This window comes from Halichoeres trimaculatus, unplaced genomic scaffold (genome assembly GCF_033239565.1).
Source record: "Halichoeres trimaculatus isolate MK-OKI-2021-1 unplaced genomic scaffold, fHalTri1.1 fHalTri1_scaffold_2, whole genome shotgun sequence".
NCBI lineage: Eukaryota > Metazoa > Chordata > Actinopteri > Labriformes > Labridae > Halichoeres > Halichoeres trimaculatus.
Window position 1 is genome coordinate 4857171 of NW_027437180.1, and position 50911 is coordinate 4908081.

At 40.7% G+C, this 50911-nt stretch overlaps 2 protein-coding genes across 8 annotated transcripts; one reads left to right on the forward strand and one right to left on the reverse strand.

Annotated features, from left to right (window-relative positions):
- Positions 1 to 2592: 2592 nt before the first annotated feature.
- Positions 2593 to 42807, reverse strand: ctnnd1 (catenin (cadherin-associated protein), delta 1). Of its 7 annotated transcripts, none has more exons than XM_074665389.1 (23): positions 42683 to 42807; positions 30651 to 30798; positions 25514 to 25588; positions 24769 to 24894; positions 22468 to 22751; positions 22295 to 22385; positions 22024 to 22214; positions 21634 to 21889; positions 20216 to 20287; positions 19400 to 19550; positions 19111 to 19312; positions 15838 to 15955; positions 15043 to 15199; positions 13044 to 13061; positions 12716 to 12781; positions 12441 to 12568; positions 9708 to 9858; positions 9385 to 9580; positions 9106 to 9299; positions 8401 to 8448; positions 8172 to 8254; positions 5096 to 5150; positions 2593 to 4657 (listed from the first exon to the last, which is right to left on the reverse strand). In XM_074665389.1, exons 2-23 carry the CDS (start codon positions 30789 to 30791, stop codon positions 4599 to 4601), a joined length of 2862 nt encoding a protein of 953 aa, XP_074521490.1. In that variant the 5' UTR covers positions 30792 to 30798; positions 42683 to 42807; the 3' UTR covers positions 2593 to 4598. The 7 variants fall into 7 exon arrangements, with proteins under 7 accessions (XP_074521490.1, XP_074521493.1, XP_074521491.1 ...); XM_074665392.1 differs by having other exon boundaries at positions 5056 to 5150; XM_074665390.1 differs by lacking the exon at positions 42683 to 42807 and adding an exon at positions 42452 to 42663.
- Positions 42808 to 47065: 4258 nt separating this feature from the next.
- On the forward strand, positions 47066 to 49116 carry LOC141784339 (C-type lectin domain family 4 member F-like). Its single transcript, XM_074662161.1, has 6 exons — positions 47066 to 47288; positions 47560 to 47604; positions 47710 to 47852; positions 47969 to 48072; positions 48169 to 48237; positions 49056 to 49116. The coding sequence occupies exons 1-6, from the start codon at positions 47126 to 47128 to the stop codon at positions 49114 to 49116; spliced, it is 585 nt and encodes a 194-aa protein (XP_074518262.1). The 5' UTR covers positions 47066 to 47125.
- The last annotated feature ends 1795 nt before the right edge of the window (positions 49117 to 50911 follow it).

Sequence of the window (50911 nt, forward strand, 5' to 3'; positions counted from 1 at the left end):
CTGGGCTTGGTTTTGTTGTTTCTGCAGTTCTGCAAGGAGCTGCATCTTGAAACCTGGCCACTGGTACCTCAGCATGGCTATACAGGCACTGAGAATGAGGAAGAAGAGTAAGGTGAATATGGTCAGAAGACATTCAAATATCACGTATCAACATCTACTGTTGGTAATTCAATGTCACACCTACCTGCACACTTTCTCTGATCTGAACTCATGCGTATGCTACGTCTTTACTTCGCTACTTTTTCTTCCTACAACTTTACACTAGATATCATTAGAGGTTAATTTCTCCCTTATCCACTGCTGCAGTTAACTGTTAAATTGTGATTCCTGTTAGTATTAGTGGTTGCCACACATTTAAACATTTATAATCCCATAGAATATATATATATGTGAAATATCAGGGGTGGCAGAAAATAATTGATGTATCATAGTTTCAGGATTTTTTGTTAAACAGTCTAAAATCGTGATATTTTTATTTTTTATTCATTTTCAAATTTAAGTCCTTCATTTAAGTCTTGGTTTTTATCAGCTGGGTTGGAAAACTTGAGATGTCAGATCTCCTGAATAAATCCTAAAAACTGACTCACATAAGATGTGCTTTTTTGGGGGGAAATGTAGCTTCTTATATAGTCTGTAGACATCATCATCATCATCATCATTATCATTCAACTTTTTGGTCTGGTAATAAAAAAAAGCAGGCTAAACATCTGAAATATCGAAGAATTGCAACTTAAATTAACTCTGCACCCCAAAATCATGAAAGAATCGAAATCAAAGAAAATTATATTGTCCCTGCCCCATAAAATATGTTTTTATTTAGTTTTGGTTTACAAAGTTGGAAAAGCATGAAGCTAGTCTCCTCATATTAAGAATATAGAAAATTAAATTAATAATTGTAATTATCTACAACTGTACAGTGATAGAGACATGCGTGAGATTGTTAAGTCTCCAGCAGCAGTTACACAAAACATTCATCAGCTTGCATGAAGAAGCAACACTCAAGAAGATATTGATGGAGCAGGAAACTGCAATGATGCCTTTTTGAAGTCACAGAAACATACATTTCAATACAAAATTGAAATTAATTCAATATAGTACAGAATTTAAGCCAGAGGTTTTCAAAACAAAATTTCCTCAAAATATCAAACTATGTGTGCTTGGAATATTTGCAGAGGACTTTACAGAAATGCACACACAGACCAAACTTACAAACTCTTAACTACAAGCAAGGAGAGCTATTATAGTGTTGACGGTCCTACATTTAGATTGTGTATAACAGAACTTTCAGGCTAGGAGGGACTAACGTACGTCTAAAAATGTATGCAAGTTAAGTTAAGTTTGGCAATCTGTGTTTGTGTAAATTGTTGATTTGGGTTTAAGGTCTGTAACTTTTTAACTGTTACTGTATGTTTCCTTAGTGTTTATAAAAAAAAAATCCTCATGTTTTTTTTTGGGGAAAAAAGGTTGATCAACTTTGAGTGTTTTGGCTAACTCTGGCATACTGTCAGATTTTGTTTTTTTTTTTTTTTGTTGTTGTTGTTTTTTTATTATTATTATTTTTTTTTTATCAATATGCACGGTCCCTTTACATTAAACAAGTACTGATGCCATGGGACAACAAAGCCCAGGTATTCTCAGTGGTATCAGAACATAAATATTCAGCTTGGTGCGACACTAATCTCTATAGCCAAAAATTAACAAAAACTTAAAGTCCTTTACAGTGGCGCCATCTGTTTACTTATTTTTTAAGTTGTTTTGTTCATTTATCCATTCAAGCCATCTTTTATCGACTATTAACTGAGAAAAATTAAAGTTAGTCAATATTCATGAATAAAACTTTTCAAGTGACAAATAGTACGCTGTGACAGTGTGTTTAAAAAGTCGTAGCACTGCAGTGTGTGACTTTACATTATCACTGTGCAACACAAGCATAAGTAAACATGGCTAGCTGGCCTGACTAAGCTAGCTGCAGCTAGCTGCCCTATTTTGACTATGCCCATGACTATGCCGCGGTAGTGTCACGCAGCACGTGGAGGAGCAGAGCACGGGCTCGTGAGGTCTTCACAGGTGAGCTGACCCTCCACCACTTTGGAAAACTTGAAATTTACACTTGATGGCTCGTCCAGTTTGTATTTTCTGTAGTTATTAGCTTGAAAGTGGAATGCTTCGTCGACAGTTTAGACAATTACACGAATGTAACTGTTTTCTCTAAACAAAAATGCATTATATCCACATAAAGATAAAAATGAAGTGGTTCAGTTGCAGTAGTGCAGACTGCTCTCCTTGTGCTGGAATTCACACAAAGTGAATCAGATGAAGCATTAGCACGATTATAAACACTTACCTGTGTGTCTGCTGTACGAGCAGAGCAGTTTTAGACGCCTGAGTTTTATTCCAAACGGTAACATAAAGTGATAACCCTGAACTTTCACTCCAACAAACTTGTAATCGGATCTCTCCATCTGCTGTGTAATCGGAATCATGCACGGACAGCGACACCTACTGGTCGCGAAATGAAAGTCTACAGTGAACTGCTCCTCAGTAGTTTATCAGTTGTTGACATGGAGAAGTACAAGAAAAAATAAAGACCTCTGAGAAATCATTTTCTTTTTTATTAAAAACAGTATTGCTAGTTACATAATTCATTCATAAATGAGAATGTGCAACTTTAAGAGCCAAGGCAAAGAGATTATGGTGTAGTCAATAATCAGATTTTTCCATTTGTGTTCCAGTATCTGATAACTGATGGAGGATTTTGTTGAGCTAACTTGTTTAGCATTTAATTAAGACATAAACCGCATGTTTTTAATCAAACATAAAAAAATGATTGCATATGCGTTCACCCAGAGCACCCAAAACAATTAAACCCAAATCCATATCAAAAAAAGAAATACATAAAACCTTTAAAATTAACAAATATTTTCTTGTATATATAGTTTAAATGTGCTTTGATTTTCCACTGCTTATCTAACAGCAAATTCTGGTCTATGCCTCCTCACAAAGATTTTCAAAACAAACCCCCACTCTCTATGTTTTCCTCTTCTTTAAGTCAGTCTGTTCTTAAAAGGCAACGCGTTTCTATAAGAAAATGAGGCATCCTCTGTCGTGTTTTAGTTAGCATGAAAACAAAGGTTTCAAAAATGAGAAGGAAAACACACGTTATACCCCCTAGTGCTTTTTAATCATCCACTCAGAAGTATCTACATCTCACTCGGCACTAAGAATATGTGTCCTACAAAAAACAAGCACTGTACTCCAATGTGGGCAGAGATAGACAATACTGTGTCTTCTCCCATTTACTTCTCTCTTTGTTTAAAGCCGGTTAGGCCACGGGTTTGTGGAGCAGTAATTTATACAGAACTCAATAGTTTTATATCTCATAAAAACAAAAAAACAATCCAAATGACAACTCTTACATACTTACAAGTTCACAAGTTCCATAAGCTTACAGAAGAGAAAACTGCTGAGTCATATACACAGTATTCCCAACAGGAGCAAACCGAGTAGGAAAAGAAGCCGCCCTTGTCATGTTGGACACGCTCAGTCGAGGCACTCCAGTTAGCCCAGGCAGATGCTTTCATACAGACACTCTTGTTTGTACATTCATAAGATCACACACCAGAGTTGAGAAGCTTGCGTTTGACAGAAACAGACAACACTGTCTATTTTAACAAGATGTACAATCATTTATTGTCCCTCTATCTCTGCCTGTAGGAATACCCACACCATTATTTTCTCAACTCTCATTTCCAAAGATCACAATCATATACAGAAAATGCAGCATCCCCATGCATCTCAGCAAAGGACTGTCACCAACACAAACTGAGCACGAAACAGAGCGCTTGACGGTAGCTGTTGTAAAAACTCTGAGTGTATGAAGTTCTTGCATTCAGTATTGGCAGTCGCAGCAGTAGCAGTGTCATTTGGCACATGTGCATTACTGTGGTACAAAGCAAAGCAAGAGGAACAACCATTACCAAACAGAAGCAGAAGCTCTACACATATCTGATTAGATCACCTAACAATGGATCTTGTTTGTAGGATTTTTTTGTAGTATATAACAATCACAGAGAGAGAGAAAGAAAATTACACATTCCCTCGATTTCTCCCAAAGTGTCAAGCCAGTTGTGTAAAATTTCACCAAAAAGTGTCCTGTTCTGATCCCAACAGGTCGTTCTAATTAGCTTCATCAGTCTTTGCTCTGATCTCCGCGGTTTAGAAAAGTTCTTGGAAGAATCCACAGTCTCTGCTTCTTGTCGAGGAAAGAAATAGTGTTCGGAGGAGTCGTAGTGTTGCTACATGGAGTCGTAGTGTTGTAGCTGTGGTATCTGGTGGAGTGGTTAGTGTTTTGTGTTTTGGAGTTCAGGGACTCGCACGTCACAAAGTGGTCATAGTGTCTCGTCTGGTTTTTCCACAGGAGGAGAAAGAGAGGATCCGCGTCAGTTTTCCCATGGGGTTTCATTAGTCTGTCAGCTGCAATGAAGGAATGTCACAAAGAGAGACAAAAAGAGAGAAGCTGCAAAAGAGTTAAGAGGGACAGAGGAGATGAGTGTCGAGGATTCGTCCCATCTGCCGCGTAGTGGTCCCTCATTGTCAGTTCAGCAGGGGCAGTAGGTGGGAGGAGGCGGTCGTCTTGTGATGCACACTATCAGTTTTTCTGCAAGGAGAAAACACGCAAGTATGGGAATCGATCACGCAGACCAGCTCATGTGAGAAGTTCATGCCTGGGTGGGAATAATCGCACATTTAAAAACGCTGATCACAGCAGAGGCTTAACAAAATCAAACTGGTTCAAAACAGTGGCTGCCGGCAACAGCCACCACACGTTAGACACAAGTTCACAAACTGAGCAGAGAACAAAACAGACACATCTACAAAGAACAAAATAAGTAACGTTTTTCACCAGCAGGGGGAGCAAAAAACAATTCAAATCCATCACAATGGATGCTCACTGACAGCACTGGTACTGAACGACACACACAGTGAGAAATCTTTATACACAAGTCAGAGAGGAGGCCATGCGGTGAGTGGAGAGCAGCCGTGGGACACACATACCATGCGCTGACATGCAGTGAGACAGTGGGTGTAGCCTAACCATCGTAAGAATCCATTAGAGGCAAAGAGGCCTGCCTCTCCCCATACATCCCTCCCTGAGAGAGAACGAGAGAAAAGAGAAAGATAGAGGGAGAGGGGAGTTTGTAGAAAAAGAGTGACAGAGTAAAGCAGGGGAGAGATAGAGACCAAAGTAGACATTCAGAGACCGACACGAGGAAGGGTTGAGAGAGACACATGAGGGTTAAAATCCAAAGAGTCGTTGAGAAGGCACAAACCGTTGAGAAGGAGGAGCAGTGAGAGGAAAGTAAATAGTTAGATGAGAGGAGAAAAGGTGTTAGAGGTTAGTTTGATGTTAGGTCATGTTTCAGGGGAAAAAAACACAAACACCTGTGAGAGATTAAGTGCAAGACATCAACCGTAGTGCTTTTAACCAGACATGCACCAACATGCTGTCCGTGGGCGTGTGTGAAACCATGTCCGTTCACACGGTAACATTTTTAGAAGGAAGTGAGGATGTCACTCCATGTATCATCCTGAAACCTGGAACCTGGAAGGGTCTGTGGGAGCTGTTTAAACCAGAATCTTTGACTTTGTGGTGATAGACTGAAAGCTGACTGAACTATTTCACACAAATCTAAAAGTAAAAATAAAACAGGCTAGGCTTGGTGGGGTAAATTTCACTTTATGAATGTCTGTTAAAACTTTCCACATAGATTTAAACACGACAAAATAATCTCTTATTTTCATGTAATCTGCATGAAATCATTCATGTGAACTTTTAGTTTAGAATCCCTGACACTAGTTTTGGTTACAGCTTTTGTTGTATCAGTTAACTATTTCAACTGAATATGGCGTTAAGTCATGAATACAAATTATATTTTAGGACATCCCTGGGTCTCAGATGAAAAAGCCTCAGGTCTCCAGAAAACCTGACATGTGTTAAGCTTCAAACCAAACAGTCTCAATCCAAACTGCCCCAGAGTAAAACATGTTAGGGCCGTTGAAACACAAAGGGTCATATAACTCATCAGTTTGTGCGATTCATTTGGGGATAAGGACAAATTAACCAGATTTCCAGATGCACGTGTTCACATTTAAGGAAGTCAGTTTTATTTTTGACCAAATTCTGTTTATTCCATTTTAATTTTGTGTAATTCTGTTTTTTTTTTCCATTTTCTGCTTATTTTAAGTCCATAGAGTGTGTGCTTTTTTAGTGAGTTACTGTATTTTCTGCATTATTAGGCGCTTCGGAGTATAAGGCGCACCTTCAATGAATGGCCTAATTGAAAACTGTTTTCATATATAGGGCGCACCGCATTATACGGCGCATAGAATAGAAGCTACAGTAGTGGCTGGGGTTGCGTTATGCATCCGCTAGACAGAGCTGCACTAAAGGGAACGTCAACAAAACAGTCAATAAGTCAGTCAAACTCAGGCTACATCCACACGGAGCTGCACATTTTCCTATCCAACTATTTTCTGTGCTGTGTGCTGTAAAGACGAAGCCGTTTGTGCCGTCCACAAAAACAGTTTCCAGATATCAGTTCACATGCCAGAGCTTTGGGGGGCGCTGTATTGCTCTAACAAATAACAAGAGAAGAAGCCCGGGCCAGCCTGCAAGCTAACATTAGCACTTAGCAGAATTCCTCTTTACCGGGTCTTACCACTGTTACTTTGGCAACGCCCCCCTGAACATGGTAGCCATGATTAATCAATATTGATCCATATATAAGGCACATCGGATAATAAGGCGCACCGTCGGCTTTTGAGAAAATTGAAGGCTCTTAGGTGTGCCTTATAGTGCAGAAAATATGGAAACTGTCTGTTGATACGATGCATAATTGCTTCGGTATTTTAAGCCAACACATAATAATATTGTTAGATTATGATGTACCAATAAATGCTTTAAGTACAATGTAGGGATGGGTATCCAATTAGGTATTTTTTATAGGTACCTCTATAGGTCCCGACCGAATTCTGTCACAAGTACCGAGCACCGATTCAAGTACAACCAAAAGGTACAATGTTTAAGCACCTTGTGCATCTTTGTGACTATGAGGGAGTGGAAGAGTAGACGATTTCTCCATCGTAGACATCAACACAGCATTGCAAGGTTATATATTGAAGAATAAAAATGTTAAATTGAAAAAATGTAATATTTTATCGTAAAAAAACTTGATATTTTTTAACACGTAAACACAAAAAAGTACTGAAAATTGGTACTGTTGAGTACCGGTATAGATTGACAGGTATGGGGCATTGGTACCATATCGTTCCAAATGTGAAAGGTACCCATCCCTGGTACAATGTGTCTATATTCTTTATATGCTTTCAAGTAAAACACAAGTCCATTTCAGTTTTTTGGTTTGATAAAGAAAAAACAAAGAGCTCACAGCTTTTTGTTTCTGATCACACAAACGCTTAATCTCAGTCTGTTAAGACACAGACGTAGCTCCACTAACTTTTTTCAATGGGCTGTCAGCCTCATTGACGCACGATGACGGCATTTCAGTGAAGTCGGTCAGTTTCTGAGATATTTTTATTTAATATTCTGTGTTTAACAGTAGATTTCATTTTTATTGAGCAATTCTGCGATTCGGGCAGTAACCGTAGGGCCATACACATGACTTGTTCCCTGGCATCACACCAGCAACACCTACACTCTCCTACAAGCCCCCATTGCTGAGCGTTTAAAAATAAAAGGTCATGTGCATGTTTTTGCTTTTTCCTCTTTTCCTGAGGCCAATTAAGTTAAGGCCATTTGATCTGATGTCTGACATATGATATAGGATTTCTGGAGACCTGACGCTTTTCCTCTGAAGTATGACACCTTACTGTGAGACCTGAGGATGTCCTAAGATATACGTAAATGAGAAGTCTGATCTTATATTGTAGTTCATGGTGTTTACAAAACAAAGCCATCACAAACATAGAGAGGTCAACTCAAAAGCTTTGACTTTATTTCTTGAACTTATTCAAATTGTTGTATGTGTGTGATGAGTTTCTGAGGTACTAGAGTGAATCTTAAAGGTTCAGATGTCAAGTTTAGCTTATTGAGTTCAGTCATGCCGGATACTGTGTACAGGAAAGGTGATATGTGTGTGTGTGTGGTTTACCTGTACTGCATCTTTGTCAGCAGGTTCTAAAGTGTTATCCAGAGTGTTTCTTCTCCCTCTCTGGTCCAGTGTGGAGTAGGCATCTGAGACAGAGGAGAGAGATTAAAGCACAGGTACCAGAGGAGCTCTTAAAGCAATGATCTTAAAAAAAAATCACAGAAAAGCAATCACAGCTCTCTGTTTTAATGGTGTGTGTGTGTGTGTGTGATTTTCCAGCAGTCACACTCACCTGGTCCCATGTCGTTCATTGGAATCATTTCACGCTCTCCCTTCCCTCCTGTATTAAAAAACAATGAGCATCAGTGTGTGCCGGCCAATGTTTCTGTTCCCTCACAGCAGCACTGTTTGGCCGCACAATCTTCTGCTAAAGATAGAAGCGTGTGTAGGTGTTTGAGTATTTTGTGAGTGTTTCAAGTGTGAGACATGAGGCAGATAGTCTACATGAGCTCACTTTGCTCTGTAGTCTGGAAACTCTTAAACAAGCGTAAGATCTTAGAAAGACAGGAGGATATAAACATGGGGATTGGCATCAGTTAAATGTTTGTGTGCAGATTGAGACAAAGGAGTTTGCTGCTGCTACGTCCAACAAGTTACAACAAACAATCTGTGGGTAGAGCTGATTCTACAAAACACAGAGATGTCTGCAGGCTCTGTGAAGCCCTCATCAAACACAAAACTTAGGTTGTAAAAAACTCTTAATCACAGCTTTTGTTAGAGCTGCATTAAAAGATGTAGTAAGGCACAATAATTCAAAATCTTAAAGAGATAAGTTTCAGAGCAATGAACTGCAGAGTTATGTGATTTAGATTAAGGACATAGATAAAATAAGACTGCACTATTCTTATGAGCAAAAACAGCCTGGTTGTGACTTTCCTGACACATTTGACCTGACAGTTTAACTCAAGCGTGTGCTGATCAAGTTTAATGTCCTGACCTTTGTCTATGAGAGGCAGGGTGCTGTCCTCGTATCCTCCGTTGGCTCGAGTGTTGTTGCTCGGAGGGTTTAAGTTGACCATGAAATCCGTCTTCTTCCATCCGTCTTTTTCCAATGTGCGCCGCAGCTCCTTGTAGCCCCACACCGTTTGGAGCACCAAGCCGGCCCCACGCACCTCCCGCTCAGAGCGATTTCTGATGACACCGCAGAGAGCAGGTTAGATAAAAGTGTAGCTAAAAGGATAAATCATAAAACAAGTTTAAAAATGTAAACCCTCACCCGTCCTTGTTGATGAGCACCAGTCTCTCGATCCCTTGTGAGGCTCTGAGGGTCTTGGCTGCATCCAGGCTGGAGCCCAGCACCTCATGGAGCGTGCTCAATACTGACACTACAGTCTCTTCTGACAGCGCTCGCACCGGCTGACTCTGCCCGCCACCAGGCAGGTTGGCCACCAGGTGAGGCACTGCGTGTTTCCCTGACAGGACAAGAAGCAAAGGAATGCTGAGCATGAAATAGGAAAGGTGGATGGAATGAAGACACCACCACCTTGATACAGAAAGTCTTCAAGCGCTGCAGCACAGTGTGCACCCTCCAGGTCTCACCTAGTAGATCTCTGTTACGTGCGTCGATGGCCAGGTTACGGAGGGCTCCAGACATGGCACGAACCACACGGTCGTTACCGTGAGCCAGCAGCTCAGTCATCATGGGTAGACCCTTCTCCTGGCGCAGTAAGGCACGGATGTATCGCCCATACTGCAAAGAGACAGCATTAAACATCCTTAAAACAACTTTCAAAATGACTCTTAACAGATCCTTTACAGTCTGTTTTAGCCAGGAAACATTTAGAGGCTCCTTTTCTCAAAGTCTGCACTGCTTACACAAGCAGAGTAAACACCTAACCTGAAAAAATGCTCTAAGCAAGAAGTGTGAATCAGTTGTTATCCTGAAAATTTGATGATCTCCTTTTTTCTCAGATTGAAGAATATTTTCATATTACATGTAAAACCAAGTGTGTTATTTTCTGATTCATTTAAAGCTGCAATCTTATCACCCCAAAGACTTTATGGTTGTATTAATTATAGGTTTATTTAAAGAGTAAGATTCTGCTTTGGGTGACTTCTTTACAAGTTAATGATACATAAAATCAACACAGACAATGCATGATGATCCAATTTAAGCCCTTCATCATATTGATATTTTTTATGGGCTTCAGTTTTTCTGCAACAGGAACTGCTGGTTCCCAGAGATACCTTTCAACATTAAAGAAGAACACGGTGCTTTCTGGGAAAAATTAAACCTTGGAGATTGTTGGACTTCCAACAAGACGATGATCCCAAGCGCACCTCCAAGTCAACCAAAGCCGAGTTGAGAAAAAGATCCCAAAGCCGTGTCTCATTCTCTCAAGATTTAAATCTGATTACAAATCTTTGGTGGGTTTTAAAGAGGGCAATTGCAGCACGGAAGCCGTCAAACACCACTGAGCTAAAAACTTTTGCACGTGAAGAATTCGAAAAGCTTTCTATCCAGTAGGGCTGGGTATTGCCAAGAACCTTACGATTGGATTTGATTTAAATTCTTCAGGTTGCGATGCAATGATTTGAATGCTTCAATTATCGATTTTCATGCCCCGTGTTAACATATGTGGTATGTCACCTCACGTTTTGAAGCAATAAAACAACCCAAACGTCAGAATTAAAGGTGAAGGATCTAGCTTTATGCTTCTGCTGCTGCTTTAGCTGCCAGTTTTTTGTTGTTTGGTCTCTCGTGGCCCTTGTCCACACAACGCAATGACATGCACACTCTCCCCATTTGCCAGGAGATGAATAGACTCAGAGGATTTGCTAAATCAATATTAGATTGGGTGAGGCAATATTTTGATGCATCGATTTATTAATATTTTTACCCACCCCTGCTATCCAGAGGTGTAAGAAGTTTATCAGGACTTAGAGAAATGTTTGTTAGAAGTTATAAAAGCTAAAGGATGCCCACAGAGTGCTACAGCTGGGGTTGAATTATTTTGCAAATGTGTTACAAGTAGTGCTGTCAGACGATTAAAAAAATTAATCTAAGTAATTACAGGATTTGTAATTAATTAATCTAATTAATCACGTTTTAATCTCAAATCTCCTTAAAGTCCCCAAATAAAGAATTTGAATTCCAGGACATTAAAATTACATTAAAAAACATTTAAAAAATAAATGAAAATAAGGTGAGAATATATAGAACACATTTTTAGGTACCCTGAGGCATAAGGGACACATGAAAAAAAGTGTTGTGGTTCTATCTTTACAAAATCTACACATTTTTGCCTCTGTCACATTTTTACTCCCTGTGGACTTATTTTTCACTGCAATATAAACTTCTATTCTTCTATGAGGTCAGGAGAACCAGGGCTAAAGGCTAAAAACTGTGAGGAACTATGTACAAAACACTTAATTCAAGTCTTGGATCAAAGAACAGTGAAGTATTTTCAGTTTTACATGCTCTGAACACACAAACTGTTGCTGATTGGTGCAGAGCAGCCCCAAGCTGAAACATGACACCAGGAAGATGGAATGAAATCTTCTAAGAATTATTAAGATTTAGATACAGGACATATATTGATCATTCAGAGCTTGTTTAAAGCAGTAAAGTGTGTAGATTTTTTTTTTTTTTTAAATATTGAGCTAGAGCAAACAGTTGATTTTCTGCAGATTTTCAAAAAGGACGTGTGAATTAACACATTGTGGATGGCAGTCTCTCAAAAAACAATCCACCCCCCCCCATGTCCACGGTTGGACAAACGGTTTGTAAATGCCAGACATTTGAAAATAAGTGCGCCTTTGAACGCCCTGCAGGTTTGGGATCCAGATTAATCTGCGTTAATTTCTATAGAGCGTTAATTTGCGGTGTGATTAATTAATCTAATTAATGCGTTAAAATAACAGCCCTAGTTACAAGAGTTACATTTATAACATACACATGTATCAACAATATTTATTTGATACTGTTTAATGAGCTTTATGTCATTTATTGTCATTATTTTACTTCTACATCACTCTAGTGTGAGTGGGGAGGGGGTTGGCTTGTGACAGTGTAAGCCAGGGATGTCAAACTCATGCCATGGAGGGCCAAGAGGCTGCAGGTTTTCTTTCCAACCAAGAACTCCACCAGCTGATTCCACTGATTACCTCACCTTCAAGCAGAGAGCAGGGACTAATCAGTGAAACCAGCTGGTGGAGTTTTTGGTTGGAAGGAAAACCTGCAGCCTCTTGGCCCTCCATGGCACGAGTTTGACATCCCTGGTGTAAGCCGATGCAGTGATTTGGACTTCATTAATAAAAAGCAGGTCTTACAGTCCAACGTCCAGCACACAGGTTCTGAACCGCTCCAGCCGAGGCCTCCAGCACTGTGGGGTTCTTGGACTCCTTCAGCAGAGAGGTGTAGATGCGGACTACCTCTGGCTGGTACAAGAGCTCGTAGCCTGCAGGAGAGAGGAGGGAGATGTGGAAGAGGGAAAGTGTGGAGATAATCAGAAAGAGAAGAGGGGAAAAAAAGGTAATTAAGAAATGCATACTCGCTGTATTATTCTATTTTTACTTAAAAAAAAGTCACCTGAGCGTTTGCTTACCTTTGGCAGGTGTGGTCCTCTTTGGAATGTCTATTACATCTGCAGCTGCATCCTCATCTTTCTTCCCTGAAACCAAGCATGAACAAAGCTTGAGCAGCAGAAGCTTAAAATAACTTAATTCTGCTCTAAACATTAGCTCTAATGTTAGTGGACTGTTCTAGTTTGGTTAGATGTATGCTATGACAACACGCACACAGGCTAAATCATTAAATCATCCTGCACAAAGACATGCATGTTAGTCCACAGACATATACGCTCTGCCACTCTATGACTACGACCACATGGACAGGCAGCAGAAGCAAAGACGAACCAGAGGTTCAGAACTCACCTTTGGAAAACCACTCATCTGTAGCCCAGCTCCAAAAAGGCAGAGAGGGAAAGAGAGGAGAGAAAGAAGGGAAAACAACAGCGAGGGGGAGGAGAGAGCATGAACAGTGAGTAAAAGGAAAAGCAGCCAGTAATGAGCCACCCAGTTAACAGCTGCCTTCAACCCAACAGCACTGCCACCACACAGGAACCAGCAATGTGACATGCTGAGTGTAAAGGCTTCACAGGGATAATGGAAGTTCAGCAGCTCGTTTAACCATCACACACACACACACAAGCTGTATGAAATGTACTGACTGTACAACTCCGTAAAATACACACATTTACCCAACAACCCAGAGGAAAGCTTTAAAGGGACAGTTCAGTTTTTTTAAAGTGGGGTTGTATGAGCTCTATGTGACCACTAAGGACATTAGATACAGTAGAAAGTTGTCTCCTCTCCCTCAGTAAGACACAAACTTTAAACAATGGTGACGAGGAAATAGACGCTAACAAGGAGAGACGGTACCAAATTCAAAGGCTATTTTCTCTGCCTACAAGAACTAAAATCAAAAAGTAATACCACAGTTTAAGAGTGCGCTACATAAAATATTTTTTAAGTGCATTAAGTCTTCGGAAATATGAACATTTATCCAGACCTAACTAACTCATGTGTCCTTCCGCGCAGCGCTAGTGCGCTCCGTCCCCCCTCCTCCTTTCAGCTGTAGGGAATGTAAACAAGCTATGCTTCGGGCGCCGGTTGTAGCCTCGTGTAAGTTTGATCAAGTATCGTAATTATTTTGTTTGTACTCTAAGGATTGTGAGGCAGCGTAGGAAATTCAAAATGAGTGACTATGACAGCGATGATGAAGTATCATTCACTTTGAAACCAAAAGGATACCTGTATGAACCCGAGCACACAGAAAAGGAGCTGCTACAGATGGAGACTGAAAGGAATACAGAGGAAATATCCGCAGACACTGGACATCAAGATGCTGAGTGTTACTGCTACTGGATACATGACCAGTTAGTTAGGTCCGGATAAATGTTTATATTTCCTAAGACTTAATGCACTTAAAAAATATTTGTTGTAGCGTACTCTTAAACTGTGGTATTACTTTTTGATTTTAGTTCTTGTAGGCAGAGAAAATAGCCTTTGAATCTGGTTTGGTTTTTCTCTGTTAGCGCCTATTTCCTCGTCGCCATCGATTACAGTTTGTGTCTTACTGAGGGAGAGGAGACAACTTTCTACTGTATCTAATGTCCTTAGTGGTCACATAGAGCTCATACAACCCCACTTCAAAAAAACTGAACTGTCCCTTTAACCTGAGCAGTTAGCAGTTTAAGATTACTGAGATATACTCCTGCTGTGAGCATCACAGCCTCGTCTTGAATCCTCTCAGTCATGCATCATCCAACAAGAGCAGACAGTTCAAGCTTCATGTGAAACTATTCTATGATTCATAACCAGAGCAGTTTTCTGACCACACAATGTGCCAACAGCAGGGATCCAAGAGTCTACCATGAGTCTACCAAGAGTCCAAATGTTTCCAAAGATATTTTTACATTATTTCACAGCTGATCAGCAGGACACCACGGTCTGCTTGTTCAATGCATTTCAGTGTTACTGAATGATTATATAAGAATTAGACAGGTAAAATCAATGTCTGATTTAAGTGTTCAAAATAGGATTGATATATTTTTAACACAGCCGAAGCTACTGGGCTGAGGAGAGGAGTTATAAAGAGGAGACAGATCAATACTCTCAGTGAAACACAAACAGAGCGCCGCAGGAGAGACGAGGAGTTCTCTGTAGATCTGGAAATGTTTCACATTCCTGTACGAGCAAGTGGTTTTGTTTGAGTGTGTGAGTGTGTGTGTGTGTGTGTGTGTGTGTGTGTGTGTGTGTGTGTGTGTGTCTCACTGAAGTGAGAGTCTGCTGTCTACAGTGACATCATAACCAATCTTCCTCCCACTGACTGAACAAATACACGAAGTCTCTTTCTCTCTTTGACACAGACCTTTGCCCTTGCGGGAACTGAAGCAGCCGCCCTTCTGGCTGGAGGGGGCGGGGCCCTGGTTGAGGGGCGCGGCCTCCTGGTAGCGTTCACAGCCAGGGATTTCTTTGTGCACATGATAGGACAGGTTCCTCAGCAGACACACGCTGTTCTCTATCAACTGGATCAGGTGAGGGGGGAGCAGAGAGGAGAGGAAAGCGGGAGAAACAGAAAGAATGTTAACTTTTGCACATTGTCTACTTGATGCAAATCATAAAGTGTTTTATTTTACATTTGATTTTTGAAAAATATTCAAACATTTCAGCATTTTCATTTTAGCTGCTGGTTTAGTCTCTCAAAGTATCTCTGAGTCATTTGACTCTCTTAGTTTTAGTCGACAAAAATTTGATCTTCACTTTTGGTAAAAAAGTTTTCTCTTTCACTTCATTCATGTAGCCAATCAGAGACTGGTATTAAGGTTGCACCGAGTTTTTAGGTCCTCAACATTTCACCCTCTTAACACCTTTTCTTATGTAATATCTTAGATGAATAATTCAGCCTCAGCTCTCCTCCCACTGTGCTGTCCCTGCCGATCTATAGAGTAAGTTAAGGTTATTACACACAGATAAAAGTGGAGTAACAGAAGGATGATACTAACAGGTCAAAGAAAAAACTCTCTCTGTGGACACCATGGCTGTTTTTAATCTCTAGCTTCAAATAAAAGTGCGATGGACCCAAAACAATGACTGTATTTCACTTTTACGATGTTCCTTAAATCTACCTGCAGTGACAGGTACATGTTGGATAGTACCTAGTTACCTTGTTGTCGACGTCTTTACAATCGATCTGGGATTGGACGATGTACATGAGGGAATCAACCAATCCCGTGCACTCCCTGAGCTTCCTCCTCGCCTCGCTCCGCTCCGAACTCACATTTCTTTAAAAAGGTGAGAAAAAGGAAGTAGTGGATTAGAAACGTGAAATGGGGGTAATTAAGAGGTCAAGGGAAAAAGGGGAGGGTCAAATTAAGAGGGTAGAAAAGGATTCCAGCACACAAAGCTTTTAACACCCCCACGAGCTGTTTGAATGAAACTTCTGTGAAAACTTCTGGATTACAAAGAGAGTACAGTTCAATGAGATCGAGTTACAGCTCTGGACCAATTTTTCGACTGCGCTCTGACTCAGTCCTACTTAAAGATCTAACAAGACTTGAGGGATGGAAACAAGTGGAAACTGAGACCCACTTAGTTCTTCTTCTATTGATGTACAAAGCTTTTAATGGGAAAGAGAAAGAGGGAGAAAACTCTGTGGAATGATATTCAGCCTTTTGTGCTGGTCTGTTTTTTCCCAGTGACAAACCCGCCCTCTTATTAAACACAGGGACATATTCTGCTCCTCAGCAGGGGGCACTGATTTCACCTCACAGCACGGTTCGAGGACTTTATTTATACGCCGCAGCAGATAAACTTTCAGAATGTGAATAGCTGAGCACATCAGGGCAAGGATCTCTAAAAACACGAGCTTTAAGTTGAGCTTGCTTTATTTGTGAGATTCTTGAGGCAGGTGTGGTCACCGGCTGTAAATCCTCTCAGAGGAAGAAAGTAAAATAAAAGATCAACACCAACTCCTCAACAACAGAGGGAGAGGCATCAAACAGTTTTGATCCAGAGGAAAAAAGTATCCAGGGCGTGTTAAATGTAAAACACCTGAAGTGTCACTGAGCCTGTGGGCGCAGAGTGAGAGATACAGAGTCTAGGGTCCATATTTATCAGCAGAGAGAATAGAATACATGATACTAAAATGTTTTATAGCAGTGTGTATTAATGGGGAAAGAAGCGGCAGATAACTTTGCTGTAGCGTGCAGTTCGTGACATATTTTTCATATAGAGGATAGCAGAAAAACAGCCATCTGTTTTCCATGTTCTGTGCAGTCTGTTACGTATTTAACACGATATTTTTACCACAAACTCAAAATGCCACAACCTGGACGTGTCACCCATGAGCTGTTTCTCAGAGTTTATATGAAGAAGTGAAGAAAGAATGTTGTGTTAATAGAAGTTTAACCTCTGCCTTGAAAATATTGTAGTACTTTAGATTGTAACAGTTTAGAAAACACTGAAAGGAGAAAAATACCTGACAGGTGAGACAATCCTGTCGCTGTCTTTGTTCTACTTCCAGCCTATTCTTAAAACATTCATTATAATACTGTTATTTATTACCTGTCTCTAAAAAACATCTGTATGCTTCATCTGTGACCTCATGTAGAGCAGTGAGTAATTTCATGAAGTGATAGAAAGCCAAAATGATGCTTCAACTTTTCTCAAAGCCGACAGATGCAGATCATTTAATCACACATATTTGTGTGGACCTGTAAATGAACGCTGTACTTAACCATGTGGTCAGAGAATGAACAGATAACAGACTGCAGGCTTGAGCGTACTGTTTATCCTGTGTAGGTCAACGCCCCAGCGTCCTCTGTTTGCCTCCATTGGTCACCTGATCTCCACGAGTTCACCGTGAGGCTGCAGAGTTCATCAGTTTAGGCACACTACTTTTTTATTCTACAATATCAATCCTTAAGTCATATTTATTATTTACATATCTAAAAAAATGAGAAGTAGCTTATCCTGTTGGTATAAGCTGGTATTAGGCCAAGGGTTCAAAAACTTTTCACCCTGCAACAGAACACAGAACAAGTCTGCCTGAGTCTGGCAAACCCCTTATATGTGTATACACCAATAAGCAAACCAAAAAACTGATATAAACAAACAAAAAAGGTTTCAAGTATCAAATTTAGCAGGTCTGTGCAAAAATAGTGTAGAGGCCATTTTAAATTGTTTCTTGCAAAGAAAATTAATTACAGTTTTAAGTTCATATGAGTTTTTTGTTTTAAGTTCTAGGTATCAAATTCATTTAAATATGTTAGATGTAGAACAATCAAGTAGGTAGTTTATGTTAAATCATAGTTTTATTTTGACAGTTTGAAGTGCTTGGTTGTGGGTGGAGTTATATTTATAAGGGCAGTCAGTTCAGGTGTGGGGGTCAGTCCTTTGTTTCAGGTGAGGGGGGTTCATGCCAAACGTTTTGTGACCGTGTAATGGAAAAAGTCTTTATGTTGGATCTTTGTGGAATGAGGTTTCTTAGAAAGAAATGACGAAAATGGAACTTCCATCTGTAAAATAAACGGATCATGGAACAGACTTGTGAGTACTGGACTTACTTTTAAAAGTGTAAAAGTGGACACGCGTCAGAACAACAGCTAAGGCTCCTCTCTTTCAGGTGGCTTTTAAACTCAAGGCAGGATTTGCCACTACAAATAGAATATTAGACTGTAATTATTTTCACATATTGCTGTGTTTCCTAAATTAATCTGCCTACACTGATACATTATACACTGGGACAAGCTCGCCTGGTTTAGTCCGCAAGAGTGTCAGATCAAGCATTTTCTGCTCGTATGGTTTCATATAAAATTAATAAACAATTTTTGTTTATATTTTTAGAAAATTGCATTATATATGTAAATATATATTTTTAAGAAGGGATTACACAGCCCCTATGATTATTTCCCACTTTGAAAATCACTGTATTTGAGTGGAGACTTCTGATGCACACACAACTTTCAATTACACTCCACCCACCTGCATGCATGGCTCCAGGACTGTAGCTTTCCTCTAAAGAGAGGATTTATTGAGTTTGACTTTAACAGTAGTGACTAATAGATCACACCCAAATATAGAAAAGTAGACAGGCCAACAACGATTACACATCCAATCCATTAGCAGATTTACCCTAATAAATAATTTGGATACTGACTGGAGTGGGACCATTATTGTTCTGACTCTCATTCTGATTTTAGCTGCCCTAAAAGGTTAAACGTGTTTACAGCCTCTCTCCTCTAATCTAATCTGAATGATGTTTTTTCTGCTCCTGCTCTGTTAACTGTGTTTTTCCTCTAGCATACATCCTACTGCTCTGTCAGTCTGTTGCGCTGGCCTGGGTCCATTTCCCTCCCTTGTCCTCATCAACCCTTCAACAATCTGTCCACTTCCTTTACATCATCAGCAACAGTTCAACAGTTCCTGCTGTCCTTACCTCAAGCAGCCTGCTGTGTTGGTGAGGGCTGTCTCCCACTCAAGATGTCGAGGCTTGCAGTTCTCCTCCCCTCCTCCTGCCCCGTTGCTCCCTCGCTCCCAGCCTGAATGAGGCACCATCACTTCATCGGAAAGGGCGTGCAGTGCATGGTCCACGATCTCCATTTTCACAGAGTCATGGGATGACAGGTTCCATAGTGTTCCTGGAAAAAAAAGCAAATGGAAAAAAATGTCACATCTTCCCATAGACTAACTGACAACATGATTGATTGTGTTTTAAAGTTTCTGACCTGTGATGATGTCAGTGAGGTCCTGGTCGTGGGTCTTTCTCAGCAGCCTGATCAGAGCTGGCACTCCATCACAGTTCTTAATGGCAATCTTGTTGTCGTGGTCTTTGCCAAATGAGATGTTCTTTAGTGCTCCAGAGGCCGCATAATGAACCTAGAACAATAAAAGCACGTCAAGCTAGAAAAAGCCTGTAGTCACTCTTTCACTGAACTAAGTGTTTTAGTTTTGTTGTGATTTTAAACTGAGTTTTATGACCATAGACCATCTGTTTTTTTGCAAAACCTTCAAACACACACAAAAAACAATTAAGTGGTGGGTCTCCACATTCACTTATAAACCCTCAGAAAGCGAAGACACCGTTTGACCCATTTCTCCAGCCACCAAGACTTCAAACCTGTCATTGGCCGTAGAGCATGAAATGTGAAATTAAGATGCTTCTCTGCCTCGAGGGTGGAATGCATGATGTGGTTTGTCTGGTAAATCCCATGAAAACATCAGCAAAACTTTGCAACTGCCTATGATAAGGGAATCACAGAAATCCACTGAATGTTGTGGCTTAAACCACATTTAGCTCAAATGTTGACCTACAGGATTTGAAAAGAAGGCAAGTATGTAATGCTTATTTCTGTTTCCCTTTCAGCTGGTATTAGCAGAGCGTCTCAAGTTCACCGATTCTCAGACAAATGAACTGTAACTGTGTTATATAAGAAAGACACTACATCCTTTAAGCCTCACTTTCACACTGTCCAGGTCAATCAAAACACACTTCTACAGTGAAACATCGAACAGACAACCAAAGACAACCACATCATACGAACCTCTCTGTTTGGGTTGTCAAGCATACAGACGAGAGCTGGGATGCCTTTCAGACGACGCACGTCAGACTTCACCTGAAGAGAAAAGGACACGTCAAATTAGTAACAAGCTGAGCTCAGATTTATGTTTCAAAAAGTGAAGAAAATGAGCATAATGATAAAAGACACAAGCGTAGGGGACAAATGAGTAATTTAATGTCGGGCTGGGCAACGATTAAAACTTTTAATTGTAATTAATCACATGATTTCCCTGATTAATCATAATTAATTGCATTGTGAATTCAAAATCTAATAATGAATTTCGAAAGCAGTGTATGGTACACTTTTATTGGAATGTTCTGCCATGTGAAGGAAAGTGCCATAACATCTGTCATGCAAACACTAAATCAGTACTTCTTTTACAGTAATAGTTAAATCACATATTTAGTGCAAATCAAATTTACAAAATGTTAATACAAAATTAAAGCTTATTGCCACTGTCAGGGCATTAAAGTGATACTCCGGGATGGAACAAGTTGGGTCCTATCACAAGGTTTAGGGCACAAATTACCCCTACAGCAGTGTTTTTGTGCAGCAGAAGCCCAAAACACCAAACACCCCCTCCCTGCTCCTCTGCAGGTTTCCTCTGCACTCAGACGGGGCCATATTTTACTTGACCAAAAACACAAATAAACAGACTCCCACCGAAAAAATCTGATATCTGTCTGCATTCACGCTTTACTTAGAGAATTTCTAGCACGTTGCTTTCACACAAAAACACCGCTAAATAAGGCTCTAGTTCTCATCGTGTCTCTTCGTCCTGGCAGACTACCTGCGTTTGTTTATATCTGGCACGCCATGCGCCCGGACTGATACACTAAGCGGCGAGCGCCTTTAAGTTCCGTGGCGTTGCCCCTCTTCTCCATGCTTCTTTTGGTTACTAATCGTGTTTTTCCGCCAATTTCAATTCCGGTTCCACCGCGGTCATCAACAGACATTTACAAAATAAAAGCATGTGAGCAACATGCACTAATGTGCGATAAAATATTCAACGGCGTTAATAGATTGACGGGTTAACGCGAAAATAATGCGTTATCTTGCCCAGCACTAATTTAATGACAATCAGACTTGGTGAAAATCAGTTTCTACAGCCAACCTCATAAACAAAAAGGCTCTTGGTGCCAGCTCCCTGAAAGAAGATCCAACATATCTGTGTTGGTCTTATCTCACTCACATGGCTGTCAGAGAGCTATGAGAGACATAACATCCTCTTTTCTTACAGTATGTCTCAGGCACAAACATAGCAAACATTTATGACTGATTATCTCCAGACCTGACCTTTCACACATTTGCACACTTTACATAATTACCTTTGTTCAAAGTTTAATCAAGTTTCAGGTTGGCTACATGAAGTGAAACAGTCTGACAGGTGCAGCTCTTACTTTATCGTTCTTATAAGTGAGATGCTGCAGGTACGCCGCTGCATTGCTCTTCACGGGGTCCAATCTGTAGTTCAGCATGGCGATGACCTCAGGCAGCTCAGGCTGACGCCAGCCTCCAGGACCGGGACCTTTCCTCAGAGTGCTGTCCAATGAAGCCATGCTGCCTCTTTCCCCCTGAGCCAGGGGGGCTCCTCCACCCCAATAGTACATGTCTGCTGGACCACTCATGTCCCCGTCCAAGGTGCCCTCATAACTCCTGTGTACATAGAGGGGAACACTATGACTGAACAGTTTCTAGATGACTGTCAAAAAAGGTGATTCAAAAACCAAAAGGAAGAATTCAACTTCTCAGTGTTCTTCAATCAATGTTGGGTTCATAACACAACCTACCCTGCCCTGCGCGGGGGTCCATGAGGGAACCCCTGGTGGTTGCGTGGCACAGTGCTGTAGTGCATTTGGGGTCCCATGCCATAGTCAGGCTCATCATAACCCATGCTGCGCTGATCGTCCTCCAGCCCATACGGCTCTGGGACAAACCTTGGGATGGAGGACAGCTCCATGGCACTCCCCAGACGCCCAACCTGCACAACAAGGTCAGAAATAACTGAACCATGCAAAGAGATGTGTGTTAGATAGTTGATACAGAGAGTGTTGATCGTACCTGTGGCTGAGCAGCATAGGGGTCCAGCTGGTTTCTGCTGTGGGCTCTGTAGTTTGGATCCAGAGTTCTGTAACCATCAGGATGAACCGGTCTGGGAGAGGAGCAAGCAACCTGTTTACAACCAAGGCACCATCAAACAAGCTCTCTAAAGATGAGTTTGAACAAACCGATACCTGTAGCGATCATCCATGCGGGCTCCCCTGTTAAGGCTTGTGTAGGTCTCAGACGGGGGTCCGGCGCGGTAGTCATCGAAGCCCCCTTGAGGTACGTAGTGGTAGTTGCGTGGCACGGTTTGGGTGGGGTAGTCCATGGGCATGACACCTCCAGGTGCCTGTCTATAGACTGGGATGGGTGTCGTGTAGCCCCCGGTCACTGAACCACCACCATCCAGGGAAAGTGTGTCCGACACAGAGGGGATGACTGTGCGTGTGGTGGTAGTTTTAATAACTTTCTTTACCTTTGAGATTGAAAGAAGAGAAGTCAGGATTTTCAGATTGATAGCAAACGACTGGAATGACTCTTCACACTCATTTGGGTGAGTAGTTCAACAGATGTAACTGGACATTGTTATACATTATTCATAAAGCCACTGTAATATGTAGTGTGGTCATTAATGGACAGTAGTAGCATACAGTGGAAGGATTGAGGATGGGATCAGGTGGTTGGATTTGGTTGAAAGGATGACTAAGAAAGACCAGGGGGATGGAGGATAGAGGGGCAGTCTGACAGTTTATATCTTGATCGTGATAGAAAATCAACTTTGTTACTTTCATTGTGGAAGTTAAAAACTGAAAAAAATGTTATTCTTGAGTTAAAAGTGGAAATAATGATTAAAAATTAAGAGCATCATCTGCTATTTAAATTTTAAAAAGTGTCTCTTTTAAAAAAATTAACTCAGTCCGGAAACAGGCCAAGGTGCTCACCTTGGTTCCTAAATCTGAGGCTGCTTCACAGTATGTCACACTTTTTTATTTCTTTAGCACTGCACACTGAAAATCCATATAATATCAACCAGTGGGTCTCTTATGAATTACATTCACAGGTGATCTGTGCTGCACAGGCTGTCAGGGTCTGCTGCTGGGCCACGTTCCCTCCTCACTCATGGTTCCAATAGATGATATGTTGAGGTTAACAAAGGCATCCTGGGTTTAGCGTTTGAGCTGTAGCTCTACTGAAAAGCTGGGACAGGCTAAGGTGCCCTGAATTAGGGAACAAAGTTACAGAGGAAAATTTTAAAAAAGGGTACCAAATGACGCACAATTAAGACATGTGGCCAGGAGAGGTGGGGCGTCTACTTCTGTGACTACGTTTAAGAGAAAAAGGGCTGTAAACAGTTATGGAGGCATTTGCTTACTTTTCTGCACATGCCTCGGACGAATGGCTCTTCAATCTTTTTGTGCCCTGTTTCACCTGCGACCTCAGTAGATAACTCGAATCTGGCACCAACGATAATCGCTAGTAGAGCTGAAACGATTCCTTGAATGATTCGAGGTACTCGATTACAAAAAATACTCGAGTAATTTTCTCCGCCTCGAGGAATCGTTTAAATTTAATAAAGATCAAAGATGGTATTTCAAATAGAGCTGAGGCCATATTAAGAGAGTTTTCAGACCCCTCAAGCTACCTCTTATACAAAATAGAAACTAGCAACAAATCTAGCTTCTTTTCTGGAGTTTGGAGACTAATGGGTCATACTACGAAACGGGTGCTATTTGGGTCCACAACATTTGATGAGATGTACAAGGCACAAAAAATGTGTCAAAGTGTGTTTACAGATTTTGGAGCTACCAAAGCAAGTGCTCTTATTGACATGCTGTATCAGAAAACTGTATTTCTTAAAGAGAAAAAAATTTCATTTGAAAAATAACTGCTCTTTTACTAAACAAAAATGTATTTTATCCCATTACTCGATTAATCGATTAATCGATTGGATTTTCAGTAGAATACTCGAATATTAAAATATTCCATAGCTGCAGCCCTAATCGCTAGGCATATTGTTACAACAAATTGTTATTATCTACGTCCAATGTTTTTAAATTGGAATACTTCCGAACAGGAGACATCGCTCCTCTTCTGGGCCCTCATTCTTCCCATGAGTCAGCAGTTACCCTTCTTCATCTTCCATTACTTTGTTTCCTAACTTTATGCACATCTTAGCCCCTCCCAGCTGTTTAGCAGAGCTACATCTTCCGAGCTTTACCCAGAATACCTTTGTGAATTGTAACCCCACACATATTGTCACTGTGAGGGGAGGGAATGCAGTTGTTATGAGACCCCACTGGGCATTGGAAAGTAGTGTGGGCATAGCAGCAGCCTCCTATGTCCTTCACGGTTAAAGCACACCAGCTTTTATATTATGGTTGGTATAACCCACTGGTCTCCTGCACAGCACTGCAAGCATCACATGTTCCACGTTTAAGAGATCCTGGCCCTGTCCTGAGATGACTCTGTGATCTGGAGGTCTTTCAACTTACTGTGGTTTCTGTACGCTTCGTGGTTCCATCCTCACTGGTTTCAACAGAGACAACAGGAGCCAACTCCTGGGGGTCCTCCTCCACCGTGTACGTCTCCTGCACCACCTGTCCAGGCTCCATCCTGAACTACAAGCACAGGTACACACACAAGTTTCAGGAGATCCCCTATTCATAGGTTCACTTTCAAGTAGAGCTGAAACGATTCCTCGAATGATTCGAGGTACTCGATTACAAAAATGACTCGAGTAATTTTCTCCGCCTCGAGGAATCGTTTAATTTTAACAAAGATCCAAGAGTGGTATTTCAAATAGAGCTGAGGCCAAATTAAGAGAGTTTTCAGACCCCTCAAGCAACCTCTTATACAAAATACCAACTAGCAACAAATCTAGCTTCTTTTCTGGAGTTTGGAGACTAATGGGTCATTCTACGAGACAGGTGACATTTGATGAGATGTACAAGGCACAAAAAATGTGTCAAAGTGTGTTTACAAATTTTGGAGCTACCAAAGCAAGTGCTCTTATTGACCTGCTGAATCAGAAAATTCTATTTCTTAAAGAGAAAAATTTTCATTTGAAAATAACTGCTTTTTAACTAAACAAAAATGTATTTTATCCGATTACTCGATTAATCGGTGGGATTTTTAGTAGAATGCTCGAATACTAAAATATGAGATAACTGCAGCCCTACTTTCTAGTCATGCCTAGACTCGTGCAGTGGATGCTGAAGGACTCTGAGAAATACTCACGTGATGTGTCCCGTTGATGTAGCCCTCGTTCAGAGTCAGCCTCTCGATGTCTGCATCACAAGGAATGCGGCCGTTCTGCAGCGGCGAAGGAACAGACATGAGTGGATCAAACTTACAAATACACTCTGACTACTTGGGATAAATCTGTTATCAATCATCAGGATAAATAAATAAATCAATAAATGGACCAATTGTTGTCAATTTTAATTTGACACAACTGTGAAACTCAGCTGAAAAAAAAAGTATTTTTCTTTTGTGGATGGTTTTGTGAGTATTTCAGCAAAACTAATACTTCATTCTTAATAAATGACACAACATCAAATCAATATGTATGCTGTTGTGAATATCATGACTAACAGCACAAACACAGAGGCCTACATGCATTTATGAAGACATTCATCCAACAGATGCATGAATGATAATGGAATAAATGGATTACAAGTAATTAGTAATGAAATGGATCAGCGCCAAATGAGCGGGACAAACAAAACATCAACACAACCAGCATTGCCTGCCCAGGAGTGCTGATGGGTGTGGTGCAATTCCCATTCCAGCCACAGGGGGAGCTGAATGCAACTCTACTGCAAGCTCTGCTCTTTCATCTCCAGCTCTACAGAAGTGAAGAGGGCACGGCCATGAGGAGAGAACACTCAGGATTGGACCACAGACGGTGTAAGAGGTAGCGGAAATGTTGTGGTTGGGTTTCTTAAAAACAGAAATTTTTTTCTGAAGCTGGTAATAAGATCAGAGGGAGAAGGAGTGACAAGACAGTTTAGTGCCACTGCCCAGGGAATATAAGTAAGACATAGGTTTATCAAAAGAGCACACTCTTTGGTTCAGTTAAGGTCTCTGCTCCAGAGGAAAGTGTAAAGAGCCTGAGAGGACAAGCGTGTGGGAACCTGTCAGCAAGAAGTGAGGTCGTGTTGCACTGCCTGGGAGAGTGGCAGAGGCATGCTGAAGCCTCTGGGCTATGTAAACACACAGAACAGATAAGAGCCAGTACAAGCTACACTTCTGTCCTGCTCTCGCCGTAACACACACTCCACCTACATTTCTGCGCGCTATCAGCCGCTGGTATTACCTGAGACTGGGACGTGCCCTCGTAGGTGCTGCCTACATGCAAGAGCGGCAAATAAGAGAGGGAAAGTGAGTGAGTGAAGGGCTCAGTTGTTTATGAGTGTTTCAAAGGTTGCCTGAGGGTGCAAGTGTGTGTGTGTGTGTGTGTGTGTGTGCGCTGGTTTATTCACGCACAATAATGACTGGAGTGTCAGTGCGGAAGCGAAAGAATGAGCATATATGGGTGTGACTGCTAGCAAGTCTGTCTGTGCGTCAGACCATGAAGTCACACTTCAGTCTCTGAACCGGGTTACTGATTCACGGTGATAAAGACGACGTGTACGCCAACAGCAGACACACTTCAGATATGATCAGGGATGGCATCAGAGGCTCTGACCTGGAATTTGCCGCACATTACAGGTCAGACCTGGACACTTGATCCTGTGATCAGACCTTGATGCTGTGAAAAAATGTCTCCTTTGTACAAGAGATAAATACAACAAATGAAAGTTGGAGAGCTGGCTGGTTTCTGTAGACTTAGCTTGAGACGATGGTCCAGGGAAAAAAAGGAAACAAAATGTAAAGCAGGATTCACTCAGCATGCAAACGCCTAGGGGCAAGTCAAGACAAGTAATGACGGGTTACAACGGGTTAATAAGCTTCATTAGTGGACAGAAATACAGATGGAGACAAAAGGAGTTTTTGATTGATGGCATTAGCTGTTACTTAATCGGTGGAGGATGGGAACAAACACGTGGTGAAAGCTTTGGGCAGCAACAGAGGGTTAAATGACCTCCCCGGGATGGCTGTGCTGAAACGTGCTTCAGTCTGGTGTGGAGCGATACAGAGAAAATATCATGTTGTGTTATTTCTCCTCTAACAATCAAAATGAATTAGGGCTGTCATTTTAACGCGTTAATTAGATTGATTAATTACATCGCAAATTAACGCGTTATAAAAATTAACACAGATTAATCTGGATCCCAAACCCGCGGGGCGTTCAAAGACGCACTTATTTTCAAATATCTGGCATTTACAAACCGTTTGTTCTACTTGGAAAAAGTGATCTCGTCAGATTTTCAAATTTCCGATGGTCCCTGAATGTATCACACTTGAGGCTTTAAACCTGGGGTAAAGCGAGAGACTGCTGTCCATATCTCGTTTATTCACACGTCCTTTTTGAAAATCTGCAGAAAATCAACCGTTTGCTCTAGCTCAATTCTGTAAAAAACAGATAATTCTACACTCTTTACTGCATTAAAAAAGCCATGAATGATCAATATTTGTCTTGTATTTAAATCTAAAGAATTCTTTGAAAATTTGCTTCCATCTTCCTGGTGTCATGTTTCAGCTTGGGGCTGCTCTGCACCAATCAGCAACAGTTTGTGTGTTCAGAGCATGTTAAACTGAGAATACTTCACTTTTCTTTGATCCAAGACCTGAATTAAGTGTTTTGTACATAGTTCCTCACAGTTTTTAGCCTTTAGCCCTGCTTCTCCTTCTAAGAGTAGAAGTATAGAAGTTCATATTGCAGTGAAAATCGAGTCCACAGAGAGTAAAAATGTGACAGAAGCAAAAACCGTCCTAAAAATCATATCAGCTTATCTTAGGTTCAGGACTGTGTAGATTTTGTAAAGATAGAACCATAAAACTTTTTTAATATGTTCCTTATGCCTCAGGGTACCTAAAATGTGTTGTATATATTTCCATCTTATTTTTTAAATGTTTTTTAATGTAATTTTAATGTCCTGGAATTCAAATTCTTTATTTTGGGACCTAAAGCAGATATGATATCAAAATGCAATTAATTAGATTAATTAATTACAAATCCTGTAATTAATTAGATTTTTTTTTTTAATCGCCTGACAGCACTAAAATAAATATGTGGAAACATTTCTATCAGACGATGTTGTCTGGTTGTTGAGAAGCCTAAAGATATCAGGCCTTTCATTCCTTTTACTGTCGCACACTTCAAAGACTTTAGTCTTGCTTAAAGCAAAAATGATTCAAAGCAGTAAATAAACAACAAGTCACCAGCTTCAATAAGAGATCAGAAGTTTGATAACAATCCTCAGTCCAGTCATGTAAGGGAGTAGTTACCAAAGTGGGGGTTGTGGAACAATAATAGGAGGGTCACAAAATGCCTTTATGATAACAAAAACTATTTAAAATGTAATATTAAATCCCTTATTGTAATGGATTAACAAAAATAGGAGTTAAAGTTTATATAATCACAGAAAATGTTTGATCTAGTTTCCACATTTCTATGCTGAGGACAAAGTGACGATAACAATATCATGACTCCAGACTAATTCAGGAAACCCCTTCTACCACTTTATTTGAATATTTCTTTTTTAACATTATTTACATTTATTTTAATTATTGTATTCACTTTTTATTCATCCTTGTTTTATTCATTTGTCATTCTGTTTTCAAGATATTTACTTGAGTTATCATATCAATATTGCACTGATTTGATTGAATTTAAAGGATAAGTTCGGTTTATACAGCTTATTCATTGTTTATAGAATGAAGTAGAACAAAATACTCACCCAGAAGGTTTTCCTGATCCAAGCAGTGCTTCAGGAGATATTTAGATCCAAAATAGTGCAGCTGACGTCCGTATAATGGGATCCATCAGAGCATAGACAGCGCCGTTAGTCCTCTGCTGCAGTCTGTGTCACTCCAGACAGCGCTGTGTGGCTGAACTGACCTCTGAACTGACAAAGACTTTGTTTACGTTTGCCCCTCTGCGCATGCGCAGTACTCTCTGGAGAGCTGACTCCACTTCCTCATTTCTTTGAGGGGCTAACGTAAACAAAGTCTTCATCAGTTCAGAGGTCATTACAGCCACACAGCGCTGTCTGGAGTGACACAGACTGCAGCAGAGGACTAACCTGGAGCGGACCATGATGGAATATTGGTGAAAAACATGAGTTTTTGGACGATGAATGCAGTTTTAGGAGCGGCGCTGTCTATGCCCCTATGGATCCCATTATACGGACGTCTGCTGCATGATTTTGGATCTCAATATCTCCTGAAGCACAGCTTGGATCAGGAAAGCCTTCTGGGTGAGTATTTTGTTCTACTTCATTCTATAAACAATGTAAAAGCTGTATAAACCAAACTTATCCTTTAAGCATTTTACTTAGCTCATCTCACATATTGCTAAAATGTATTGCCTCTGTTTTTTGTGAATCAACTTGTGCTGCATTTTTGAAATGGTATGAAAGGTGCAAAATGAATATAAAGGACTGTGCACTACTCTATTTAGGGTCCTTGGCTGAAAACTTTGGGAACCTCTGATGTAAAGAGTGGTGAGAAATGAGAGGCCACTGGTAAACTTTTCAGTGAAGTTTGTCTTTTTCTCAAAAACAATTAAACCCTGGGATTAAGCCGTATAAACATCAAAAACAGCAGTTTTCTGTCAGTGATCGATGTTTCTCGGATTTTTCTACAGCTGGTTTGATGTTGAGCCAGGTAAAAAAAAAGTTCCTCTTTGAAGTTGTTGCGGCAGGACTCCAGAGGCTTCAAGCCAAGCTGCTTAGCTAACTTTAGCTAACTAGCTCCCAAAGTCCTTTATCCAATAAAGTTATAAACTTTAAATGGATCAAGATCTCAAAAAGTGATGGTGGGGCTTGCACATGAAGTGGGAGAAGTCACAGTGTTTGGTTTTTGAGGTTGTCATAACTGCAGACAAAAAGCATGAAACGCTTTATGGTCCATCAATAACATGACTGAGTAGATTTATATCATGTAGTTCATTAAAAACCTACTTGATGATCACTTTAGCAACCTTGCTTACTTAAAAAAAAACTTTAAAATCAAACATTTTAATGCCGATTGAAGAATCTTTCAAGAGTGGAAATCTTAAAAATCCACAGGAGAAGCTTCCCTCGCCCTCCCCGCTGCCCCCAGGTGTGCTGTAGCTTTGCAGCCGTCATGCATGTCCACACAGATGGGATGAGGATGATCGCAGACATGACAGGAGATGAACTTCCTCAGATGAAGGAAGAATCCAAGGGGTGGAAAATGTACAAAGATGGGATGAGAAGAGAAGGCTGGGGTCATTCCATGTTACCTGCATGTTGGGGAGGGGGCGGGGCAGGGTGCCGGCACATGACCTCCGCTCCTCCTCCAGAGCTCGGCTCAGCATCTCAAACTGCCTCTCCTGCTCCCGCACCGAGGCCAGCAGGGAGGCCGTACTCGCACACTGCTCCATTCACACGCTGAGAGCAGAGCACAGGACAGGACAGGACAGGGTCAACACCAGAGAGCAGAGATTAAACCCACACCCGGAGTTAAGGTCAGAGGACACATACAGCCAGGGCCAATCACCCAGTTTGTAAAGTCAGAAGTCTCATCCAGGAGGGCTCACACTGAAGCGCTAATGAAGTTGATACTTTAAAGTTCAGCAGCAGCAGGATACAGCAGGATACTAAAGAGAGAGCAGTAAGAGTAAAAAAGCAGAAAGTACAACAGGCACAACTAGAGATAATTGGCACAGACAGACACAGAAGGTTTATTATAACTCCAGAGCTGGAGAAAATGATTATTCTGTTAGAACAGAAGCAGGGACCAGCAACAGCATCAGCAGGATGCACTTTTCTATTTCTTTTCTTCACCTTCTGCTATGCAGAGTTAAAAATAGAAAGTGCGATTCGTGACAGGAGATGATTTCAGCAAGTTTTCAGCTGCAGCGTGTTGAGCTTGTTAGCACATCCTTGTTCAGAGGACGAAAGAAGGTGTGAGAGCATTAAGAGGCGTTATGGAGAGACAGCATCACATCATCAGGTTACACCGAGCTCAGGAAGACAGAGGTGTTCTCTGCAAAGCTCTCTGCGCTCTAAGAGTAGGGGCTCTCGTTGACAAAAGTTCAGGAAAACATTACAACAGGCTTTTACAAATGTTATTGAAGCATATTTTATTCATTGGGATTACACCTCCTCCTGCACTGATAAAAGCTTGTTCACTGAGACGAATGAAGTGAGTCTGTGGAGGGAAGCGGGATCTACAGAGAACACGATCCTATGCATGCCCATAATCCTTTGCACTCTGCCTCTGTGAAAAGTGCAGACACCGGTGGGACAGCAGAGATGATTTTGGAAATGTGGATGCTCCAGCTGCTCGTGAGGAAGCATCTGAGTTTCTCTGAGTCAGAGCAGAGACAAACAGGGAAAAGCAAGAAACACGAGAAGACACATGGAACATTTTCACCTTGTAAAGATTTGAGGAGATACACAAAAGAAAGACTAAAAGAAGAACGTATACCCACACTTCACTTAAAGGGGACATATCATGGTTGTTTCTCCTTTTCACAATGCCAGACTAGGATGCCTGTAAAGCATTTCTGCCCTCAGTACAAGTCATTTAGTTCCTTCATTGCCCCACAATAGCGTTCTCAATATCCTCAGTTTAGGCCATTCTGAAGATCTTGTTGAAACGCTCCGTTTCCAGAATGACCTCCAGTAACCTCGCAACGTCACAGCCCTTTGTGCTCTGATTGGTCAGTTCTATCAGAGGGGCGGAGGGGGTAGAGCCAGGGGGCGGTTTTTGCAGCATGGCAGTATTTAAAAAATCTCCACATTGTATGGAGCAGACCGAGCGAGTTTGCTGTTTGCCAAAACTTCACCGTAAGGCATTGATAGCACTTATAAAATGGCAGAGTGTAGGATACGTCCTTTTGTATTGGACCCCGAGTCAGACCCGGACGGTTCTGCAGCTCAGGAGGAAGAAAATCCACCTGGACACAGATCATCTCAGGACGCTTCAGTGTGGTGAGTCAAAGCGGTACTGTAACATGTATAGTTTATACATTTATACTCGGCTCTTGGTGGGTGTATCCCTCAGTGGCGGTTGTGTGACTAACTGACATCACAGAGGAGGAGCTGCTTTATCAGATTACTCAAATAAAAAGAAAGGATCCTCGTGTCGTCACGAAGGTCGAAATCTCGCGGACAAATGGCAAAGACCTATTTTCAGAGGCATCAAATCTCGTTCTAGGATATCAGAAAAAATACAGTATCTCATTTTTTGAAAATTCAGGGGGTGAAAGGTCTTGTTTTCAAATTTATTATATTATATGTAAGTATTAAATCAGGGATCAGCATGATATGTCCCCTTTAAGAGTCTTACGCCAACATAAGACCATGGCTCCACATCTTTTATAACTGGTGGCCCAAAATTTCTGTCAACACTGTGTCAAAGCCACAGAACAGCTAGCCTTCATTGGCAGAGGAAGTAGCTTTGATGAATGCCTACTACCCTGATGTAAACAAGCCCAGATGACATCATCTCATATCAGGGCGCGTTTTGGCAGTACTTTGATCCAGGGAATGCAGATAAAGTTGTAGGTCAGACAGAACCGATCATTCAACCAGAGCAACGAGTAACCAGCAAAGGTATATGGACTTTAACCTGGTAGTGCTAGCTCTGCCATTAGCAAGTCTAATACATGTGTCAAAATATCCTCTCCAGAAACATATTTAATGATGATCTAAAACCATTGGAGAAGTATACTTCCTACTGAAAGTCATTAATCAATTGGCTTGTTTCTCAGTTGAAACACAGCGACATACTTGTCACTAGTGCTTGTCTTCTTTGAGGGGTAAAAAAAATCTTTCGAAGCATGATCAAAACAAGTACAGTCTTAGTTTCACCGACACAAACAGGCCACCTGTTATGCTATAAAGATGCCAGCCTATCTATGGTGTCATTTTTGCTAAAATGGCCTTCATCATCATTTTAATGCCCTCTACTGGTCCGATGATGTACTGCAGTTCTCTTTTTTTTTCTCCTGACCTCACTGGGTCTTGGGCCTGTGGTAGAATCTCAGACAAAAACAATGGACCACAGGTAGGGATGGGTACCTTTACATTTAAAACGATACTGTACCGATGCCCGGTATCTGGCAATCGGTACTGGTACTCAACGGTACCAATTTTTGGTACTTTTTTGTGTTTATGTGGGAAAAATATATATATATATATTTAACAATAAAGTACACTTTCTTTTTCAATTTAACATATTTCCTCTTCAATATATAACCTTGCAATGCCATGCTCATGTTCAGCATGAAAAATCACCTACCCTTCCACTCCATCACAGTCACAAAGATGCATTCAGGTACCTAAACATGGTGCCTTTTGATTTTACATGAACCGGTACCCGGTAGGGCTGCACAATTATCGCAATCGCAATGTCAGCACATGCAATTACGTAATCGCAAGAGGTTATCGCAAGAGGTTATCGCAATCGCAATCGCAATGTCAGCACATGCAATTCAGATTTTTCTCCATGATAACCAAGCAAGTCTGTAGACTCATCATGACACAACTTTTTTTATTAAATCGAAAGCACAATCGCAATCGCAATATTGTCCACCTAATCGCAAATCGTACCTTTTCCCCAAATCGTGCAGCACTAGTACCCAGTACTTTTGACAGAATTCGGTCAGTACCTATAAAAGTACTTGATTCGGTACCCATCCCTAACCACAGGAACCATGTAGTTCCCGGGATCTCTCTTTCCGGTTGAAAAACACCTTGAGCTAGAATTCAAATTTCTGGTCACACAATAAGTCACATCAGAGCATACCATCAACAAAGCTTTCAAGACAACACAGCATTAGAGGATACTGAACCCAGATAAACCACGAATCTGAGCAACAGAAGGAGAAAGGCTGCTCTCTGTCTTAAGAACACTAACTTAGATGACCTAAATCTAAAAACAGAAATGTAGTGATCATCACTCCTGAATTCAAAGTAGGACAAAAACAAATCCCTTTTGCTGACTTCCACAGCAGGGAAGCTGGTGAGACAGGAATGAGGAATCTGGGGAAGATTCCTTCAAGCATGTCTGTCTCATAACTGAATGACACGAGTGTGGCTCATCTCCAAAGCCGGGCAAAAACCATTTTCTACATCAAAGTTCACTGACTCACGCAGATCCAATCTGCTCTGTGTCAGCGTACCATGGACTGTCTGAGTGAACAAAGGCTCCTGTATGGGGTCTGAGTGTGCACTTCTGCCAGCCTGAGTGTGAGTACATCTGCGTGAGGGTCAGAGACTAAATAAAGATGGCAAATGAGTGTGTGTGACGTTGGTTATATCCTTGAACAGTCAAACAGAGATGTGGTGAGTTTTGGTGAAGCTGTTTTTTCTGTCCATGTGAGGAAAGAAAAACATACATTTGAGGAACTGAATACACACAAGCCTCACATAACACACACACACTATTGTTATACATTCCTAGGGGAGATTGTGCATGTCATATCCTGTCTCAGCAACAGCCTAATAAGGGAGCCTTCACTCCTTCACTGAGCTGCTCTCAGCTGTCACTCATCTCCCAGCCAAAGCTTTCAGAGAGGAAGAGTAGAGACTTTCTAGGAACCAATCAGGTCACCTGACCACAAGCTGATAGTGTGGAGCTGGAAATACGCTCGAGTTAAAGGGGACATATTATGCTTGTTTCTCCTTTTCACTATGCCAGACTAGGATGCCTGTAAAGCATTTCTGCCCTCAGTACAAGTCATTTAGTTCCTTCATTGCCCCACAATAGCGTTCTCAATATCTTCATTTTAGGCCATTCTGAAGATCTCGTTGAAACGCTCCATTTCCAGAATGACCTCCAGTAACCTCGCAACGTCACAGCCCTTTGTGCTCTGATTGGTCAGTTCTATCAGAGGGGCGGAGGGGGTAGAGCCAGGGGGCGGTTTTTGCAGCATGGCAGTATTTACAAAATCGCCATATTGGATGGAGCAGACCGAGCGAGTTTGCTGTTTGCCAAAACTTCACCGTAAGGCATTGATAGCACTAATAAAATGGCAGAGTGTAGGATACGTCCTTTTGTATTGGACCCCGAGTCAGACCCAGACGGTTCTGCAGCTCAGGAGGAAGAAAATCCACCTGGACACAGATCATCTCAGGACGCTTCAGTGTGGTGAGTCAAAGCGGTACTGTAACATGTATAGTTTATACGTGGAAATATAGGCAGACTTCACCAATAAACTATTTCTATAACAGGGCTCCATCCTGCTCCTTCACTTTTCTCTGTCTGTTTTATCCATCATGCTGAAATTGTAGTCTAAAGATTGCCTCTACCGTCAGTTCCTCACTATGTTATTACCGCAGCATTATTGTGGTCCAGGTTCACAGTGCATGTCAGAACGAGCATGCAAATATCACAGTCTCACAAGTATTAAGACGTCTGCTAAAACTACAGTGTTTTAACTGCTAATTCACCATGTAAAGCCAAGCTGCTCAGCAGAGCAGAGTCCCTGCGTCCAGCACTCAGTCAGTCGGCTCTTGGTGGGTGTATCCCTTGGTGGCGGTTGTGTGACTAACTGACATCACAGAGGAGGAGCTGCTTTATCAGATTACTCCAATAAAAAGAAAGGATCCTCGTGTCATCACGACGGCCGAAATCTCGCAGCCAAACGGCAATGACCTATTTTTAGAGGCATCAAATCTCGTTCTAGGATATCAGAAAAAATACAATATCTCATTTTTTGAAAATTCAGGGATTGTAAGGTCTTGTTTTCAACTTAATTATATTATATGTAAGTATTAAATCAGGGATCAGCATGATATGTCCCCTTTAAAGATGGCTTAGTTTAAATCAAGTAGATGTAACTTGATTAAAATAAAAAGCTTAAAATCACTTGAAAAAGAAAGCAAGTAAATGTGTTACTCAGGTCAAAATAAATATTTCTCAAAGGGAGCTTGAAATGTTGTCAACCTTCGCATCAGGGACCAGATTTTCAACATCATACATCAGATAAGTCAACATGCTCTTTGTGACTGTCAAAACGCTGACATTTTTGAGCATAGGGAAAGGTATTTGTCTCCTGAGCCTCAGTGCAACACACAGACACACCAACACAACCCTTAAATCTGTACGAGTCCCACCACTAACATTCTTGTGGCAGTGAGCGATGCTTGTGAGAGTTTCAGAACGGCTTTGGCCACTTAAAGCTCAGGCATTAGCTGTTAATCTATTGTAAGGCCATTAGCAGCCACGCTAAATCTATCTGCTAATGGGCTAGCCTTGGATTTACAGTGCTAAGCCACTTCCCATACTTAGCCACTCAAGACTGTTGAAGACACAGACACAGACACAGACACACACACACACACACACACACACACACACACACACACACACACACACAACCAGTAACAGCAAACACTGTCAGTTTTTTGTCTAACACCCAAATCACACTGTGTTTTGTGTCTGCAGAGTATTCCCTCATTTTCATATGCTATCATTGCTATTTCAACCACTTAGTCACTGGTGGCTGTGGCAGGCCCACATTCATTCTGCTTCAGTCTACACACACACACACACACACACACACACACACACACACACACACACACACACACACACACAGTTGAGGTGAAGCTGTGGCAAAATGCTGCTGTGGCTTGGCCAAGAGCTTTGCTGACTCAGCCTCATTTGAATGGTCACACAGAGATTTGGCCACTGTGTGTGTGTGTGTGTGTGTGTGTGTGTGTGTGTGTGTGTGTGTGTGTGTGTGTGTGTGTGTGTGTGTGTGTGTGTGTGCGTGTGCGGGCATGTTAACCTTGGCCCACATCCAACTCCTACCGCCTTTGCCATCCTGACATTAAACCATGAACCAGCCTCCTGCCCCCATGATTCCAGCTCTGTGGTGGAGTGTGTGTGTGTGTGTGGATGAACACACACCCACTTACACACTAACACACACACCCCAGACTTTTCAGGACCATGCGAGGCCAGCTGTCTGCGATAAAAGACACCAAGTAACTATTCTGAGTGAGGAAGGAAACAGCAGGCAGCGTTACTCAGAGCAGAAGAAGAGCCAAAAACAAACTCTTTGGATGCTACACCACCTCTAAAATCATTCAGATAAAGGCCAGAGCTGCCGACCCTATGCTCAGAGATTAGTTTGACGTTTATATCTGAAGTTTGTTCTCAAACTCAGTTTGTCCATTCAATCCACTGAGTGAAAGGGAGCTTGAAAACGTTGAAAACGTATAAGCCACACATATTATTAGACAAATACTGACTCAAAGGAAGGAGGAAACACACGCTAATATGAGTGATGGCACGAAAGATACGGTTCTTAAGCCGCCTGCCACAGTCCCAGTGTGGGAATATTTTGTATTTTATCAGAATGAACAAAGTGTGAGCTCATGAACACCAACGAGCTGATATGTCGCATGTGTTTGAAAATAGTGGCGACAAAGAAGAAGAAGGGGAGGTGCAGCGGAGCCTTGTTCTTTGACAATCCGCTCTTACTGAGGCTTTTGGTCGGCAAAGTAAATAGAAATAATTTCATTTTCCATTTCATTTTCATTGTATTTTTTTTTTCTTTTTCTTGCTTGTTAAATTTATTATATATTTTGTTTAATTTATTTTATTTAAAAGATCCTGACCTTTTAATTATAGTTAAATACTCTTATGAAATTAAAGTTTCTAGCTTTTGATATGGTGTACTCACTTTATTATCCCATTTATCATAATTACATCAATGAAAAAATGGAGAAAAAAAAACAAAATAATACTGACAATAATATTGTTTATCGGCAACAATATTTAGGAAAATTATCGTATAGCAAAATTTGTTATCGTGACAGGCCTCACTATACCTGTATATGCAACATGTGCTGTCACAGACTGGACTATAGGGTGGAAGCGTAGTTTCACACGGATGGCCAGTGTTACTGCGCCCTTACCAAGGGGGAATATCCAGTTCAGAAAAATGAAGCCTATGCAGAAGTGCTAAAATATGCCGTCTATCAAGGATCTGCACGAGGCTGGCTGTAGGGATGGGTACCTTTAATATTCGAAACAATACAATACCAATGCCCAGTATCTGGCAATCTGTATCAGTACTCAACGGTACCAATTTTCAGTATTTTTGTGTGTGTTTATGTGGTCATATAAATGAATTCAATGAAAAATATCTCAAAGTTTTCCAATTTAACATATATATATTTCAATATATAACCTTGCAATGCTGTGTTCAAGTCCAGCATGGATTAAATTCAGGTAAGGTGCTTTTTTGCCCCCACAATTACCTTATGGGTCTTACTGTTATACTGTAATGTTTGATCATCATATCAAGTAATGATGCAACACTATAATTAAAAATGACTGATTACAAAAACTTTATTATTGACCTCCAACATTTGACCATTTTCAATCAAAACAAAAATGTGAAGCTTTGATTTTAATCAAACCCAAACATTTCTATTGTTCAAAATTAGAACTATCAACTTAACTAACTTAACATTGATAGTTTTTTTTTTTTGACTGTGATGCCTGATAACCAGTTTGTCTGTCAGTGTGATCAGACTTTGTTTCACTGTGTAATAGTCGATGTGGAGGAGGAATGACACTAAGCTCTCGTCGTTTTACTTTTTAACTTTATGAAATTTCATGAATCAGTTGCTACAAAATCAAATTATGAGATAACTCACTGCAGTCGTGTGATGATGCACTCCTGTGTGTGCAGCATGCATCCTCTGCAGTCAGGACGACCGTATCTTACCAGGATACAGGTGAGCTATTTTTTTGATTGGCCGATGTGTCTGGCTCCCGTTTAGCTCTGTGATGCTAACAGCGTCTTGCTACATGTACGTCTACAGCGGTGTGACTCGGTGGGCGCTAAGCAGTACATTTTACAGCAGGAGAAATATCAGGCGGGGCATGTCAGAGAGTGAAAAGGTTCAAATGTATGTCTCATACGCTGAGTGCGTGAGGCTTGAAAGGAAACTTCACAACGACTCGCGGAACGGACATGCGTGTCCGGTTGGGATTTCAAAATAAGGGCGTACATTAAAGACCACGATGATAATCGATGTTTTGACTTTCCATCGATGTAATTGGATCATTGCTAAACCAATCGATGTATCGATGTATATCGATGGATCATTACACCCCTAACAGACAGGTGACGTCACGGAGGCTACGTCCATAAATCCACTCTACGGCCCTCACGCTGCTTATCACATCCACCCATTCATGCATCATTCACACACTGATGGTAGAGGCTGCTACAGGAAGGGAGCATCAGATCAGCTCATCACCTGATTCCACCAAAACGGAGCTCCCAGTTTCATCCCCATGATGAGTAATTCTGACTGTTAATTTAACATTACGTAAGTCTCAGCAGATACCACAGGCCAGGTATCGATATCTATACTTGAAAGCTGGATGACTCACAGCAGTATAGCTTCTGCAGAGCTTTGTAGTACCAGCTTTCATCGCTGCCCAAGCTTCCTGTACAGAGGTTGAGCTCCAGTGTTGATCTAATGTCCTTAGTGGTCACATAGAGCTCATACAACCCCACTTCAAAAAAACTGAACTGTCCCTTTAAGTACAATGTAGGGATGGGTCCCGAATTAGGTATTTTCATAGGTACTTTTATAGGTATCGACCAAATTCTGTCAAAAGTACAGGGTACTGATTCACGTCAAATTGAAAGGTGCCATGTTTAGGTACCTAAATGCATCCTTGTGACTGTGAGGGAGTGGAAGAGAGGGTGATTTTCCATGCTGGACATGAGCACAGCATTGCAAGGATATATATTGAAGAATAAATATATTAAATTGAAAAAAAAACAAGTTGATATCTTTTACCATATAAACACAAAAAGCACCAAAAATTGGTACAGTTAAGTACACATATCAATTGCCAGGTATTGGGCATTGGTACTGTATCATTTTGAATGTGAGAGGTACCCATCCCTATCTACAATGATTAAAAAAAACAATACAAGCTGCTAATCATCACTTTTCTGAAGCTAAAATTGGAACACTTTTACATTTTTGATGCTCCTGTACTGAACAGATGCAAAAACAGTAACTCTACAATCAAAGTGTAGAATTGATGTTTTATCTCTTAGTTCATTAATAAAAAAACACAAAACTTTACTCTGCATCGTATACGTCAGTCAACAATGAATCCGCCAACTACCTTCATCCTCACTTCAGTCAATAATGTTGAAGTAGTTGCAGCACTGCAGTCATTCAAACTGAGAAGTATCATGTAAACATCTAAAAACACTAAAAACAATGTACTCAGAAAGAACTACTAATTGCTAAAAAGCGGTTAATTGTGTGGAACAAACAACAACATTCAGCATTTGGTGCAGGCTTTACTAGTGAATGCAATAACACTGATTCAAGCACTTAACAAGGAAGGTGGCTTAATTGCCGCAGTGGCACCATAAAAGTCAAAATAGCACACAACATTTCCGTGAAATGAACCAACACCACTAAGAGGTTAATGTGCAGCTTTTCTGGCCATGCACTTTGATTTCCCTTCGTTTAAACCAGCTCATCTGTTCTCCCATATATGGAGAGGGAGTGAACATGCCCACCATTCAAATAAAAACACTGAGTGCAGGTGTAACTGTTGGACGATGAAGAGGGAGAGGGCAAATTGACGAGGAGGAGCAAATGTAAGAAAACCCCAGCTTCTGTGTGTCAAAGGGACACACCCGTGGTGTGCTCTGAAAGCCCGTCATTACTGAGGCTCTCAAATGATAGCCCTGGCTAAAACAACTGGCTGAGCAGCAAAGCTTAAGTCCCAACTTGGAGTAAATTCTGGGCAGTAGAAAAAAAAAAAAAAAGCTCAGTTTTGTTACTTTTTGCATCGTATTGAGAGTACATATCTGAGCAGACAGCGTGCCCAAACTTGCTCACAATCATCTCCATCTCTGTCCCAGCAGGTCAAAGCAGACATGCCTGTGGGGGATTTACAGGAATATGGATGGCATGTCCATGCTGCACTGAAACTCACCAATCTGCTGAGGGAATCAACAACAACTAATACTTACAGACGTGATCAGAACAAAAAAAAAAATTACTGGAGCTGCTTTCTGTCTTTATATGTGGCAGATTTTACCCTGAATCTACAGAGGCCCACAAAGCTCACACCAAAAGTGATCGACTACCACAGCAGAATGAGTCTGTTTTCTCACAGTGATCAGAGCATCAGGTCACACCAAAGAAGTGTAAGGTGAGAAGGTGTCTGTGGCTTGCAAGCCTTCACACAAGAGACTGAATAATGAAGCAACAAACACGCCTGCCACCTTACCACACCCCACACAGCAAGACCCACAGAACAGGTTCTTGCTTTTGTCGCTGCAGCTCCACCACCAACCCTGCCTCCTTCCTCTTACCTGGTCGACCACATCAATAGACATCTGCTGCAACATTAAACCCCGTGTCTTTACTGTAGACTTTCCACACACACACAGGAACAAAAGTCAAAGGCAGTCTGCCAAAAGACACACTTTGCAAGAGCAGTCACCTGAAAAGCATCCCACAGGTTGAGTGTCCGCAGAGAGTGGGCGTCGCAGGTACACTGACTGTATAATAAGGAATAGGTGAGTACACCGAGACTGGACTTTGACTCCTTGCTTAAGGGCACGGACACTTCCGTGTGATCTCACCTGTCCTCTATAGACTTCATTTGCACAGAAAGTGTCCCACAAATGTGGTAAAAACACTCAGACTTTCTGTGTTAAACGCCAGACTTCCAAAATACCCAAGATAAACACATCAAATCCCAACTTAACTGCAATGTTTGCCAATATAACTCACACTCTCTTGCAAAGTGAGAGTTTCACAAGTCTTGGTGCCAGATATCTTTATCTTTATGCATCTGCTTTATAAAACTTTCCAGAAGTCTCTCTCTCTGATCGAGTAAATCATCAAACCGACAAACTGAAGTCCAGCAATGCTAACAGAGTTAGCTCCGTGCAATGGAAGCTAGCCTGCTAACGCTGCGTTTACTAAAGTTGAGTTTGCCACACTCTTTTTTTACACCCAGAATCGATCTAAACCAGCCATATCAAGGAAGTAACACAAAAGGGCAGAGCATTACCGATTCTCCAAACTGTTACGCTTGTCTTTAGAAGTCCATAAGTGTTGGAGACGGTTTCAGGCCTAGCCAGCCGACTGCTGCTGCGCCGACACGATCCAAAGCTCACCCCGCAGAAGGAGTGAGACAATAACCACCAACTCCGAGTGTGCTCCGAAATACACTCTTCAGCTGGACAACCACACCGTCCACAGCGAGGAGAGCACTCACAATGAAGAAGGAGAAAACACCCACCTCTGCGATTTCCTATCCTCCTTGCCCTGGCTTGTTGTTCACTTGTCTGTGCTCTTCCTCTCCGCTGGGGGGAAGAGGAGGGGGGCGAGCCGAGCACAGCTGAATAATACGGGGGCGTTTTCAAAAGCATGCACTCATTATTTATCATTTACCAACCACCTCACCTCTCCTTTAATTTAGTAACAAGAGTGTGACTACATTTAAAGAAGAGTCTGTGTGCATGTGTTCACGCTATTTATTTCGCTACATATTTTTCAGCAATAGGTGTTAGGTGGATTCAGAGACAGCTTTTCTAAATTCCACCTTGTGGTATTCTTGGTATTGACAACAAAACATTAACCAGTATATAATAAGTTTTCTCAAGGTTTACTTTGTTTCTATGGAGAAATTAATTGTGCTTTAACGGAGGACAGAATATTTGCCTTGAATCATATATCGTTGTAATTAATAAATAAATGAATAAATAAAACAGTGTTTATTGTCCTACCTTCGCCACTTCTATGTATTAATCAGTGCCGCCTTTTTTATTATTATTATTATTATTATTATTATTATTATTATTATTATTATTATCAATTTTTTATTACTTTTTTTGCTTTCAACGCATTGTAAGCTGCCCCCCTCATATTGATACACTAGTGTTTGAGGTTATCGTACTGTTATGTAAACAGTAAAATACTTTAACACAAAATATAACCGCGCCTCAAGAATATATTTTGCTTATTTTTTTATACCCAGACATCATTCATACTTGGATTTAATTTGAATGTACAATATGCAATGCATTTAACCCTTGTGTGGTATTAGTATTGTTGTTACTTAGCCAGTGTTTATGGGTCTATTTATGGGATAGTGTATGAGGGAGAAAAAAAAAAAAAAAAGTTTGGGTCCCGCAAGACAAAAGAGGAAAATGTGCGGGAATGTAAGCGTAGATGGTGTTTGTTGAATTTTCAACAATGTTTCAACTTTCAAGCACGCACGCACGCACAAATACACACAGACACACACACGCGCACACACACACACACACACACACACACACACACACACACACACACACACACACACACACACACACACACACACACACACACCTTGTGCAGGAACAGGAGGGCAGAAAACACTGTCAGGAGGCCTAGAAAGGAGGAAGACAGAGTGAGGATGCACAGGACCTACACGTTAGCCCCAGGTCCAGTGGACCCAAACACCATGTATGTAATATAAATGCCTAGGGTGGGTGTATAGTATGTGGTCAGAGAAAATGTGTTTTGATTCATGTTCTTCACAGAAAATGAGCCAAAGCCAATGAATTTTAGGTTGAAAAAATAATTAATTATTTCATTTTTCTTTCAATGGAAACGGGTCCCACAGACCCAAATAGGCCTACCATACAATTGTTAAATTGTATGCTCTAACATCAAAATCAAGACAAAGCATTTATATTTTGTATTACCTTGTATCTTGTTTAGGTCAAGCTCCAGTTATGTTGGCTACTGGTCACACCCATGTGATATCACACTAATTTTCTTATATGATTTTGGTCAGCATCTTCCAGAGCAGGTTCTCTGATTTCACATCTGAAAGCATGAAACACTCCTTTCCTTTAGTTCTGTTCCTTTCCTATTCTGTTCTGAATCAGATCATTCGACACAATAATTTCCACCAAATCAGCTTGATCCAAACACTCTAGCAATCACATTTGGGGTACTTGCTTTACTGCAATGTTTTACCCAAACAGCACCAAACAACATTACAGGCCTCCTTAAGAGTGAAATAAAATTAAAAGTGAATACTTACAAGCAGATAGCAAATAGATGACTTTACAGACTTTTTTCCCTTTAATTGTTAACTTCTTTATTTGCGATGAAACATTGCTTCATAAAATATACAAAACATGAAAAATGCACAGAGGTCAAGGTATGCAATATAATCTAAGACTTAAACCAACATCAAGACCAGAATATGGTCTGAATTTAAATTTGAGCAATTAAAATTACGAACTGAACCGTTTAACAGCTATCTTAGAACAGGTTTTACAAGCTTCTGTTGTAATGACTTTCCTGTGAACCAGCAATCTCACAAAGGAAATTGTCAGAAGAATAACTTATGACAAACCAATTAAGAAAACTCACACTAGCACAAAACTTCAGAGCTAACCGTCTCTAATTTTCACCAATAACTTTTTCTCATCCTCTAAAGGCCTCACTCATTTTAAGTCAAACAGAAATACCCTGTGAGGTTCAACACTGCCCTCAAGTGGTTACAGTTCTGCTATTACAGAGCGGGTTGATGTAAAATAATGTAATTTGTTTTTATTTCATGGGGAATGTGAAACATGTAGAGCATAAAATAGCTAAGTGTTGCTATGGTTAGTTTTCAACATTGGTCTCTTGTTAGGTTTAAAAAAAAGTGACAGAAAAGATGAACAGTTTTAGTTTTAGATCACAGCCCTCATTCTTAACACTATCTCAGTAAATCTGATCCAATGCTCAGCTCCTGACATCATGTAGTAAATGTTATCATTTCAGTGCAGCACATTGAATACAACACAATCCACAGTTGGTGTTGTTTCTAACAAGTTTTTACCTCACACTCTATATAAGACCAAATGTTTTTGTACATTAGAAAAAAAAGTTTTGATCCAAAGTTCATCCCATCTCATTCGCAGTGTCAGACACTCTCCTTTGTTGTTAATCTTCACATATAAGTTGCCTCAAAGGAAGAGTTGGGCATCTCTTGATTTACGGTCAAATAACAGTCAATTATGACAAAATTTTCTGCTTTTTGTTTGTTTTTTTCTGTAGTTGAGCTCCAGAATTAAACTTTACTGTCACGGATACTCCCCAAATGTTAACAACAATCTTAAGGCAACAACTCGTGAATTTTTAAAATCTTTGAAAATAATGTCTTTTGACTTTTTACAACCCTGTTGAAATGCAAAAAGAATTCAGACTCCAGAATCCACCTGTTTATTCCCGACAAAACGCTTTAAAAAGTTCCCCCTTAAAAGTTAAAGTTACAATGTAGAACTTTTAAATCCATTTTTTTTTTATTCACAAAGGAAAAGTATCACAATGCTCTTGCCACACCACATTGTACAACTAACCCCCCAATCACAAAATATAACAAACTTATCAAGGCTAAGAGGGTGTCCACCTGTTTTACTTATTTTTGCTTAGAAGTACCACAAATGACCAGCTGGTGGTGCTATGCTCTAACTCTCTGGAGTACTACGCCAGCGGTGTCCAGAATATTTTCAAACAGTGCCACATTTCATTTGATTCCATTTGATCATAACTTTAATCTAATCATGTTTCCTAAAATGTACTTTTTGAACTCTTACTTTATGTTACCAGAAACACTGTGAGTTTTTTGTGCAAATGATAAAAATTTAAAGGTACACATAGTTTAGAACAGTCATTCCCAAAGTGGTTGGTTGCCAGAGATTTTTTACTGGTCACCAAATTAGTTTTGAAAGTGTTTACACGAAATTCATGCTTTCCTCTACCAGAAGAAGTCTCCCCTCGCAGAATGTTTACTGATGATTGGCTCCTCACACTGTCATAGCTGATTATGTTTTCATTGTGAAGGGTCATCACCACAATGTTTCCTGTAACTGGAAACATGTGACTGTTTTTAAAAAGTCTGAAACTATGAGCCGGCGCTACTCAAACAACCAAAGCCAAACCATCGTATGTTTCCTCCTGTTTTACAGCACTCAGAGGAAAACACTGTGTCACCATCACATATATAAAAGAGCTGAGCCATTGATACTTTGATTGTTAGTTTCCAAAAGATTTGAAGTCAGATTCAAAACCCCCTTGAGTTTGAAAGTCCAAAGTCACTGTCAGATCATTTCAGGCACCAGCTGCAGAAACAGTTACAGCTTGTTACAGCTGTGCAGTGACGTCAGGCTGAAAAAGAGGCATGGACGGATGCTGTTACCTTTATTCTGGATGAACATCAGCATTTGTCAAACATGTTAGGCCTGTTAGCTGGTACAAAAGATGTTAGATGATGCAGAAACATGATTAAAAACCCTTTTTATCTTTGCAGAGTTATTCTGTGAATTGGTTTACATCTTGGACATGTTTTGGATTGGGTCACCATGGCTTGTTCCCCCAAAAAAGTGGGTCACCTGAAAAAAAATTAAGAAACACTGGTTTAGAATATAACTCTTACCTTTTTACCTTCTTAACCAACCTCTCTCAAACTGATGCAATAATTGCCTCCTCTTTCAGGACATCCAGTGTGTCAGTGGGTCAGGGTGCACTGGTGAAGGCGTTAGATGAAGCGGTAAACAGAAGTGAGAAAAAAACTGTTACACCTTACACAGTGAGAAGTGATACTGGACAACATAACGCAACTGACTGTCAAGAAATACATGCACTGACAGGACTTATTACTAAGACAAAGACAAAGAAGACACAGTTTGAAGGAGAGATGCATGAGTTAATTTTTGACAATAATCCTGGAGAACAAATGGAGGATATCAGAGCTGAGGAGAGTGATGACGTGGTGGAGAAGACAGTAGAGATTTATGAAGGTTTAGACCCAAGCAAGGATCACAGAGCTGTAACACAGGTCACAGCTCCTCGGCATCCAGGTGAGTAACACCTGCAAATTAAACCTCTCTTTGCTGATAGGAGAGATTATTATTTCGATTATCTCTGATCACATTTTCCACACAGACAGGGCAGCGGGCAAGGCCGTGACTGTGTGTCTGACGCTAGTTTGTGGTCTCCTCCTGGCCGGAATTATAAGCACAGGACTTTATTTTAACAATTGTAAATATATTTTCCTCTTCTTTTTTTTTTTTTTAAGTGATTACAATCCCTGATAGCAGATAAAAAAGTGTTATTTCCTGTCACACGCAGACAAGAGCTGGGCCGAAAAGAGACATCAGACTTTGGTCGAACTCAGTGAGTCTGACACTTTGTGTGTGCATGTGTGTGTGTGACTGAGTGTGTTACTGTGTGTGTCTAGACAACTGATAGTTGTGCTTTATTAATTGTCAACAAACACAGGTCATTTCTGCAAGGATGGTTGCATGTCATTCAGAGGCAGCTTTTACTACATTTCTGCGAGACAGAAGAGTTGGGTGGACAGCAGACATGACTGCAAAGGCAGAGGGGCAGATCTTGTCATTGTAAACAAAAAAGAGGAGCAGGTACATGATAAAGTTCAACTTTCCAAACGCAGCCACCGTCACAGGATGTTTTAGTCCAATAAATAGAGTCCAAGGGTCTGTCTCCCCTTGTTTGTTCAATCTGGGTTTTGTTGCAGGAATTCATCAATTCATTGAGTCGTGTTTTTTGGATTGGTCTGACTGACAGAGAGGAAGAAGGGACATGGAAATGGGTCGATGGTTCAGTTCTGAACAGCACAGGGTAAGCCATGTCTATGTTTGATGCTAAGTTAACACATTGTGTGAATTGTTCAGCAAATGTTTTCTTTAAGTTTGAGTAATATCTGATGTTGTACAGGTTTTGGAAAACTGGCCAGCCCAGTGGGTGGTTTGGAGGACTGAAGGAGGACTGTGTTAACACTTTTTGGTATAAAACACTGAGCAGCTGGAATGATAATCACTGCAACGCCTCACAACACTGGATCTGTGAAAAATCTATTGACTTCTGATGTATCCTGTTCAGGCAATGTAGTTTGTTAAACAGTGTTTGAAATAATCCTTCATAACCTTTTGTCTTTGTGTTTATTAAGTGCTAAGTGCAGCAAAATAATTCAGAACAAAATCAGTTCACGAAGTGCATTTTAACCTAACACCACAGACCAAATGTTTTGACTATGTTTGAGAATTCAAAGTTTCTTCATGAAAAATGGTCTTCCAGAGATACAAGTGCAGCTCAAAAAGATGGAGATTAGAAAAATAATTTCTTAAATACAATAAGGAAAGTTACACTCTCATGTATTCAAATGTTCTTATATGTAAAATATCAAGACTTTTGTGTTTTAATTTTGATTATTTAGCTTACAGCTCATGAAAATAAGTAATCTTGACTTATTTGTATGTTTCCAGGTATTAATCAAAAGTGATTTAAAATAAAATTTAAAAAATGTTCAAAAAGTTGAAAAAGCTTTATTATCCCCAATACTTGGTGGGGCTTATTTTCTATAGCAAATAACTTGGCAGCAATCGCATGAAGCTTGATGGCAGAAGGAAGCGTAAAGCACTCTACAGTCTCCCATTAAAGGACTGCGCTGACTTTAGATTTGACAAGACACTTTAAATCAACAGCAGCAGATGACACGGTACCTCAAACCATCAGAGACTGCAGAAACTTTACACTTGACTTCCACCATCTTGGATTTTATACCTTCCCCTCCTTGAGTAAATGTCTGTCACTTTTCTCCACAGGCCCAGTAGGACGGATGAGACGCTGCCGCTCAGTCTCAGTCCTCTGCTTGTTGAGCTCTGAATTCTTTGGTTGTCTTTCCTTTAAAATCTTCTTAAGGCTGCTGTCATTCCTGCTGATTATGCACCAAGATTCAGGTCACATATTCTGAACATGATCAGAAGATACAGACACTATTTAGCGAACTTAAACTGTTGTTTACACTAGCTTTAAATACAACATGTTGCATTTCCAGTGACTGTAATGATCAAAGCAAACGTGAAAAATCGTTGAAACATTTTTGTTTACATGTAATGAGTTTAGATTGTGTTTCATCTTTTTTCTGTGATGGTAAATGTTGATCTTTCTAGCAGCTTCTTTCTTCTTTTTTTTTCCTTTTTTTTTTACCTGGATGCACGCCTTACTCTAAACTTGAAGTTTTTTGATACGTACATATTCTTATACCATGAAAATCACACATAAATGCTCTATTTGTTAACTACTTTATAAAAAACAGACAATATTTCACATTATAAATCAAACTCCACCAGTCCATCAAGTGTCCCTTGGCACCAGATGATAAGTGTCCAGTTTTCCTTAGTGTTATGTGCTGTATTAACTTCTTCTCAAGGAAAAGGTTCTGCATTGGGGGATGATATGGGGAAATGAAAGCCAGGATTTTTTTATGGTAGGTTCAGGATCTCATTACTTGCCACCACGCTTGGTTATAGTCTAATGTTGGCAGGTGTGGATCTGAAATTTTAACAGGATACTTTTAAATCAAGTTATGTTTGTATTTTTACCTGAAAAAATATTTCTAGTCTCAGATATATCTTATACTGCGTTCTGAACATTTTTATGCCCTTTTTTTTAATCCTTTTAGCAACATTTCACAAGTAGCCTACTTTATTACACACACCTGTCCAACTGCTCGTTAACACAAATCTAATCAGCCAACCACATGGCAGCAACTCAATGCATTTACTCATGTAGACATTAATACATTTTGCAGTTTAGGCCAAGCATCAGAGTGGGGAAGAAAAGGTGATTTAAGAGACTTTGAACGTGATATGGTTGTTGGTCTGCGTATTACAAAAAAGGCGTCAACAACATGAAAGCATGGATCCATCCTGCCTTGTATCAATGGTTCAGGCTGCTGCTGCTGGTGTAATGGTGTGGGGGATATTTTCATGGCTCACTTTGGGCCCCTTAGTACCAACTGAGCATGGTTTAAAGTCCACAGCCTACCTGAGTATTGTTGCTGACCATGTCCATTCCTTTATGAGCACAGTGTACCCATCTTCTGATGGATACTTCCAGCAGGATAACGCTCCATGTCATAAAGCTGGAATCATCTCTGACTGGTTTCTTCAACATGACAATGAGTTCCCTGTACTCAAATGTCCTCCACAGTCCCCAGATCTCAATCTAATAGAGCTCCTTTGGGATGTGGTGGAACGGGAGATTCTCATCATGGATGTTCAGCCGACAAATCTGCAGCAACTGTGTGATGCTATCATGTCAAGATGGACCAAACTCTGAGGAATGTTTCCAGTACCTTGTTGAATCTATGCCACCAAGGATTAAGGCAGTTCTGAAGGCAAAAGAGGGTCCAACTCAGTACTAGCAAGGTGTGCCTACACTGTAAAAAGGGAATCTCTAGTCTAGTTGAAGTGATGTCATTTTTTTAACAATCCAACACAAAATTTTAAGTTAAGGTTTCCAATGTATTTTTGTGGATCATGTCAACTTGAAATTCTGCGTTGGTACAACTTAAAAAAAACGAAATAGTTGGACCAACTTAAATGAATTGCTTCAATTGGTCACACCTAAATGAATAAGGTTCTTTGAGATGAAATTAACAAGTTCATTTAACACA

Coding starts and splice junctions, on each gene's coding strand:
- ctnnd1 (XM_074665389.1), bottom strand. CDS start 30,791: ATGGAGCAGTGTGCGAGTACGGCCTCCCTGCTGGCCTCGGTGCGGGAG. Junction 22,386..22,467: donor CGCATGGATGATCGCTACAG/GTATCGGTTTGT, acceptor CTCCTCTCCCAG/ACCGGTTCATCCTGATGGTT. Junction 9,300..9,384: donor GTGCTCATCAACAAGGACGG/GTGAGGGTTTAC, acceptor CGGTGTCATCAG/AAATCGCTCTGAGCGGGAGG.
- LOC141784339 (XM_074662161.1), top strand. CDS start 47,126: ATGCATGAGTTAATTTTTGACAATAATCCTGGAGAACAAATGGAGGAT. Junction 47,605..47,709: donor TCAGACTTTGGTCGAACTCA/GTGAGTCTGACA, acceptor CAACAAACACAG/GTCATTTCTGCAAGGATGGT. Junction 48,238..49,055: donor GACTGTGTTAACACTTTTTG/GTATAAAACACT, acceptor TTTTCTCCACAG/GCCCAGTAGGACGGATGAGA.